At 36.4% G+C, this 72,089-nt stretch overlaps 1 protein-coding gene across 2 annotated transcripts; it reads right to left on the bottom strand.

Moving 5' to 3' along the window:
- Positions 1-38,927: 38,927 nt before the first annotated feature.
- Positions 38,928-44,756, bottom strand: LOC110667808 (long-chain-alcohol oxidase FAO4A). 2 transcript variants are annotated; one of them, XM_021828770.2, is made up of 3 exons: positions 44,483-44,756; positions 41,297-41,563; positions 38,928-41,008 (listed from the first exon to the last, which is right to left on the bottom strand). In XM_021828770.2, the coding sequence occupies exons 1-3, from the start codon at positions 44,642-44,644 to the stop codon at positions 39,218-39,220; spliced, it is 2,220 nt and encodes a 739-aa protein (XP_021684462.2). In that variant the 5' UTR covers positions 44,645-44,756; the 3' UTR covers positions 38,928-39,217. The 2 variants fall into 2 exon arrangements, with proteins under 2 accessions (XP_021684462.2, XP_021684463.2); XM_021828771.2 differs by having other exon boundaries at positions 44,526-44,679.
- Positions 44,757-72,089: the final 27,333 nt, after the last annotated feature.

A 72,089-nucleotide genomic window follows, 5' to 3' on the forward strand; every position in this document is an offset into this window, starting at 1 on the left:
ATGAAGTATGGGGCTACAGAGTTTAAGGGACAAAGATCCTCTAGAGGCTGAACAGTGGTTAGAAAGGATGGATAGGGTATTCAAGAAACTGCATTGCACAGAGGAGCTCAGATTCGAATACTCAGTATCTTTGTTACAGGGGGATGCTTATGACTGGTGGAAAACCATTCCCCACAGTCTGGTAGAACCTGCAGTGCTAACATGGAATGACTTTCTCAGGGAATTCGCATGAAATATGTCCTCGATGCTTATGTAGATCGGTTACAAGAATTCCTAAGTCTAAAACAGGGAACAGATCAGTGGCTGAGTATGAAAGAGAATTTTCCCGTCTGAGCCATTATGCAGTGAGTTTACTTTCTACCAGCAGGGAGAGATGCAAGAGGTTTGAAACTGGCTTGAAGCCCAGTATCAGATTACAAGTAGTCGGCTTCAAACACACTAACTTCTCTGAACTTATTTCTCAAGCTCTAGAGTTAGAAAGAATTGAGTCCAAGTCGCTTCCCAAAAAGAAATCAGAGAAGACAGAGAAAGAGGGAAAATCTGTAGAACAGAGTTCCAGTGGTCCTACTGGAAAGAGGAAGAACTATGGGGGACATGGCAGAGGTGGCAAGAAATCTGGTAGGGGAAGATATTCAGGACAGAAGCCTCCCCTATCTGGTCAGCAGAGTACCAGAGGTTCCTACCCTCCCCGCCAATGTGAGACATGTGGAAGAAATCATGGTGGGATCTGCTACAAGGCTATTGGAGCCTGTTATAACTGTGGAGGCACAGGACACTTTGCCAAGGACTGCACCAGTAGTCGCAGAGTTGGACCACCTCCTACTACTGCAGAAGGGTCAGTTCAGAGCCCTGTCACCAGAAGTTCACAACCACCCAGCAAAGGTAGAGGCAGGGGTAGAGGTAGCCCAGCAGGCAGCCAAGGTACAATGAAACATTCAGAGCAAGACAGTGCTCCGGTCAGAGTCTATGCAATGAGACAGAGGGAAGAGGCCGAGACATCTGATGTTGTGGCTGGTACCTTCTCAACTTTTAATCAAGATGTGTTTGTGTTATTTGATCCGGGTTCTACCCATTCTTATGTGAGTGCTAGCATCATTGATTGCATTGCTGTTCCATGTACAAAAATGGACTTTGAGGTGCTAGTAACAAGTCCACTAGGACAGGAAGTCAGGGTTAATAGAATATATAGAGATTGTCCTTTAGTGATCCAAGGACACACTTTCCTGTCTGATTTCATTGAAATGCCCTTCAGAGATTATGATATCATCTTGGGCATGGATTGGTTAGCTAGGCATCATGCCATGATTGACTGTAGGCTGAAGACAGTCACTTTTGGTCTCCCTCAGTACAGCGATGTGGTAATACATGGGGAGAGGCAGTTATTGCCATCAAACATCATTTCGGCTGCACTAGCCAGAAAAATGATCAGAAAGGGGTGTGAAGCATACTTGGCACATGTGGTAGACACCCAAGTGGGGAGTCCAGCATTGAAGGACATCCCTACAGTACATGACGTTCGGATGTGTTTCCTGATGAATTGCCAGGACTACCTCCAGAAAGAGAAGTGCAGTTTGAAATTAATGTTATGCCTGGTGTGGATCTAATCTCCATAACGCCATACAGAATGGCACCAGCAGAGTTGAAGGAGTTGAAGATACAATTGCAAGAACTACTTGAAAATGGCTTCATCTGCCCTAATGTGTCACCTTGGGGAGCACCAGTGTTGTTTGTTAAGAAGAAGGATGGTACTCTCTGCTTATGCATTGGCTACCGACAGTTGAATAAGGTGATAATAAAGAATAGATATCCATTGCCTCGCATTGATGATCTGTTTGATCAGTTGAAGGGTGCAGCTGTATTCTCCAAAATTGATTTGCGATCTGGTTATTATCAGTTGAAGGTGCAAGAGCAGAGTATTCCAAAATCGCTCGTAACTCGTATAGCCACTATGAGTTTCTAGTAATGCCATTCGGGTTAACAAATGCTCCAGCTGCTTTTATGGATCTGATGAACACTATCTTCAGACCATATCTCGATCAATTTGTGGTGGTGTTTATTGATGACATTTTGATATATTCAAGGAACGCAGAGGAGCATGACAGACATCTGTAGATTGTACTGCAGACCTTAAGGGAGAAACAGCTATACGCTAAATTATCGAAATGTGAATTTTGGCTGAAAGAAATCTCCTTTTTGGGACATGTTGTGTCAGCTGAAGGGATCAAGGTAGATTCCAGCAAGGTAGAAGCTATCCTTAATTGGAAGCCGCCCAGGAACATCACGTAAATTCACGCTCGGTTTAGCTGGATATTACCGTCGGTTTGTGAAGGGGTTTTCTATGTTATCTTCTCCACTGACCAAACTGCTTCGAAAAGATGTAAAATTTTAGTGGACTGATAAATGCCAGCAGAGTTTTAATGAGTTGAAGAGGTGTTTGACTGAAGCTCCAGTCCTCACTTTACCTACACCGGGTAAAGAATACACAGTTTATAGTGATGCTTCTCACAATGGGTTAGGCTGTATCGATGCAAGATCGTAATGTCATTGCTTATGCATCACGCCACTGAAACCGCATGAGAGGAACTACCCAACACATGATCCGAGCTAGCGGCTATTGTTTTTGCTCAAGATCCGGAGACACTATTTGTATGGGGAGAAATGCTACATTTACATGCATCACAAGAGCTTGAAGTACTTAGGCACCTGAAGGAATTAAATTTGAGGCAGAGGAGATGGTTAGAACTCATCAAAGATTATGATTGCATAATAGACTATCACCAGTGGAAAGCAAATGTGGTGGTCGACGCCTTAAGTCGCAAGACTATGGCAAGTCTCGAGTTTCTCCTTTGTCCATGGTATATGAATTGAAAGCACAAAGATGCCGCTTTAGAGATTGATGATGAGAGACAGACGGTAGTTGCTTGGCATGTACAACCGGTGTTGATTGATCGATCGTAATGGTCGCCAGAGTGATGAAAATATCGAAGCTACCGAAAGAAGTTCACAGGCAAGAAACCTTAATTCTCCGTGAGAGATGATGGTTTATTGCTACATCGTATGTAATGCGTTCCTAATGATGCCGAATTGAGACAGATCATTATGAAGGAAGCACATGAGTCTCCATTTACTATGCACTCGATGGAACTAAAATGTACAAAGGGTTGAAAGAGCACATCGTGGATGGGTATGAAGAGAGATATAGCTGAATTTGTTTCCAAATGCCTAACTTGTCAGCAAGTAAAGGCAGAACATCAAGTTTCAGCTGGTTTGTTACATCCTTTGTCAGTACCAGAGTGGAAATGGGAACGGATAACTATGGATTTTGTTACAGGACTTCCCAGGACACAGATTAGTCATTATGCAAAGATGGGTTATAGTTGACAGATTGACCAAGTCTGCTCACTTTTTGCCAGTTCGGATAGACTATAGGCTGGAAAGATTGGCCAGATTGTACATATAAGAGATTGTAAAATTGCATGGAGTGCCAGTATCAATTGTATCTGACAGAGATCCTAGGTTCACTTCTAGATTCTGGGGTAGTCTTCAGAGAGCCCTAGGAACTAGATTGAACTTCAGCACAGCATTCCACCCACAGACAGATGGCCAGTCTGAGAGGGTTATTCAGATATTGGAGGATATGCTACGAGCTTGTGTGATTGAATTTGAAGGTAGTTGGGATACACACTTGCCTTTGATTGAGTTTGCTTATAACAACAGCTACCAATCAAGCATTGGGATGCCTCCATATGAAGCTTTGTATGGCAGAAAGTGCAGAACTCCCTTATGTTGGGATGAAGTAGGTGAAAGGAAGATGATTGGGCCAGAAATTGTTCAGCAGATAGAGGAAAAGATCAGATTGATTAGAGATAGACTCAAGGCTGCATCAGACCATCAGAAGTCTTATGTTGATTTGAAAAGAAGAGATATTGAATATGCAGTGGGTGATAAGGTATTCCTTAAAGTTTCTCCTTGGAAGAGGATTATGAGATTTGGCAGAAAGGAGAAACTGAGTCCTCGTTTCATCGGACCATATGAGGTTCTGGAAAGAGTGGGTCCTTTGGCATATCGGTTGGCATTACCTCCAGAGCTAGCAAGGATACACAGTGTCTTCCATGAGTCCATGTTAAGGAGGTACAGATCTGACCCATCTCATGTACTATCAGTTGAAGAGATTGAGGTAAATCCAGACCTCTCATATGAGGAAGAACCCATAAAAATTCTGGCTTATGAGGTGAAGCAGCTGAGGAACGTTTTAAACAGATACACCTGGTTAAAGTGCTGTGGAACCATCATTCAGGCCAGAAAGCTACTTGGGAACGTGAAGAGGATATGAGGAGACAGCACCCACAGCTGTTTAGAGACTAATGCCAGGTAAAATTTTAAAACAAAATTTATATTAAGGGGGGGAGAATTGTAACACCCCTATGTTCGGTAGTGCGTTCTACTGTTCCGGTGACCAGTGTTGTCCGGATAGCTAAGATGCCTAGAACTACACTTCGTTATGAGTGAGGAGACATAAAATAATGAAATACAAGAAAAGAAAATACAAGAAAAACAAAGGAAAAATAATAGCAAAAAAATGTAACCAAGTTAAGCTAGCCGAGAACCCTAGCGATGGGTGACCGCACCGGGAAGTCACGGCGTGGACTGTTGACTAGCCTTGGACTGCGGGAAACCTTGGAAAATATTTATAGGACTTAAATAGACATCAATTGAAGTATAAATATCATTAGAAATATCAAAGAAAAATTAAATAATTAGTACAAAAAAAAGTGAGAAATCGAAAAACAGACCAAACCCGGTGTTACCGAAAAATCGGGAATGCAACCCGAACAGGGGCATTATGGTCAATCGACATCCCGAATTATCTTTTGACCTAAATGTCCATTAAAAATAAATAATATTACACTTAGAAAATATAATGAAAAATTTAATTGGTGGTATATAAAGTAAATAGCAAAAATTATGGGTTTAATGTGAGATAAATGAAAGTTAAACATAAAATATATTTGATTTGGTGTAAGTGGACCACTTAGGATTATAATATGTGTTTAGCGGGCAGAATTGCTCCACTAAACACTTCATCTTCCTCACTTGGTTCACCCATGCCGAAATGAAGAAGTGAAAAGCTCCCATGGCCGCCCACCTTCAAAGCTTAACAATCCCATGATCAAGCCTCCTTTTCCCACACCTATCTTCATTAAAATTTATCCCCACTTCACAAGGAAGAAGTAGATACCAATATTAAGAAGTTTTAGTGAAGATTAAGCAAGTCCTAACAATAGGTAAGTTTGAGTTTTTGAATATTTCTTTGCTAAAGTTTGAAAACATGTTATGGGTGTTTGCTTTATGAAGAAATTTTTAAGTTTGAGGAGTTATTGATATATCCAGTTTGGACAACCATGGAGTTGTATATTTGATGATTTATTCTTACATATATTTGATGGGAAATTATGTTGAGTAGGGTAATTAATGTCCTAGTAAGTTATTTCCATGTATATGTGGTGATTGTGCAATTGGGATTGAAGTTGACGAAATTATGGACACTTTGGCAATGTGAAGCATTTCGACAGCCTTGAGGCTTCTTGATGAGTGTTTAAATTCATGAAGATATTAGGTAAATTGTGACATTGAGGATTGATGAATATGTATGTAAATTGGTTGTGGAAATTGTATGTAACAATTAGGAGTGTTTATGTGTATTTATGGTTGTATTTGGACTTTGTGAATTAGAGTTTCATTTGGTGTATTGAAGATAATTGTATTCTGCCCAAAGTAACTTTAAAGTGAAGTGATATATGGTTTTGGTAATGTACCAAATCAGAATTGGTAAGAGAGATGGACTTATAGTAAGGTAATGTGTAATTGCTAGATGTTTAAGTAATGTATTTAAGGACAGTGTGCATTTCAGCCTATAACTCTAAATATGTAACTCCAATTGGTATAAGACCAATTGGAGGTGAAACTAGGCACAAAATGTGCCAACTTTCATGAAGGAAACATACCAAAATTCTGCTTGCAAGGTAGCTTGAAAAATGACCAAATCCGGATTAAGTACAATTGAGACCTAAAAATTGACCAATTGGGCAGCAGTTAGTTTTTAGGCCATAACTCACTCAAAACAGGTTCAATTGACCTGAAATTTTAACCATAAATAGTTAAGACCCATATCTACAAGTCTTATGAAGACACCAAAGCCCAGAAATGACCATAAGCAAGTTAAACAGCTTGCACAAGTTCGGGTCCAAAAACTGGCCGAACCAAAGTTGACCAAAATTGACCTAAATTGACCAAATTTGATGCCATTTGACCAGCAATAGTAAAATGACCATAACTTGGTCTACATAACTCAGAATGACCTAAAATTTTGCCCCGCTTTCCGTAAGACATAGATCTACAAGTTTGTAGTTTTGACCGAAACCCGAATACCGAGAGAACTAGGTCGTCCGGCTAGGTCAAACTAGTATCCCGGAATCCAGCAAGTTGCAATAAAATGCACTAAACGAGGAAATAAAATTGGTAACATGTACCAACCCTAAAAGACTATCGAATGTGACATATTAGTGACACTAAAACCTAAATTACCTAGAACGCATCGAGGGTCGATATATTAGGTGATTAAGCAAATAATAGCTTTCAGTGAATTACTTATCAAACATTATCGATAGAGACAGTTTAATTTAGTACTGAAACACTTCAAATTGTGTTTCTCAGTTAGTAAAGACTCAGGAAAAGGGAAGGAAACACTGAGTCCGCACAGTGAGACGATTATCGAGGTTTGTGCACAACAACTATTTCTTTTGAATTTTTCAATTGAAATGAATTATGACTATTTGTACATTATTGTTTTAAATTGTGGAAATGTGTTTGAATGGATATTTATTGCTTGAAAAGCATTGTAAATGGTTTGAAACTGTGTAAAATTGTTTGAATGATATTGATGGATACTTATTGATTGAAAAGCATTGGAAATGGTTTGAAACCACAGCTATCATGTATATTGATTGTATTCCTCACTAGCTTGTCTAGTGGGACGAATTGAATTCCCTCTCTGGCTGAAGTGTTGAGGTGTGTGTCTGTTGAGGACGAATTGGATAAGTACTCATATTTTTGCTAGCTAGCTATGTTATTCCTCATTAGTCATCGACTTTTGGGATGAATTGAATACCTCATTAGCCATCGGCTTTTGGGACGAATTGAACTTTGGAACATGATTAAACTGTGTGTAATTTATTGATTTGTATTATGAGATTGTGAAATGGAGTTAAATCCTTATTGACATTCACTGTCTTTTGAAGCTAACTATGTTTTGATCTCTGAGATTTATTGGGATATTGTGTTAAATTCCTTCTAACAGTCATTGTCTTGAATTTAACTATGATTTTACATATCCATCATTTAAATGATTTATGAACTGTGATTTAAGTTGTATTTGGTTAATGTTGTGCACCACTGAGACATTGTCTCAGCGATAGCTTTTTATTGCTATCGCAGGTAGACAGACAGACAGGGCAGCAGACTAGGCTGCTAGTACCTCCAGCGAAAGATTTTCGGGTATAACGAGTATACCACATTTTGCATTTTGTACTGTAATGTATGACCACTGTATGTACATATTGTTTTTGGTTTTGAGCAGTTGTAAATTAAAATTGTACATTGAAGTTGTAAAATAATTATGAGTTATTTGGCTTGTAAAAATTGTATTATATTTCTTGTATCGCAGTCTTTGAAAAATCACTGTGGATTTGAGTTGAGAAATATGTTGGAGTTGAGATTTGGAAAAATATTGAAGTGCTTTTTATAGGTTTTCTGAAGAACTGTTTTATCCAAAATAAAGATGGCACTCTGCCAAAATTTTTACAGAAATTCCAAATAATTCAAATATGTTAGTTCTATCACTTCAATTCAAAAAGGTTTTTAACACCTGTAAATAGTGCTCACCACTGTAAAAGAAGTAAGAAAAGTTTTTAAAATCCCTTGTAGTGTATTTAATGGGTTATCAGTAGACGGAGTTGGTTATTTATTAGGTATACTACGGGATCATGTTATGCCTTACAGAGGGGTAGGGTGTGACAAAAAAGGTGTATTTCCACATACTTGGTGTGGAAGAGTTTAGCTTTAATGGTGACAGGAGCGTGGCTCCATATAATTTGGTGTCAGCAATTAATGCTTGAAAAATGTTGAGGCGTGGATGTCAAGGGTATTTGGCATTGGTGAAGGATACACCGTGTACTGTGATGCCTCCAGGGTTGGCTTAGGGTGTGTTTTAATGCAGAATGGAAAAGTAGTGGCTTATGCTTCAAGACAACTGAAGAGGCATGAGCAGAACTACCCCACACATGATTTGGAAATGGCGGCTGTAGTCTTTGCACTAAAGATCTGGAGGCACTACCTGTATGGTGAAGTGTGCGAGATATACACCGACCACAAGAGTTTGAAGTACATCTTCCAACAGAAGGATTTAAACTTGAGACAGAGGAGATGGATGGAGCTTCTGAAGGACTATGATTGCACCATCCAGTACCACCCTGGGAAGGCCAATGTAGTGGCAGATGCTGTAACACCCCTAAGTTCGGTAGTGCGTTCTACTGTTCCAGTGACCAGTGTTGTCTGGATAGCTAGGATACCTAGAACTACACTTCGACATGAGTGAGGAGACATAAGATAATGAAATACAAGAAAAACAAAGGAAAAATAATAGCAAAGAAATGTAACCAAGTTAAGCGAGCAGAGAACCCTAGCGATGGGCGACCGCACCGGGAAGTCACGGCGTGGACCGTTGACTAGCCCTGGACCCCAGGGAACTGTGAAAAATATTTTTTAGGACTTAAATAGACACCTATTGAAGTATAAATACCATTAGAAATATCAAAGAAAAATTAATTAATTAGTACAAAGAAAAGTGAGAAATCGAAAAATAGACAAAACTTGGTATTACCGAAAAGTTGGGAATGCAACCCCAACAGGGGCATTGTGGTCATTTGACACCCTGAGTTGTCTTTTGACCTAAATGTCCATTAAAAATAAATGATATTACACTTGGAAAATGTCATGAAAAATTAAATTAGTGGTACCTAATGTAAATAGCAAAAATGGGAAAGCTTAATGTGGGAAAATGAAATCTTATATTAAACTAATATTTAATTTAAGCTTGGTGCTCCACTCACCCATCAAAGTGGACCACTAACTCATCATCTTAGGCAGAATACACATCTTCATCTTCAACCTTAGAACCAGCAGAAATTTGCTCCCAAAAAAACTCCATCGATGCATGGTTTGAAGCTCCATGCATGTGAGATTCAAGCTCTTTTCTTGGCACTTTCCTTTATTAAAGATTGTCCATACACCTTGGGCAGTAGATAGGCAACAAGAAGACCAAGTTTTTGAGAGATTTTGAAGAGTTTCCAAAGTGGTAAGTCTGTGTTTTTGGCTTATGGCTTCATTAAAGTTAGTAAGAATGTTATGGGTACTTGAATTATGGAGAGATTTTTGAGGTTTGATGTTTAAAGGGAGAGGTGTATTTTTGGCAGCCATGGAAACTCCTTGAGGGCAGTTTATTCTTGCTTGTAAATGGTAGATTAAAAGGTCGATTAAGTATTTATGTGTGTAGGAATTTATTTGGGTGATGTATAGTAAGTATATGTAAATGTGTACTTGAATTTGGAAGCTTGGAAATTAATGGAGTGTGATATATGAATCGGCAGCTTGATTTGGTGAACCATAAAAATGTTATTTCATGTTTGGTTTATGGAATATTAATGTTGAATTGTGGTACTTATTATGGCAGCTTGTGTATATGTATGATGGTGTGAGGTTGGACATGTAAATGAGCTAGGTTAGGTGATTGAATTGTTGTAATTTGAGCTTGAAAAATTCTGTACCTTATGATACATATTGAGCGTGATTATAAGTTGCCAAAATGACCAACAATATATTGTGAATTGTGTTTAGGTTATGGTACAAACCAGAATGGGCATGAATGTATAATTTGGTAGGTGTTAAATGTATCCTTGATGAGTGATAGATAATGTGCAATAGGGCAGTGTACATTTTGGCCTAGAACTTTAAGTGTGTGGCTCCAATTGGTATGAAACCAATTGGAGGTGAAACTAGGCACAAAATGTGCCAACTTTCATGAAGGAAGCTTACCAAAATTCTGCTTGTAAGGTAACTTGAAAAGTGACCAAATCCGGATTAGTGCAATTAAGGCTTGAAAATTTACCATTTGGGCAGTAGTTAGTGTTTTGGTCATAACTCACTCAAAACAGGTACAATTGACCTGACATTTTGACCATGAATAGTTAAGACATATATCTACAAGTCTTATCAAGACACCAAAGCCCAGAAATGACCATAAGCAAGCCAAACAGCTTGCACAAGTTCGGGTCCGAAAACTGGCCGAACCTAAAATGACCTAAAGTGACCAATTTTGGTACATTCTAACCAGCAATAGTAAAATGACCATAACTTGGTCTAATAAACTCAGAATGACCTGAAATTTTTCCCCGCGTGCAATAAGACATAGATCTACAAGTTTTTAGTTTCGACTGAAACCCAAAAACTGAGGGAACTAGGTCGTCCGGCTAGGTCAAACTAGTATCCCGGAATCCAGTAAATTGCAATAAAATGCAAAATACATGGAAATGAATTGGGTAACATGTACCAACCCTAAAAGGCTACAAATGTGACATAGTAGTAACATTAAAACCTAATTTACCTAGAATGCATCGAGGGTTGACATCTTAGGTTGACCAAGGAAATAATATAATTCAATAAGTTAATTATTAAGCTTTATTCTTAGAGACAGTTTAAATGAGTACTGAAATACTTCAAATTGTGTGTTTCAGTTAGCAAAGACTCAGGGAAGGGGAAGGAAACACTAAGTCAGAGCCAAGAGACAGTTATCAGAAGTTTGTGCACAACTAGTTTTTAACTGATTTTGTTTTGAATATTTCATATGATTAAATGACATTTTTCTTATGTATTATGTTTAACAAGCATTGGATTTAATTCAATGATTATTGAAATTGTTATAGTATGTATGAATTTAGCTTTGTGAAATGGTATTTCCACAAGTACTAAGCATTGTTATGGATTGAATAAATTATGTTTTGGAAAATTATGATAGAACATGTTTTGAATTGTGATGGTAATTTTCATGGAAAAATGCAAATTTATAATTTGAATTGTGATGAGCATAAAAATTATTGGATATTGGAATTGACTTTGAATCGAATTATGTTGTGATTTATGCTCACTAAAAGGATTGTGATATTGTTTTATATCTCACTATAGATGCTTGACTAGGTTATTACCCGTCTCTCTCATTTGTTGAGAAGACAATGGAGTTAGTTGTTTTTTGATTACCATGGTATGTGCACAGGCTTAGATTTTCCTCTGATTTGAGGTTAGATCTAAGTTTTTTTTTTTATCGTTATGGCCCTTGCGGAAGATTCATTATTGTGATGTGTACTGTATACGATGATTCGACCTCCCCGACCATAGGGAGTTAGAATCTGATTCGACCTCCCCGACCATAGGGAGTTAGAATCACTTCGAATATGGCCCTTTCGGATTAGTCTTGCATAGTTAGTGAGATAAAAAATGATTTTTGAGATAAAGAATGATTTTTGAGATACAGCATGATTTTTGAGATACAGCATGGTTTTTGAGATACAACATGGTTTTTGAGACACAGAATGTTTTTGCATAGTAAAAAATTGTGATTTCAGTTATGATTTATGTATAATTGATTTTGTTAGAACTACCTTAAATGGTTAGTCATTATTTGATAAATTGAATTTCGTGATCAAAGTCATTTCATACAAATGATTTACATTATTGGCAATGAATATTTTGAGTTTTGGAATTTGATGAGTATTCAGATTTCCAAATTATTTGCTGTAAATTTTATCAATGTATATTGTACTATGATTTAAATTATAGTTATGCACCACTGAGTTCACCACTCAGCGATAGCTTTGTATGCTGTCGCAGGTAAGAAGAGCATAGAGTAGTGAGTAAGTTTCTTTGAAGACACATTCAGATCAACTCCAGGTATATCATAGGTATACCCATGTACATAAGTTTTGATGCATGCAAGTAATAATATGTATGTGAATTATTTGAGCAGTTGTATAAAAACTCTTGTAAAATATTTTGGTATGTAATTAAATGTAAATTATTGTAAATGTAAATTTGGGATTTCATTTATCTAAATAGTTTTGTAATATTAATTTTGAGTCTTGTAATCAATGAAATGTTTCTTTTATGAGGAGATTGAATTAATTATTGAGATTTGAATTTTGGGTTCAAATGAAGTTATTGAAGTTATATTTGAGAAAACATATTGGGAGTGTGTTCTTTGCAGGTTTTGAAGAACTATTTTCTCAAAATACAACCGGCACTTTATCGAAATTTTGAAAAAAAAAAAATTTATAATACCAGATTTTAATCGATGATTTAAATTTCATGAAAATTGTTTTAAAATCCCTTGTAGTATATTTAATGGATTATCGGTAGGCGAAGTACTGTAATTCATTAGGTGTACTACGGGATCATGTTACATCTTACAGGGGAGTAGGGTGTGACATGTTTTGTGGTATCAGAGTAATGGTTTTAAGGTAAATTTTAAACTATGAATTTGAAATCTTTTTGTCGGTAACTACAACTGCTCAAATGTTTGATACATATAGTATATTTACATCATAAATATGAACTAATAGAGAGGAATCTCCTTATGTTGGTTGTACAGGAATAAAAAATCTTGTGAAAAGATATGGAAGAGAAGAATGAGACAATAGAATAGTCCGTGATGGCAGAAGTACAAGTTGAGGCCCCAACTCCACAAAGTGTAGAAGGCCCGACTGTACGCTTTACCAAAGATAAATTATCGCACAAATGGCCCAAAGAATGGCCACTTTCTTCCAATAAATGGTCGATAATCACAGCCCAAGCCTGGCATGCACTCCAACCCCCACAAGGGCAGTGTGAAATAGAGAAGAGGGAGAAATCTACGGGTTAGAACTCGAGCAGTAATTTGGGGAAGAGAAAAGAATTTGAGGAACCCCGAGCTCAGAGATATGACAGAGGCGGATCATTAGGGCAGAGAACACCAAGATCTAGTCGTCGAACAACTAGAAGTTCCTATTCTGCCCGTTTCTGCCATGTTTGTGGTAAGCTACATGGAGGTATTTATCGTAAGGCCTCTAGAGCCTGCTACAATTGTGGAAAACTTGGACACTTTGCTAAAGATTGTACTAGAGCACCTCGATCTGCTCTCCAGAGTTCACAGACCGTTAGTCAGAGTTGAGATAGAAATAGAGTTGGTACTCCTCACCACTATAACACAGTGAATCAACCCGAATATAGTAGCGCACCAGTCAGAGCGTCCATTATGCGCCAAGGAGAAAGAGCAGAAACTTCGGATGTAACTGCTGGTAAATTCTTAATTTTTGAAAGAAACAATGAGTTATTATTTGATCCCAGCACTACTTATTTATATGTTAGTGTTAGAATTCTATGTTTTGTTGCTATTCCTTTACAGGGGAATAAATATTGATGCGTTAGTGACTAGTCTTTTAGGATCAAAACTACAATAACAAGTATGATTGACATTAATTTTGGAAGAATTGTTAGCTAAAAGTATTTTCTAAAACACCATAAATTATAAAGCTAATTGGTGAGCCTACTTAATGTAAGGCAAGAAGACCTAAAAGTAAGTTATAGTAATAGAATTGCTCTAGATGAGGGCAAAGATGTTACTGTTAGTAATTATTAATGGATATTGTAATCATAATCGGTTTAGGATATTAGTGGATTCGAGAAAGATAAGATGTTAGAAAACCTAGTCCATGAGGTTATAACGTAGTGACTATGTAATGTTCTCGATGTTTAAATTGTAAGCTGCAGATTATAGTACCGACACGGGATTATTGTGTAGAGCTACGTGCTTCCTCGTGATACAATAAATTAAGAATATTTGTAAATAATTTATAAATTGATACAGTTGCGCCCGAATAAAGTACTATTACTGGAAATAAATGTGAAAATTTTAGTCAGAAATTTAAAACTTTAGAACTAGCCTATCAAACGACTACACTTGTAAGGTAGCTAGAGTCAGTGACTCGGTTACATTAATGTGAATTACCTGCACCACAGTAATTGCTATAAGCTTAGAGATATCAGTACGACTTATCATCCTCAGACGGATGGACAGTCGAAACAAGTGATTCAGGTAGATTTTAAAACTCATTGAGTTTCTATAAATAATGAAATGAAATGATAATAATAACTTGTAATATGTGATAAGCCCTCAAGAATATACTGAGAACTTGTGTCATTGAATTCGAGGGGAGATGGGACAGATACATTCCACTAACAGAATTTGTATACATTAATAAGTGTCAAGCTAGCATACAAGTGGCACCCTATGAAACATTGTAAGGGAACAGATAACTATGGATTTTGTAATGAGACTTCCGAGGACACAGAATAGTCATGATGCAGTATGGGTTATAGTTGATAGACTAACCAAGTCTGCTCACTTTTTGCTAGTCTGAATGGACTATAGCCTGGGAAGATTGGCCAGATTGTATATAAATGAGATTGTAAAACTGCATGGAGTGCCAGTATTAATTGTATCAGGCAGAGATCCTAGGTTCACTTCTAGATTCTGGGATAGTCTTCAGAGAGCCCTAGGAACTAGATTGAACTTCAGCATGGCATTCCACCCACAGATAGATGGCCAGTCTGAGAGGGTAATTCAAATATTGGAGGATATGCTACGGGCTTGTGTGATTGAGTTTGAAGGTAGTTGAGATACAAACTTGCCTTTGATTGAGTTTGCTTGTAACAACAGCTACCAATCAAGCATTGGGATGCCTCCATATGAAGCTTTGTATGGCAGAAAGTGCAGAACTCCCTTATGTTGGGATGAAGTAGGTGAAAGGAAGATGATTGGGCTAAAAATTATTTAGCAAACAGAGGAAAAGATCAGATTGAACAGAGATAGACTCAAGGCTGCATCAGACCGTCAAAAGTCCTATGCTAGTCTGAAGAGAAGAGATATTGAATATGTAGTGGGTGATAAGGTATTCCTCAAAGTTTCTCCTTGGAAGAGGATTATGAGATTTGGCAGAAAGGGGAAATTGAGTCCTCGTTTCATCGGACCATATGAGATTCTAGAAAGAGTGGGTCCTTTGGCATATCGGTTGGCATTAATTCTGGAGTTAGCAAGGATACACAGTGTCTTTCATATGTCCATGTTAAGGAGGTACAGATCTGACCCATCTCATGTGCTATCAGTTGAAGAGATTGAGGTAAATCCAGACCTCTCACATGATGAAGAACCCATAGAAATTCTAGCATATAAGGGGAAGCAGCTGAGGAATAAACAGATACACCTGGTTAAAGTGCTGTGGAACCATCATTCAGGCCAGGAAGCTACTTGGGAACGTGAAGAGGATATGAGGAGACAATACCCACAACTGTTTAGAGACTAATGCCAGGTAAAATTTCAAGATGAAATTTTTTTTAGGGGGGGAGAATTGTAACACCCCTAAGTTCGGTAGTGTGTTCTACTGTTCCAGTGACCAGTGTTGTCCGGACAGCTAGGATGCCTAGAACTACACTTCGATATGAGTGAGAAGACATAAAATAATGAAATACAAGAAAAGAAAATACAAGAAAAATAAAGGAAAAATAATAGCAAAGAAATGTAACTAAGTTAAGCGAGCCGAGAACCCTAGCGATGGGTGACCGCACCAGGAAGTCACAGCATGGACTGTTGACTAGCCCTGGACCGCGGGGAACCCTGAAAAATATTTTTTATGACTTAAATAGACACCTATTGAAGTATAAATAACATTAGAAATATCAAAGAAAAATTAATTAATTAGTACAAAGAAAAGTGAGAAATCGAAAAACGGACAAAACTTGGTATTACCGAAAAGTCGGGAATGCAACCCGAACAGGGGCATTGTGGTCATTTGACACCCCGAGTTGTCTTTTGACCTAAATTTCCATTAAAAATAAATGATATTACACTTGGAAAATGTCATGAAAAATTAAATTAGTGGTACCTAATGTAAATAGCAAAAATGGGAAGCTTAATGTGGGAAAATGAAATCTTATATTAAACTAATATTTAATTTAAGCTTAGTGCTCCACTCACACATCAAAGTGGACCATTAACTCATCATCTTGGGCAGAATACACATCTTCATCTTCAACCTTAGAACCAGCAGAAATTTGCTCCCAAAAAAAACTCCATTGACGCATGGTTTGAAGCTCCATGCATGTGAGATTCAAGCTCCTTTCTTGGCACTTTCCTTCATTAAAGATTGTCCATACACCTTGGGCAGTAGATAGGGAACAAGAAGACCAAGTTTTGGAGAGATTTTGAAGAGTTTCCAAAGTGGTAAGTTTGTGTTTTTGGCTTATGGCTTCATTAAAGTTAGTAAGAATGTTATGGGTACTTGAATTATGGAGAGATTTTTGAGGTTTGATGTTTAAAGGGAGAGGTGTATTTTTGGCAGCCATGGAAACTCCTTGAGGGCAGTTTATTCTTGCTTGTAAATGGTAGATTAAAGGGTTGATTAAGTGTTTAAGTGTGTAGGAATTTATTTGGGTGATGTATATTAAGTATATGTAAATGTGTACTTGAATTTGGAAGCTTGGAAATTAATGGAGTGTGATATATGAATCGGCAGCTTGATTTGGTGAACCATAAAAATGTTATTTCATGTTTGGCTTATGGAATATTAATGTTGAATTGTGGTACTTATTATGGCAGCTTGTGTATATGTATGATGGTGTGAGGTTGGACATGTAAATGAGCTAGGTTAGGTGATTGAATTGTTGTAATTTGAGCTTGAAAAATTCTGTACGTTATGGTACATATTGAGTGTGATTATAAGTTGCCAAAATGACCAACAATATGTTGTGAATTGTGTTCAGGTTATAGTACAAACCAGAATGGGCATGAATATGTAATTTGGTAGGTGTTAAATGTATCCTTGATGAGTGATGGATAATGTGCAATAGGGCAGTGTGCATTTTGGCCTAGAAATTTAAGTGTGTGGCTCCAATTGGTATGAAACCAATTGGAGGTGAAACTAGGCACAAAATGTGCCAACTTTCATGAAGGAAGCTTACCAAAATTCTGCTTGTAAGGTAACTTGAAAAGTGACCAAATCCGGATTAGTGCAATTAAGGCCTAAAAATTTACCATTTGGGCAGCAGTTAGTGTTTTGGTCATAACTCACTCAAAACAGGTCCAATTGACCTGAAATTTTGACCATGAATAATTAAGACATATATCTACAAGTCTTATGAAGACACCAAAGCCCAGAAATGACCATAAGCAAGTCAAACAGCTTGCACAAATTCGGGTCCAAAAACTGGCTGAACCTAAAATGACCTAAAGTGACCAATTTTGATACATTCTGACCAGCAATAGTAAAATGACCATAACTTAGTCTAGTAAACTCAGAATGACCTGAAATTTTGCCTCGCATGCAATAAGACATAGATCTACAAGTTTTTAGTTTCGACCAAAACCCGAAAACTGAGGGAACTAGGTCGTCCGGCTAAGTCAAACTAGTATCCCGAAATCTAGCAAATTGGAATAAAATGCAAAATACATGGAAATGAATTGGGTAACATGTACCAACCCTAAAAGGCTACAAATGTGACATAGTAGTAACATTAAAACCTAATTTACCTAGAATGCATCTTAGGTTGACCAAGGAAATAATAGAATTCAATAAGTTAATTATTAAGCTTTATTCTTAGAGACAGTTTAAATGAGTACTGAAACACTTCAAATTGTGTGTTTCAGTTAGCAAAGACTCAGGGAAGGGGAAGGAAACACTGAGTCAGAGCCAAGAGACAGTTATCAGAGGTTTGTGCACAATGAGTTTTTAACTGATTTTGTTTTGAATATTTCATATGATTAAATGACATATTTTTCTTATGTATTATGTTTAACAAGCATTGGATTTAATTCAATGATTATTGAAATTGTTATAGTATGTATGAATTTAGCTTTGTGAAATGGTATTTCCACAAGTATTAAGCATTGTTATGAATTGAATAAATTATGTTTTGGAAAATTGTGATAGAACATGTTTTGAATTGTGATGGTAATTTTCATGGAAAAATGCAAATTTATGATTTGAATTGTGATGAGCATAAAAATTATTGGATATTGGAATTGACTTTGAATCGAATTATGTTGTGATTTATGCTCACTAAAAGGATTGTGATATTGTTTTATATCTCACTATAGATGCTTGACTAGGTTATTACCCGTCTCTTTCATTTGTTGAAAAGACAATGGAGTTAGTTGTGTTTTGATTACCATGGTACGTGCACAGGCTTAGATTTTCCTCTGATTTGAGGTTAGTTCTAAGTTTTATTTTATCGTTATGGCCCTTGCGGAAGATTCATTATTGTGATGTGTACTGTGCACGATGATTCTACCTCCCCGACCATAGGGAGTTAGAATCTGATTCGACCTCCCCGACCATAGGGAGTTAGAATCACTTCGAATATGGCCCTTTCGGATTAGTCTTGCATAGTTAGTGAGATAAAGAATGATTTTTGAGATAAAGAATGATTTTTGACATACAGCATGATTTTTGAGATACAGCATGGTTTTTGAGATACAACATGGTTTTTGAGACACAGAATGTTTTTGAACAGTACAGAATTGTGATTTCAGTTATGATTTATGTATAATTGATTTTGTTAGAACTATCTTAAATGGTTAGTCATAATTTGATAAATTGAATTTCGTGATCAAAGTCATTTCATACAAATGATTTATATTATTGGCAATGAATATTTTGAGTTTTGGAATTTGATGAGTATTCAGATTTCCAAATTATTTGCTGTAAATTTTGTCAATGTATATTGTACAATGATTTAAATTATAGTTGTGCACCACTGAGTTCACCACTCAGCGATAGCTTTGTATGCTGTCACAGGTAAGAAGAGCATAGAGCAGTGAGTAAGTTTCTTTGAAGACACATTCAGATCGGCTCCAGGTATATCATATGTATACCCATGTACATAAGTTTTGATGTATGTATGTAATAATATTTATGTAAATTATTTGAGCAGTTGTATAAAAACTCTTGTAAAATATTTTGGTATGTAATTAAATGTAAATTATTGTAAATGTAAATTTGGGATTTCATTTATCTGAATAGTTTTGTAATATTAATTTTGAGTCTTGTAATCAATGAAATGTTTCTTTTATGAGGAGATTGATTTGATTATTGAGATTTGAATTATGGGTTCAAATGAAGTTATTGAAGTTGTATTTGAGAAAACATATTAGGAGTGTGTTCTTTGCAGGTTTTGAAGAGCTGTTTTCTCAAAATACAACCGGCACTTTGCCGAAATTTTGAAAAAAAAAAATTATAACACCAGATTTTAATCGATGATTTAAATTTCATGAAAATTGTTTTAAAATCCCTTGTAGTATATTTAATGGATTATCGGTAGGCGAAGTACGGTAATTCATTATGTGTACTACGGGATCATGTTACATCTTACAGGGGAGTAGGGTGTGACAGATGCTTTGAGCAGAAAATCTTCTGGCAGCTTAGTGCACATATCAGTGGAGAAGAGATCGTTGATTCAGGAAGTATATGAGTTGATGGATCAATGTCTAATCCTAGATCTTTCAGATGAGAAAGTATTGTTGGCTCATTTTTTAGTGAGACCAGACCTGCGAGATAGAGTTAGAGTTTCCCAGCACAGAGACCAACAATCGATGAAGATCATGGAAAGAGTACAGCAGGGTGAAGGTGGTGAATTTGGATTTGCTAATGATGGTGCCCTAGTGCAAGGTTCTAGGATATGTGTGCCCAATGTGGATAATCTCAGAAATGAAATCATGCAAGAGGCACACTATACACTGTGCAATGTCCACCCAGGCTCCACCAAGATGTACCATGATGTGAAAGATAGCTATTGGTGGAATGGCATGAAGAGAGACATAGCAGACTTTGTGTCCAAGTGCTTGACTTGTCAGAAGGTGAAGTTTGAACACCAAAGACCGACAGGGAAGCTGCAAGAGCTCCCTATCCCAGAATGGAAGTGGGAAATGATTACTATGGATCTTGTGACTGGGTTGCCTCGTACCACACGAGGATATGATTCGATATAGGTAATTGTAGATCGCCTAACTAAATCAGCTCATTTCTTACCTGTAAAGATCACATATTCTATTGCACAGTACGCTCGACTCTATATTCAAGAAATAGTCAAATTGCATGGAGTTCTGGCTTCCATATTATTTGACAGAGGGCCCCAGTTCACTTCTCGATTTTGGAAAAAGTTACAGGAGGCACTTGGCACAGAGTTGAACTTTAGTATTACTTTCCACCCTCAGAAGGACGGACAGTTCGAAAGGACAATCCAAACACTAGAAGACATGCTTCGCATGAGTGTTTTGGATTTTGGAGGTCAATGGGATGATCAGCTACCTTTGGTGGAGTTTGCCTACAACAACGCTATTATTCCAAAGATAGGATGGCACCCTATAAGGCACTATATGGAAGAAAGTGTAGGTCTCCTCTGTGGGGGACGGAAATGGAAGAAGTGAAGGTGCATGATGTAGACCTAGTGCAGTACACTTCAGAGATAGTTCCTTTAATCAGGGAATGATTGAAAACAGCTTTCAGGAGGCAAAAGAGTTATGCAGACCCCAGACGGAGGGATGTAGAGTTTGCAGTAGCCGACTACGTATTCCTGAAAGTTTCTCCGATGAAGGGAGTCATGAGATTTGGAAAGAAGGGCAAGTTGGCACCTCGGTATATTGGACCTTTTGAGGTTACAGATAGAGTTGGAGCAGTTGCCTACCGGTTGGAGTTACCACCCAACCTTTCTCATGTTCATCCTGTATTTCACATCTCCATGCTCAGGAAATACATACCTAATCCTTCTCATGTGCTACACCCGGATGTAGTAGAGCTGAAAGAAAACTTGATGTTTGAGGAGCAACCTATAGCCATTGTCACACCCTACTCCCCTGTAAGATGTAACATGATCCTGTAGTACACCTAATGAATTACCGTACTTCTCCTACCGATAATCCATTAAATATACTACAAGGGATTTTAAAACAATTTTTGTGAAATTTAAATCATCGATTAGAATCTGGTGTTATAAAATTTTTTTCAAAATTTCGGCAAAGTACCGGCTGTATTTTAAGAAAATAGTTCTTTAATCCTGCAAAAGAAAATGCTCCCAATATGTTTTCTCAAATACAACTCCAATAAACTTTAATTCAATTCGCAATTCAATTCTCAATAAACAATCAATTCATTTTCAAACTAATCTCATCATGAAGAAATATTTCATTGATTATAAGACTCAAAATTTATATTACAAAACTATTCAAGTAAATGAAATCTTAAATTTACATTTACAATAATTTACATTTAATTACATACCAAAATATTTTACAAGAGTTTTTATACAACTGCTCAAATAATTTACATACATATTATTACATGCATACATCAAAACCTATGTACATGTGTATACCTATAATATACCTGGAGCTGATCTGAAAGTGTCTTCAAAGAAACTTACTCACTGCTCTATGCTCTTCTTACCTGCGACAACATACAAAGCTATCGCTGAGTGGTGAACTCAGTGGTGCACAACTATAATTTAAAACATAATACAATATACATTGACAAAATTTACAGTAAATAATTTGGAAATCTGAATACTCATCAAAATCCAAAACTCAAAATATTCATTGCCAATAATATAAATCATTTGTATAAAATGACTTTGATCACGAAATTCAATTTATCAAATCATGACTAACCATTTAAGGTAGTTCCAACAAAATCAATTATACATAAATCATAACTGAAATCATAATTCTTTACTGTTCAAAAACATTCTGTGTCTCAAAAATCATGTTGTATCTCAAAAACCATGCTGTATCTCAAAAACCACTCTTTATCTCACTAACTATGCAAGACTAATCCGAAAGGGCCATATTCGATGTGATTCTAACTCCCTATGGTCGGGGAGGTCGAATCAGATTCTAACTCCCTATGGTCGGGGAGATCGAATCATCGCACGCATACCATCACAATAATGAATCTTCCGCAAGGGCCATAACGATAAAATAAACTTAGATCTAACCTCAAATCAGAGGAAAATCTAAGCCTGTGCACGTACCATGGTAATCTAAACACAACTAACTCCATTGTCTTCTCAACAAATGAGAGAGACGGGTAATAACCTAGTCAAGCATCTATAGTGAGATATAAAATAATATCACAATCCTTTTAGTGAGCATAAATCACAATATAATTCGATTCAAATTCAATTTCAATATCCAATAATTTTTATGCTCATCATAATTCAAATCATAAATTTGCATTTTTCCATGAAAATTACCATCACAATTCAAAACATGTTCTATCACAATTTTCCAAAACATAATTTATTCAATCCATAACAATGCTTAATACTTGTGGAAATACCATTTCACAAAGCTAAATTCATACATACTATAACAATTTCAATAATCATTGAATTAATCCAATGCTTGTTAAACATAATACATAAGAAAAATATGTCATTTAATCATATGAAATATTCAAAATAAAATCAGTTAAAAACTAGTTGTGCACAAACCTCTGATAACTGTCTCTTGGCTCTGACTCAGTGTTTCCTTCCCCTTCCCTGAGTCTTTGCTAACTGAGAAACACAATTTGAAGTGTTTCAGTACTCATTTAAACTGTCTCTAAGAATAAGGTTCAATAATTAATTTATCGAATTCTATTATTTCCTTAGTCAACCTAATATATCGACCCTCGATGCGTTTTAGGTAAATTAGGTTTTAATGTTACAAATATGTCACATTCGATAGTCTTTTAGGGTTGGTACATGTTACCAAGTTCATTTCCGTGTATACTGCATTTTCTTGCAATTTGCTGGATTCCGGGATACTAGTTTGACCTAGCCGGACGACCTAGTTCCCTCGGTTTTCGGGTTTCGGTCAAAACTACAAACTTGTAGATCTATGTCTTATGGAACGCGGGGAAAAATTTCAGGTTATTCTGAGTTATGTAGACCAAGTTATGGTCATTTTATTATTGCTGGTCAAAATGCATCAAAATTGGTCACTTTAGGTCATTTTAGGTCAATTTTGGTTCGGCCAGTTTTTGGACCCGAACTTGTGCAAGCTGTTTGACTTGCTTATGGTCATTTCTGGGCTTTGGTGTCTTCATAAGACTTGTAGATATGGGTCTTAACTATTCATGATCAAAATTTCAGGTCAATTGGACCTGTTTTGAGTGAGTTATGGCCTAAACACTAACTGCTGCTCAAATGGTCAATTTTCAGGCCTGCACTTACCTATTCCGGATTTGGTCATTCTTTTAGGTCACTTCTAGGCAGAATTTGGACAAGATCTCTTCATGAAAGTGGCCTCATACCAATTGGAGCCACAACTTTACACTTATAACCTAATTTATACACTGCCAACAATCACAACCTGCATAAGAGAATTTACACTTCCAATTTAGCAATCCTCCTCCTCCCAATACTTCAATATTCATTCTTGGCACTTCTATATTTATTCAACACAATTCTAACAAAGTAAATTGGGCAGAATACTCAAGTAATATAGGCTCTCATGGCTGCCTAAAATTGGGCAGTCCAATAACTCAATAATTCTTTAAATTTCTTCACCCAAAATACTCCCCATAACCTCAACACAAACTTTAATAAAGTAAGTTAAAGAAATAAGCATTTACCTTTAGTTGACCACTTCTCAACCTTCACCAAAGCTCCTTTTCTTTCTGGCTATAGCTTTCTCATGATGTGTGGACAATTTCTTGTGAAAGGATTAGTGGAAATCATGGTGAGATTGAGTGAGATTAAAGCTTGCATGAAGGTGTTTTAATGGAGGTTTGAGAGGAATTTAAATTCTGCAACTTGAGAGGTGAAGAAGATGAATGAAGATAGTGGAAAATTCTGTCCACTTTTGGCTTTTATATGGTGCATAATGGTCCACTAACTCAATTAAATAATAAGGTAATGTTAAACTTTTAATTATTCACATTATACCCCATAATTCTCGTTCATTATATTTCATTCCAACTTTAATTTTTCATGTAATTTCTAAAATTTAATACTAATTTATTTTCATGGACATTTAGGTCAAAAGACAACTCGGGGTATCAAATGACCACAATGCCCCTGTTCGGGTTGCATTCCCGATTTTTCGGTAACACCGGGTTTTGTCCATTTTTCGATTTCTCACTTTTCTTTGTACTAATTTTTTTATTTTTCTTTGATATTACTAATGATATTTATACTTCAATTGATGTCTCTTTAAGTCTTAAAATTAATTTCCAGGGTTCCCCGCGGTCCAGGGCTAGTCAACGGTCCACGCCGTGACTTCTCGATGCGATCACCCATCGCTAAGGTTTTTGGCTCGCTTAACTTGGTTACATTTCTTTACTATTATTTTTCTTTTGTTTTTCTTGTATTTTCTTTTCTTGTATTTCATTATTTAATGTCTCCTCACTCATATCGAAGTGTAGTTCTAGGCATCCTAGCTGTCCGGACAACACCGATCACTGGAACAGTAGAACGCATTACCGAACATAGGGGTGTTACAGCCATAGTGGACTACCAAGGGAGGCAGTTAAGATCAAAACAGATCCCTATGGTTAAGGTTTTGTGGAGGAGCCAGTCAGTGGAAGAGTGCACCTGGGAGTCAGAGCGGGACATGCGTTGCAAGTACCCTTATCTATTTAATGTATAATTCTGTACTTTATTTTACCTTGTGTAAAATTCGAGAACGAATTTTCTGTAAGGGGGGAAGAATGTAACACCCCAAAATTTTAAATGTATTATTTTGTGAGAAATATTAATATTTTTATTTTATTTAAATTTTATGAAATTATTTGAAATTTTTTGGACTTTAGAAATCGGATTTGATTTTTCGAAAATATAAAACTTTGATGATTTTTAAAAATTAATTTAAAGACTACGTGGCAAAACTAAAAATATATTTGGAGTCTGCGAATTTTTCTGAGTTTTCTAGAATTTTTCTGAAATTTTTAGGCCTCATCTTCAGTCCCAAGGCAGAGTAAAAAATTAAAAAATTTGTATCATGAATCAAACCGGCCGAATCGAACCAGATCGGATCGGACCGGTCGAATCAGACCGGCCCTTTTCTTTTTCTTCCTTATTCTCCCTCGCGCGCCTGACCTCCCCTCCTTCCTTTCTCATTTTCTCTCTCCTCCCTCACCCCCAGGCCGCCCCACCACCTCCTTATGGCCGGCCGTGTCACGACCCAACCTATGGGCCGGACCGGCACTAGGACCTGGGCCAGCCTAAAGCCCCCGAGGCCCGTAGTAAGCCTAACTGTTCATTAACCCAACTCTAAGGCCCATTTGGGCTCAATATCAAGAAAACAAACGGACAGAGTCCGGCCATAAAATGGACTTTCCAACGGGGAGTTTTTGACTCACCCGACCTGTAAACATAATAAATACTCAATTGGGGAGCTCAGCTCACCCTCCACATACTCATATCCTCATAAAAATAAATGGGAGCTCAGCTCCCTCATCCAATCCATCAAACATGCATATCATTATACGTTTACAGGTCCAACATGATAATAATATTACAGACCATAATCAAATAAATACTTCTAACACATGCGGAAATTCTAGGAGTAAATAAAATTACACAAATATCGATAAACAACCTGCGAAGGAGAAAAGCAGGTTAACCAAAATAAAATCCTCCTGTAGCCTGAAAAAAATATTGAACAGGAGTGAGCGTCGACTGTAGAGTAAAATATCACTTTTAACCATAATCTCTATAACTATCTAAAACTAATGCACCCTGTAGAGTGAAATGCAACATCAACAACATTTTCACATTATAACATCAAAAAGGTAATTTGGAGCACTCACGCACCCTGTAGCATCAATCATAACATATGGGAGCTGATCCCCTATACAGCTCTCTTAAATCCAACACGTGCCGTGAAGAACTCAAGCCTGACTTTCGCTTAATAAACCAAATCGAGGGTCCCAACGAAGAACTCAAGCCGTGACTACCCTCGAAGGATCGGGTCCCCAAGAACTCAAGCCGTGACTACCCGTCCTATCCATAGTCCACACCACATCACACGCACGCCAACGCACGCACACTGCTCCAAATTACCGCAACAACATCATGGCACTTTAACAGTTATCAATGCATCATAAATTGTGCCTAGAGTTTAACTACATAAATATATGCATATAAGTGATGCATGGGCAGGCTGAACATATAATAATATCGAAATTACAATTAAAATTAATATTTTACTCACAGACTTGACGACAATCACCGTGGAGGTCGGAGGAAGAAGGTCGTCTCGGCTCACTCGACAATTTTATTACAATCATTTAATAAATTTGACTCAATACAAACAAAGAAAAAGACCAATACGTCCTAAGTCGTGTCGAAAATCCGGCAGAGTCTCCCCTATACCTAGGACCTATCCAACCTGCAAAATGGCTCAAAACACACTTCTATATTTACAATCCATATATCCACAGCTCAATCATATCACACAGCCCCTCCTGGGCCCATCAAATCAATCATCCATCACAGTATGTAATATTTCAATTTAGTCATTATAATTGACCATTTTTGCAAAAACTGCCCAAATAAGCTCTAAAAATTCTAAAACTTTGCCCCGTAGTCCTTAGCAATATTACTAAGCTATTGCAAAAAGAATCATAATTTTCTAAGCTACCACGAATATTTTATGGATTTTTAATCCTATTTAAGCACTAAAAAATTACCAAAAGCAAGGTTCGGTTTACCTTTGCCAATTCCGACTTCAAAACGCGCCGATGTCCGACAATGGGGGCTAGCCAAAACCTCGGCCCATTCGGAGACTTTTCCAGAATCCTGGTTCGACCGAATTTAGCAGACCCAGTCAACTGTCGAATTTCCGCGAATCGAGGATACCTACACGAAGCCCATAACACGGGGGTTAGTACATAAATTTTTCAGAATTTTCTAAGCTCATTAAATGCTCGGAAAAACACTGCGAAGTTCCGTGGGACCCACCGAAAAACGGTGTCGGAAAATTTTGAAATTTATGTCGCCGCGAAGCTCTCGACGAGTGGAGCGTGCTGGTACCCTCGGTTTTCTCGTGGGATTCACGATTTTCGAGAAATCTAGCCCAAAAGTCGAAATGGGCTAAAATCTTCCCGAGCAAAAATCGGACAAACCGCTCGATGGATTTCGGCGTTCTTGGTGTCTATGGAAAGCTCTCGCCGAGTAGATGATTTTAGACACAAGACTCGGTCCAATTGGTGGCCGGATCGGCCGGATTTTGGCCGGAGAAGCCAAAACGCTGCGCGCGAGGGAGGGAATTCGCGTTTTTCTGCTCAGGCGCACTGGCCGGGAGGCTGGGTGGCGGCATCGGTCGGCTGGGGTGGCAGGGGGAGGTGGCTGGCCGGCGGCAAGGGAGGGAGGAGAGAGAAAAGAGAGAGAAAACGAAGAGGGAACGACGCGCGCAGGGAAGAAAAAAAGGGAAGGGAGCCGGTCCGATTCGATTCGAAGTACAAAATTTTGAATTTTTACTCTGCCTCGGGACCGAAAACGAGGTCCAAAAATTCCGAAAAAATTCCAGAAAACTCAGAAAAATACGTAGACTCCAAATATATTTTTAGTTTTGCCACGTGGTCTTTAAATTAATTTTTAAAAATCATCAGAGTTTATATTTTAGGAAAATCGAACTCAATTTTTAAAATCCGACAAATTTCAAAAAAAAATTTCTAAAATTTAAATAAAATTAAAATACCAAAAATGCTCATAAAATAATAAATTTTAAAATTTTGGGGTGTTACATTCTTCCCCTTACGTAAAAATTGCCCTCGAATTTTACACATGGCGTAATAAAGCACATGATTATACATTGAGCAGATATGGTACTTGCTACGCATGTCCCGCTCGACTCCTGTGTGCACTCTTCCACCGATCGACTCTCCACAAAACCTTAACCATAGGGATCTGCTTGGATCTCACTGTCTCACTTGGTAGTCCACTATGGCTACAGTCGCTCCTCAAATGTCAAGTTCTCTTTAGCTCTATCACATCCTATGCAGTACATGAGAAGGATCGGGAATGTATTTCCTGAGCATGGAGATGTGAAACACGAGATGAACGTGAGAGAGGTTGGGTGGTAGCTCCAACCGGTAGGCAACTGCTCCAACTCTATCAGTAACCTCAAAAGGTCCAATATACCGTGGTGCCAACTTGCCCTTCTTTCCAAATCTCATGACTCCCTTCATTGGAGAAACCTTCAGGAATACATAATCGCCCACTGCAAACTCCACATCCCTCCATCTGGGGTCTGCATAACTCTTACGCCATCGAAAGTCAAGTCATTCCCTGATTAAAGGAACTACCTCTGAAGTGTACTGCACTAGTTCTACATCATGCACCTTCGCTTCCCCCATTTCTGTCCAACACAGAGGAGACCTACACTTTCTTCCATATAATGCCTCATAGGGTGCCATCCCTATGCTGGAGTGGTAACTGTTGTTGTAGGCAAACTCCACCAAAGCTAGCTGCTCATCCCATTGACCTCCAAAATCCAAGACACTCATGCGAAGCATGTCTTCCAGTGTTTGGATTGTCCTTTCGGACTGTCCGTCTGTCTGAGGGTGGAAAGCCGTACTGAAGTTCAACTGTGTACCAAGTGCCTCCTGCAACTTTCTCCAAAACCAAGAAGTGAACTGGGGCCCTCTGTCAGATATTATGGAAGCCGGAACTCTATGCAATCTGACTATTTCTCGAATGTAGAGCCGGGCGTACTGTGCCACAGAATATGTAGTCTTCACAGGCAAGAAGTGAGTTGATTTGGTCAAGCGGTCTATAATTACCCATATCGAATCATATCCTCGAGTGGTACGAGGCAACCCAGTCACAAAATCCATAGTGATCATTTCCCACTTCCATTCTGGGATAGGGAGCTCTGCACTTCCCCGATACCGTGTTCAAACTTCATCTTCTGACAAGTCAAGCACTTGGACACAAAGTCTGCTATGTCTCTCTTCATGCCATTCCACCAGTAGCTATCTTTCACATCATGGTACATTTTGGTGGAACCTGGGTGGACACTGTACAGTGTATAGTGTGCCTCTTGCATGATTTCGTTTCTGAGATTGTCTACATCAGGCACACATATCCTCGAACCATGCACTAGGGCGCCATCATTGGCAAATCCAAACTCACCACCTTCACCTTGCTGTACTCTTTCTATAATCTTCATCAATTGTTGGTCTCTGTGCTGGGAAACTCTAACTCTGTCCCTCAAGTCTGGCCTCACTAAAAAATGAGCCAACAATACCCCCTCATCTGAAAGATCTAGGATTAAACCTTGATCCATCAACTCATGTACTTCCTGAATCAACGGTCTCTTCTCTGCTGAAATGTGCGCCAAACCGCGTAAGATTTCTGCTCAAAGCATCCGCCACAACATTGGCCTTCCTGTGGTGGTACCGATAGTGCAATCATAGTCTTTCAGAAGCTCCATCTATCTCCTCTGTCTCAAGTTTAAATCCCTCTGTTGGAAGATATACTTCAAACTCTTATGGTCGGTGTATATCTCGCACACTTCACCATACAGGTAGTGTCTCCAGATTTTCAGTGCAAATACTACAGCCGCCATTTCCAAATCATGGGTGGGGTAGTTCTACTCATGCCTCTTCAGCTGCCTTGAAGCATAAGCCACTACCTTTCCATTCTGCATCAAGACACACCCTAGGCCAACTCTGGAGGCATCACAATACACGGTGTATCCTTCACCACTCACAGGTAGTGTCAACACAGGGGCAGTAGTTAGACACTCCTTAAGCTTCTGGAAACTCTTCTCACAGTCATCTGTCCAAATAAATGGAACATTCTTCCTGGTTAACTTAGTTAGGGGAGCCGCTATCCTGGAGAAATCTTGCACAAAATGCCTATAGTAGCCAGCTAAACCCAGAAAACTTCGCACCTCAGTGACTGTTGTAGGCCTAAGCCAATCGATTCTGACTTCAATTTTCTTGGGATCCACTTGAATGCCGTCACTAGAAACCACGTGTCCCAAGAATGAGATGCTTTCTAGCCAAAATTCACATTTTGAAAATTTGGCATATATTGCCGTGCTCCTCAATGTCTGCAACACCATCCTCAAGTGCCACACGTGTTCTTCCTCGGTCTGAGAGTATACCAAAATGTCATCTATGAATACGATGACAAAACGGTCCAAAAATGGCTTGAACACCCTGTTCATCAAGTCCATGAAGGCTGCTGGTGCATTAGTTAGTCCAAAAGACATCACCAAGAACTCATAATGACCATATCTTGTCCTGAAAGCCGTTTTGGACACGTCCTCATTCCTGATTCTCAATTGATGGTAGCCTGATCGCAGGTCTATTTTGGAAAAGAATCTAGCCCCTTGAGTGATCAAACAGATCATCGATCCGAGGAAGTGGATACTTGTTCTTCACAGTCACCTTGTTCAGCTGTCTGTAGTCGATACACAACCTCAATGACCCATCCTTCTTTCTCACAAATAGAAAAGGAGCGCCCCAAGGTGAAGTGCTCGGACGTATAAAACCCTTGTCCAAAAGCTCTTGTAGTTGCTCCTTCAGCTCTTTCAATTCTGCTGGTGCCATCCTGTAAGGTGGCATCGATATGGGGTTTGTACCTGGCACAACATCAATGCAAAACTCTATTTCCCTTCTTGGTGGCAACCACGAAGCTCCTGCAGGAAGACATCCATAAATTCTCTGACAACAGGAACATTTTCCATGCTGACACCTTCTACAGATGTATCTCTCACCAATGCCAAATACCCTTGGCATCCACGCCTCAACATTTTTCTAGCACTAATTGCTGACACCAAATTATATGGAGCCATGCTCCTGTCACCATCAAAGCTAAACACTTCCACACCAGGTATGTGGAAATACACCTTTTTGTTCCTGCAGTCTAAAGTGGCATAGTGAGTTGACAACCAATCCATCCCCAGGATTACATCAAAATCCATTACTGGTAGAGGAACCAAGTCTGCTGGGAGGATCTTTCCATCCACTACCATTGGGCTACCCGGAAAAATCATATCTACATCTATGTTGTCGCTAAGTGGGGTAGCTACTGACAAAGGGCACTCTAAAGTTGTAGGGTTTCTACCCAACCTCATGGCAAACACAGGGGAGACAAATGAGTGCGTAGCACCCGGATCTATCAAAACACGAGCCTCATAAGAACATACCAGAAGAATACCTGCCACAACTGCATTTGAAGCTTGAGCATCCTGGTGGGTCAGGGTGAAAACCCGAGCTTGACCCCTACCCTGAGTGGCAGAACCCTGATACTAACTTCTACCTCCTGATCTGCCTCCAAATCCACGTCCCCCTTGTCCTCGGCCCTGTTGGCCATCGATCACTGCCATCTTGGAAGCACCGGATACAATCGACGAGGAACATTCGCAGAACCACTGTGACCCCATCGTGGCTCATCAAAGCAGGGCATTCTCTATCAAAGTGACCTGTTTGGCCACACCTGAAGAATACTCCTGATCCCATCAAACTAGGTACTGAATGTCATCTTACACTCTGTGCACAAGGTGCCAATGAGGATCTGAACGGACCAGGCGCTATACTGAGCGTGACCCTGCTGGATCCGTACCACAGTGCGAATCCTCGAGGTTTGTGTCTAAAACCACTCTTCTTGTTCCTACTTCTTCCTCTGTAATTACTCTGGCCACCACTGTCCGGAGTACCCATGGAAGGGACACCTGAGGAACCCTCTGCTCTGTTTTTCTTGGCTCTCCCGCTGTCATCCGCAGCATAGCTAATCTCTATCTGTCTGGCTCGATCAACTACCATGTCAAAAGACTGATCAGACATCATGGCTAGGTTCGCATACCTCCTGTCAAGCCCCTTTAGGAATCTCTTCACCTTCATAGTTTCTGTAGCTACTGCTGCAGGGGCATATCTGCTCAATTCCAGAAATTCTGTAGCATATTCGTCTACAGACCTGCCATTCTGTCTTAAGGCCTCAAAGGCCCATTGCTTCTGATCTCTGAAGCTTTCTGGCACAAACCGATTGATAAAATGTTCCACAAACTGAGCGCATGTCAAACCCTCCATCCGGGGTAACACGTAGTCATTCATCCATTGTCTAGGCATAGGCCCCATGACATCTTGCATCTGATCTATCGATCTTCTATCGATCAATTGTAATTACATTCTGCACATGCAGTAGGAATCCAAAAACCGATATGCATCGTCTGACACATCATAAGTACCAGGCACCAACTTCTTAAAATTGATGATCTGTTTGTAAGGTTCTTCTCTTGGTGCGGTGGACTGCTGCTGCTGTGGAGGGTGGACCATATACTGCGCCATCATGTCGATGGTTCTCTGTAACCCAGCTAGAGTAGCTGCCATGGGGTCCATGGGACCCTGTGCCATAAAGGACTGATCCTGTACTGGGGGTGGCTGCTCCTCTACTTGAGCAGCTCTAGGCCTCCTACCCCGTCTCCTCGGGGCAGGCGCCTCATCCTGTGCTGACACCTCGTCAGGCACATCTGGCTCTGGTGCAGTGGCAGCTCTCCTGCTTCTACGCATTTTCCTGAAATTCAGCAGCATTAGCCCACAAAATTCAAAACTGCACATTACATAGCTCTATAGACTCATGTTTACACACAATATATAAAGCAGAAACTAGAAGCAAAGATGACAATGCAAGACGAATATGGACCCTATTTTTCCGCATGTGACTCCTAGTAGACTCTTCCCAACATTTTAGATGAACATTCCCTAAGAATCTGGAGCCTAAGCTCTGATACCACATTTGTCACGACCCAACCTATGGGCCGGACCGGCACTAGGACCTGGGCCAGCCTAAAGCCCCCGAGGCCCGTAGTAAGCCTAACTGTTCATTAACCCAACTCTAAGGCCCATTTGGGCCCAATATCAAGAAAACAAACGGACAGAGTCCGGCCATAAAATGGACTTTCCAACGGGGAGTTTTCGACTCACCCGACCTGTAAACATAATAAATACTCAATTGGGGAGCTCAGCTCACCCTCTACATACTCATATCCTCATAAAAATAAATGGGAGCTCAGCTCCCTCATCCAATCCATCAAACATGCATATCATTATACGTTTACAGGTCCAACATGATAATAATATTACAGACCATAATCAAATAAATACTTCTAACACATGCGGAAATTCTAGGAGTAAATAAAATTACACAAATATCGATAAACAACCTGCGAAGGAGAAAAGCAGGTTAACCAAAATAAAATCCTCCTGTAGCCTGAAAAAAATATTGAACAGGAGTGAGCGTTCGACTCAGAGAGTAAAATATCACTTTTAACCATAATCTCTATAACTATCTAAAACTAATGCACCCTGTAGAGTGAAATGCAACATCAACAACATTTTCACATTATAACATCAAAAAGGTAATTTGGAGCACTCACGCACCCTGTAGCATCAATCATAACATATGGAAGCTGATCCCCTATACAGCTCTCTTAAATCCAACACGTGCGTGAAGAACTCAAGCCGGACTTTCACTTAATAAACCAAATCGAGGGTCCCAGCGAAGAACTCAAGCCGTGATTACCCCTCGAAGGATCGGGTCCCAGCGAAGAACTCAAGCCGTGACTACCCGTCCTATCCATAGTCCACACCACATCACACGCACGCCAACGCACGCACACTGCTCCAAATTACCGCAACAACATCATGGCACTTTAACAGTTATCAATGCATCATAAATCGTGCCTAGAGTTTAACTACATAACTATAACCATATAAGTGATGCTTGGGCAATTTGAACATATAATAATATCGAAATTACAATTAAAATTAATATTTTACTCACGACTTGTGACAATCACTGTGGCGGTGGGTGGAGGAAGAAGGCATCAGCTCACTGACAATTTTATTACAATCATTTAATAAATTTGACTCAATACAAACAAAGAAAAAGACCAATACGTCCTAAGTCGTAGAAAATCCGTGAGTCTCCCTATACCTAGGACCTACCCAACTCGCAAAATGGCTCAAAATACACTTCTATATTTACAATCCATATATCCACAGCTCAATCATATCACACAGCCCCTCTGGCCCATCAAATCAATCATCCATCACAAGATGTAATATTTCAATTTAGTCCTTATAATTGACCATTTTTGCAAAAGCGCCCAAATAAGCTCTAAAAATTCTAAAACTTTGCCCATGGTCCTTAGCAATATTACTAAGCTATTGCAAAAAGAATCATAATTTTCTAAGCTACCACGAATATTTTATGGATTTTTAATCCTATTTAAGCACTAGAAAATTACGAAAAAGCAAGGTTCGGGTTTACCTTTGCCAATTCTGACTTCGGGAACGCGCTCGGGACATCTGACAATGGGGGGCTAGCCAAAACCTCGGTCCAATTCGGAGACTTTTCCGTGCAGTGCATGCGGCGAATTTCGCATCTTGGTCAACTGTCGAATTTCCGCGAATCGAGGATACCTACATGAAGCCCATAACACGGGGGTTAGTACATAAATTTTTCAGAATTTTCTAAGCTCATTAAATGCTCGGAAAAACACTGCGAAGTTCCGTGGGACCCACCGAAAAACGGTGTCGAAAAATTTTAAAATTTATGTTGCCGTGAAGCTCTCGATGAGTGGAGTGTGCTGGTACCCTCGGTTTTCTCGTGGGATTCACGATTTTCGAGAAATCTAGCCCAAAAGTCGAAATGGGCTAAAATCTTTCCGAGCAAAAATCGGACAAACCGCTTGATGGATTTCGGCGTTCTTGGTGTCTATGGAAAGCTCTCGCCGAGTAGATGATTTTAGACACAAGACCCGGTCCAATTGGTGGCCGGATCGGCCGGATTTTGGCCGGAGAAGCTAAAACGCTTGCGAGGAGAGAATCGCGCGATTCAGGCCGTTCTGGCGGCCGGTGGCTGGGGGAGGGTGGCGGCGCCGTCGGTGGGTGGCGGGGAGGTGGCCGTGGCGGGGAGGAGAGAGAAAAGAGAGAGAAAAGGAAGAGAGAACGACGCGCGCGGGGAAGAAAAAAAGGGAAGGGAGCCGGTCCGATTCAACCGGTCCGATCCGGTCCGGTTTGATTCGGCCGGTTCGATTCGAAGTACAAAATTTTGAATTTTTACTCTGCATCGGGATCGAAAACGAGGTCCAAAAATTCCGAAAAAATTCTAGAAAACTCAGAAAAATACGTAGACTCCAAATATATTTTTAGTTTTGCCACGTGGTCTTTAAATTAATTTTTAAAAATCATCAAAGTTTATATTTTCGGAAAATCGAACCCAATTTTTAAAATCCGAAAAATCTCAAAAAAATTCCTAAAATTTAAATAAGATTAAAATACCAAAAATGCTCATAAAATTTAAAATTTTGGGGTGTTACAGGCCGACGCTCCAGCCGGCCGGAAAAACGCGTGCGAAGACCACCCGACGCGCATGCGCCGTTTTGACTTTCCGATCGAAATTTGGCTGATCCGGCCACCGATTGGGCCGGGTCTTGTATCAAACAACATCTACACCTCGAGAGCTTTCCATAGACACCAAGAACACCAAAATCCATCGAGCGGTTTGTCCAATTTTTGTCCGGGAAGTTTTAGCCCATTTTGAATTTTGGGCTAGATTTCTCACAAACCGTGAACCTCACGAGAAAATCGAGAGTAACAGAGCGCTCCACTCGTCGAGAACTTCGCGACAATATAAATTTCAAAATTTTCTGACACCATTTTTCGGTGGGTCTCATGGAACTTCATAGTATTTTTTCGAGTATTAAATGAGCTTAGAAAATTTCGTAAAAATTTTATACTAACCCCTGTGTTGTGGGCTTCGTGTAGGTACTTCAATTTGCGGAAATTCGACAGTTGTCCGGGTCTGTGAATTTCCGGCCAGACAGACCGACTACCGAAAAAGTCTTGGAATTGGATTGGGATTTTAGCTACCCCACCGTTGTCAAACGCCTCAAGCGCGTTCCCAAGATCGGAATCGGCATAGGTAAACCCAAACCTTGCTTTTTCATAATTTTTTTGTGCTTAAATGGGATTAAAAATCCATAAAATATTCATGGTGGCTCAGAAAATTATGATTCTTTTTGCAATAGCCTAGTAATATTGCTAAGGACCGCGAGGCAAAGTTTTAGAATTTTTAGAGTTTATTTGGGTAGTTTTTGCAAAAAGGGTCAATTATAAGGACTAAACTGTAATTTTACATATTATGATTGATGACTATTTGGATGGGCCCAGGAGGGGCTGTGCGATATGATTGCGTTGTGGGTGCATGGTTGGTAGATATAGAAGTGTATTTTAAACCAATTTGCAGGTTGGGTAGGTCCTAAGTATAGGGGAGACTCTGCCGAATTTTTAACACGACTTAGGACGTCTTTGGTCTTTTTCTTTATTTGTATTGAGTCAAATTTATTAAATGATTGTAATAAAATTGTTAGGTGAATCGGGATAGCCTTCTTCCTCCGCCCAGCCGCCACAGTGACTGTTGTCAAGTCTGTGAGTAAAATATTAATTTTAATTGTAATTTCAATATTATTATATGTTCAAGCATGCCCATGCATCACTTATATGTAAATATCTATGTAGTTAAACTCTAAGCACGTTTTATGTTGCATTCACAACTGTTAAAGTGCCATGGATGTTGTTGTGGTAATTTGGAGCAGTGTGCGTGCGTTGGCGTGCATATGGTATAGTGTTGGCTATGGATAGGACGGGTAGACACGGCTTGAGATCCTCGCTGGGACCTAGTCCTTCAGGGTAGACATGGCTTGAGTTATTCGCTGGGACCCCGATTTGGTTTATTAAGCGAAAGTCCGGCTTGAGTTCTTCGCTGGCACAGGTTGGATTTAAGAGAGCTGTATAGGGGGTCAGCTCTCATATATTTATGATTTGGCATTACTGGGTGTGTGAGTGCTCCAAATTACCTTTTTGCTGTTATGATGTGAAAATATTGCTGATGTTGTATTTCACTCTACAGGGTGCATTAGCTTTAGATAGTTATAGAGATTATGGTTAAAATTGCTATTTTACTCTCTGAGTCAAATGCTCACTCCTGTTCATTATTTTTCAGGCTACAGGAGGATTTTGTTGTGGTTAACCTGCTTTTCTCCTTTGCAGGTTGTTTATTAATGTTTGTATAATTCTATTAACTCCTAGAATTTCTGCATGTGTTAGAAATATTTATTTGTTTTGGGGACTGTAATATAATTTTCATGTTGGACCTGTAAACTTATTATTATACGCATGTTTGTTGGACTGGATGAGGGAGTTAAGCTCCCATTTATTTTTATGACATTTGAGTATGTGAAGGGTGAGCTGAGCTCCCCAATTGATTATATATTGTGTTTACAGGTCGGGTGAGTAAAAAACTCTCCGTTGAAAGGTCCACTTTATGGGCGGACTCTGTCTGGTTGAATTCTTGAAATTGGGCCCAAAAGGGCCTTAGAGTTGGGTTAAGGAATAGTTAGGCTTACTACGGGCCTCGGGGGCTTTAAGCTGGTCCAGGTCCTAGTACCAGTCCGGCTTATAGGTTGGGTCATGACAATTAGTTGAATTTTTCTCTTTTAAGAAGTGGACTGGGTGGTTTATTGATTTTAATTATTTCTTAGTTTCAAGAATTTTCCAAAGGCAGGAACTTTGATCACTTAACCAACTCTAATTTGACAAACAATTAATAGGGAAAATTACTATTTAGTTTCTGCATTTTAACAAAACTAACTATTTAGTCCCTGTATTTTAAAAAATATACTATTTAGTCCCTATAAAATTTTTGTTAAACTATTGAGTCCCTCTATCAAATTTTTCATTACCCATACTATTCACACTATTATTAGTCCCTATATTTTAAAGAAACTAATTTGTTGATTCCTGTATTTTGGAAAATATATTCTTAGATAAAACTAAAAATTTTGTTATGTGAAGACTAAATTTTAGTTTATATATATATATATATATATTAAATTTCTAAATCTTTGGACATTATTTTTGTGATTTCTCTGCTTAGAAATAATTTTTTTTAATTATTTAGAAATTTAAAGAAACTAATTAACTTTTTGGTATAGATAGCTTACACCATTTTATTTGACAGGTAAAAGCAAAGAGAGAATAAGGGAGAAAAATGTATGAGTGTATAGGAAAAGAAACATGGAGAGAGAAAAAAGAAAGGATAAAAAAAAATAAGGGGTAAATAATTAGGGTAATTTAGGTATAATAAAATTATAAAACCAAATAATTAATAGAGTTAAATTACAGGGTAACCAATGTATTTTGTTAAAATATAGGGATTAACTAATTAGTTTCACAAAAATGGAAAGAATAAATAATAAGTTAATTGATATTGACTAACGAAAAATTTGATAAAAGGACTAAATAATTGAACATAAATTTTTATAGGGATTAAATAATATATTTTTTAAAATATAGAGACTAAAAAGTTAATTTTGTTAAAATATATGGTCTAAATAGTAATTTTTTCTAATTAATATTGTTTCTTGTTTCGCAATATATATACATGTATACATGAAAGAGAAAAAATATATATGCAATTGTAAAATTAGAAATTTAATAATCTATTGCTTATTATACAAATAAATTAACAATTACGCATTTTCATTGAAAAAAAGAAGCCTAATAATGAGGAGATAAAAGAATTGAGATTTAAGGGTTTACTACTTACCTTCTATCAGTTGGATTAGCGATGAGGAGTGTTAAAACAGCTTAGGTTTTTTTTTTTTTTTTTTTTTTTAATCTAATAACATTTTCTTTTCTTGTTTAAAAGAGAAGAGGCCATTGACCACCGGTCCATTTTTAAATCAATACAACACCTTTTATTTTTTCCAAGGAGAAGAGGCTATAAGCCCATTTACAAAGTCTACTAATAAAAATGGTAAACTTAATTTTTATTTTTCAAAAAAAAAAAAAGGGGTTAGGGCCATTTCATGCCGCATGTGTGTCCGGCCCATAAATTCCTGAATAAAGAGTCCAAGAGAAAGACAAAATCGCCAATGGTACTTCTGCACATCTTCTTCACACATGCGTGACGCGGACCAAATTCCTTCGAATAATAATCACAATGCACTGAAAAATTCAGTTAATTAACATGATTTCTTCTTTAGAACTTCAAGAACCGATTGTGCAGTGCAATAGGCAATAGCCTGAACTGTGACCATCGGATTCAGTCCTAAAGCAGTTGGAAACACACTTGTATCTGCTATAAACAGTCCCTCTACCTCCCATGTCTCTCCCATCTGGTTCACCACTGAGTCCTTTGGATTCACACCCATTCTGCAGCTCCCCATCTGATGTGCTGAACATATCTGTGTTGATAAATCTCTTAGTGGTCTTACACTTTCTTCTTTCACAAACTTCTCAAACTCATGGTAGCTCACTTTTTTAGCATTTATGCTTCTCCCTTCGAAGTGATGTGTTCCAATTTCTTCAGCACCTGCTGCTGCCAATATCCTTAGCATCTTCTCCATTCCTTTCTGCAGATTCTCCTCATCAGAATCTTCCATTTGATAAGATATTGAGCTTGGAGAATTCACTGTTCCTTTTCCTTTGTCTCTTGCCAATGCAAATATGTGTGCAGTCCTTGAAAACCGGCACATTTTCATTTTCATATCGATTCCTGAGACCCAAGGCATCAGGCCTGAGAACATACCTGGATGCAATGATGGTGTCTGTATCACTGCACCATATCCAGACTTGTCATGATTTGCAACGACCGTAGACATTGCTGTCATTATCCCTCCTTCATAACTCTTTTTCTCTTCCTCCGGCCAGGAGAACGGTGCATCAGGGAAGTAGCCCCAAGCCATTATCACTGGATGAAGATGTAGATTTTTGCCAATGTTAGGATTTTCCAAACCACTCCTTTTCAATAAAGGAGGAGTACTGAGAGCACCACATGCAACAATAGTCACTTTTGATTCAACCACATACAAGTCTTTTGCCCCCTTGTACTCGAATTCGAAAGCAACTCCGCTTGCTTTTTTTCGACTATTTCTTCCTCTCTTTTGCTTGTGCAATACCTTGATGGCCTCACACCTGGGAAGAATTGCCCCATTACCTGAATTCACTAAATCCAATAGCCAGGTCTCACAAGTGCTTTTCTTTCTTCCATCCTTGCAGCCAAGAGAACACCAGCCACAGTAATGATCTGGTGAGGAATTTCGAGGAATGGTGTTTACAGGATAACCCAGTTCTTGGCATCCTTTTCTTAGAACGGCGTTATTGAGACCTTCTTTATGAATTCCTGATTGAACACCCATTTTCTGGCATACAACATCCAATGCTTCTTTGTACAATTCACTATCAAATATCTCTAGATCGTATTGATCACTCCATTCATTTATCACATGTTGTGGGGTTCTGATAGAAGATGACCAATTGATTGCAGAACCTCCACCAACTGTAGATCCTGCAAGTATTATAACCCCCATATCATCAGTTGCCATTTGACCACCAGCTAGGTACATTTGATCCATCGTTGGCCCTTCAAGGAGGGAAAGATTGTTTCTTGCACAATAATTTCCCTTCTCAATTACAAGCACTTTATAACCAGCTTTTGCAAGAACACCAGCAACCACACCGCCACCGCAACCAGAACCAACTACAACTGCATCACATTTGATAAACAAAGAAGGATTAGATGAGCCGCAGGGTGCATTATTTTTGGATCGGCGAGTAAGGACAGGAAATCCAGCAAGCCGGAGAGTGTTTGCAAGTATGTCTCGTGGAAGGTTCATATTAACAAGTCCTTTGTGAAGAGGTCCATAGAGTTTTTGCTCGTCATCATTTGGAGATAGCTTTAAAGCTTTGAATTGTGGGTCAGGTCCTGGATAGCCTATTGCTTTCCATGTCAGGTTCTCATTTTTCTCATCTACCTGAAAATGAATATGCAAAATGAGATAATATTGCGTTGAAATTTCTTCCTTTGTACCAGGTCCACGATGGACCAACTAGACATGTCCTTTCTGTTCATGGTGGATATGCAAGTGCAGTTGAATAAGAATCAATGAATGAACTCATTTATATGTAATGCTGGTCATCTCTATGATTGTGAAGTTACTTACGAGTTCATCAGGGTTTGAAGTTTCAATTCTGCAACAATTTCAGTCGGAGTTCAATAAAAAAAAAAGAAAGAAAATAAAGAAAAGGCAGAGAGTTTGCACCTGAGAGAAGAAGAAAAATAAAGTGAGAAGTTTAATAGTCTTGAAAGCCATCCTGATGAGGTAGAAAAAGCTGAGAGACCAAGAATGCAAAATCTGTTCCCTTTTGTGGAGAGGAAGTTGAGAGAAAGTTTGAAAATAGGGAAAATGGATTGAAATGCTTGGTAGGCCGCAGAGAATGAAGGTTCCAATCCTTCTAGAAAGCATCCATAGTGCCAACCGAATCAACCGCTTCTTTGGGTGCTTCCTTGTAGCTATCACCTCTCCTACCTGTCCAATGTCAGTCAAACACAAACATCAGTATGATTTTTTCAAGTGATGGGTCATTTTTTTTTTAGTTTCTGGTTAGTTGTGATCAGTTGATCTTGAACAAGTTTATTCTATATCCTAAGGTCTGTATAGAGTTGGGGTTTGAGATGTTTAAAATTTGCTAGCTTCTAGCTCAAACATACTCTAAATTCTTTTTCTAAGTAATTTTAAAGGTACAATTTAATGAATTAAAAGTATAATAATTTATATTTGATAATCAAATTTTCCCTTTTCTTAAGACTTTTCATGCACTTGTTATAAGGATATTCTCATATAAGTTTGTATTTAATGGTGCATTTTTTAATACTTTTTGAGCGCTTGTGATTGGTCACTAAGGCATTTCAAGATTAATTTATTAAAATTAATTTTATCCTTAGATGAATATAAAAATACGTATTTTTTACATTAATTTAATATATTTAAAATTACTACTTTTTAAAATCGTCTCAATAAATTAAACATTAATTGATAAAGGATCGTTGTTAAATTTATTGACTAGATTAATTCATTTTTCTTTTTTTTTTTTTTAATAAAAAGCTGGACAATAAAAGCAAAGTAGATATAGAAGAATCAAATGCGTGCAAAGGGTTAATTTAAGATCAAAAGCATGAGACATGGATCAAATTTTGGCACATAATTTAAAAATCACATTGCCCGAAGGAGATTTAAAGTGAAATAAAACAAACATAACACCAAGATCAGCTTTCACAAAGTTTTCTTTTTTGTCAATTTTATTATATGCTTACATGCATAATTAAAAGGCAAAATGAGAGATAAGATATATAATGAAACAAAAAAATAGAGAAAGAGAAGAGATGTTGAGAAAAGAGAAAAGAAAAAGAAAAAAAGAAGAAGAAAATAATGAGAGGAGAAAGGAAAAGAAAAAAATAATTAAAAAAAGAGAATATGAGAAAAAAAAAAATTAAATTGAAGAGATGAAAATGATTGAATAAATAAAATAGAAAAGAAAAGGTGGTGTTTATAGGTATGTGTGCGTAAGATTTAGAAACATAGCTACTAAATTTATTTTAAAAATGAGCTTTTTTCTTTCCAGGAATTGCCAATGGAATTTGAAGTTTTTTGTTAAATTACTAATGAACTTTTAAATCTGCTAATAATCCATTTGCAATTAAAAGAAAAAAGTGAGCTTTTAAAAGGAAAGACGGTATTTTCATTTTCATATTTACTAATAGATTTAAAATCTATTAATAAATTACCGATGGATTTAAAATCCATTGGTAATTTAAAGCCATAATTTTTTATGTCTTTTAAATTATTAATGATTTAAAAATCCTTTATTAATTTATAAATAGATTTGAAATTAGTTGATAATTTAAATTTTTGTTGGTAATTTAAACACTCAAATATTTTTATGTCTCATAAATAACTAATGGATTCAAAATTTGTTGAATTTCTGGCAACAAATTTTTAAACCATTGATATATTACCAACAAATTTCAAGTCCTTTTAAACTTCAATTTTTTTATGTTTCAAAATTAACATCGAATATAAAAATTGTTGATGAACATCTTTCTAAATTATCTAACAAATTTTGAAATATGTTCATAAAACACTTTTTTTTTTTCAGTGTACCAATAAATTTTAAAAATCTATTAATAATCTGTTGGTAATTACCAATGGGCTCAAATTCATTATTATATCATTAGATTCTTATAGTTTAGTGTGTAAGACATCATGCACATCTTTTAATCACTAAAAATCAGTGCTTCTCAAAGACTCAAGAAAAAAAAAAAGCCTTTAAATTGATAGAAAATACAACAAAATAAAATAAAAAACTTTTTTTCAGAAAATAAATAGTTGATGTAAGTTTTCTAATAACCTTTATTAATTAGTATTTCTCTCTACATATAAAATTAGGGAAAAAGGTGATTTAATGCATGAGTGTTAATGTAAGTAACCTTACTATTATTTTAGAGAAAAAAAAAACAGGCCATTTTCATAGGTTATATATATCATCTCTGTTGGGTTAATATAGTTAGCCTTCTATCTTTTGAAAGACTATTTTTGTGATTTGAGCTTTTGGAAAATAATTTGTATATAGAAAATATTTTATAAAAAAATATATTTTATAAAAATATTTTTATTAATTTAATTATAATATTAAATTAATAGTATATATATATATATATATATATATATATATATATATATATAAATATTTTTATATTTTAATAAAATTATAAAATTTTATAAAGTGACTATCTTTTCTGAAAAGGAGAAATTATTTTTCTTTATAAATGATTTATTTTTATTGAATCATGTTTTTAAGTGCTTAAAAATAAATTATAATATATATATATATAGAGAGAGAGTGGTGCAAATGGTCGGTTTCATTCTGAACCGAACCAAATTAAACAGATAAATATTAATTCAGTTTGATTTTAAACCGATCAAATTAAATTTTATAAAATTTTATATTTTCAACATTAAATATCAATAACAAAAACATAAAAAGAAAAACTTAGAAATCAAAACTAAAAAATCTTTGGTTTCCTTTATATATATATATATATATATATAATTTCAGTTCGATTCGAATTTTTTTTTTTGAAAATAAATGAACCGAGACCATTGAATTTTAAAACTAAACTAATTGAACTAAATTAATTCGGTTCTATTTGGTTTTTTGATTTAAACTGAAATATCTGCTTACCCCTATATATATATATATTCAAAAAATTCATAAAAGTAAATAAAACCCTATCCCAAGAAAGGGTATTCTTTTTTTCATGGAAAGCAACACACAAGAATGCTTTTCTCCAGACAAACATGAGCGTTCATGTATATATACTACATAAATTAAAAATAAATTTAAAAGAAAGAAAATAAATAAAAAGGTAATGAAAAAGAAAATCCTACACGTTGAGGAATTCCAGCCATGGAAGCAGAAGTTTGGAAAAACCTGGCGAAAGACTCATCAGAGGTTTTAATAGATGTTGAAGGCAAGAAGGTGTCACAGATAGCTGTAAGAGATTTCATTTCTGCAGAGGAAATTGACTTGAAATAAAAGTAGTTCTCCATCTCTTCTCCTTCAATTATATCCGTTACAGTTGCTGAAGCACTTTTGTTTTCCCAATTTCCCTTCCCAAATCAATTGTTTCTGAATTACAATTCACTCTGTCTAAGATGTCTAGTTTTTATATAGAGATTAGAGTATATAAGAAAGAGATAACACGTGGCTTTCATTTTTTTTTTCAAAATTAATTTTTCATATTTAATATGATATAATATTACAAATTTTTTATATCAAGTATAAATATGTTATGAGTTTATTTAAGTCCTTTTCAATATTTTAAAATTATAAATTTTAATTTTAATTGAAACTAAATGAAAAAAAAAAATCATAAAAATGAATTTTATTCGTTAATGCAAAAATAAAAAGTTCAGCAAATTTAATTTTCAAATTATCTTTTGAGTAATTGGATAATAATTTAAAATTATAATTATATTATTAAAATTAAAAATTTTAATTGATTAATGATTGATTATTACTATTATCAATAATTCATATATCAAATAAAATAAATACTTCATTTAAAATATTTGAATATAGAAAATTTTCTTTTAATTCATAAAGAAATTTACTTTTTGAAATAAAAATAAGAGAAATAATTTACGGTGGACACATTATAAAAGGATAACACCTAAAACATTTTGATAAAAACTTTAAACATAAATATGAAAATGATATTAGGCATGGATATATATTAGAAATTTAGATATAAATCAAAATAAAAACGACAAATATTTTTCTCATTTTTATTCATATATTCTTTTAAATCATTTTAAAACATAAAAAATAATTTTTTAAAAGAATTGTTCAATTAAAATTAAATAATATTACATAAGAAAAAAAAAATCTCCTTAATTTAAGATTCCATTAAAAGCAGGGCAAAGGGTTATTGTTGCTCTGGACGGAAAACTGATGTATAGTGTCTATATGAGGCTTTCGAGAGTAGTGGTCACTGCTCAATTGGGTTTTGTGTTGAATGTGGCCGACATAGGTCCCAAAATAACATAATTTAGTAATTTAGATTTTTGGATAATTTATGTGACTAATCACACTTAATAGTTCAGTTAGCAGAATCATTCAATCGATTCAGCCAATGTAATACTCACTCAAAAAAGGAAATAATCATGGTTAAAGATAAGCAATCTCTATTTTGGTGAGATTACTAAAGATAAAATATTTATAATTATGCATCATAAATAGAAATATATTCAATAATTATGCTAGTTAATAATATTTACAAAATTATATAATTAACTTACTATAATCAATCATTGTTTAGGTCTTATATAAGGAGACCATATCATTTAAATATCGGAGGGTCCTCATTGGGGATATCTCCGATGAACATCTAATCCATATATTCTCTATTTTGTAGGTCCATACTCACAAAAAAACTTCCATGTACTGCATCAGTGACTAAGGCTCCTGCATTTCTGCAAAATAAATTCTCCTTATGAAGTTCTAAATTTATTTCTTCAGTACATGAAATGAAAATCCATTTTCTTCTGTTTTTTGCTTTTTTTTTTTATTATTAATAAAGTATTAATATATTAACATCTAAATCATAATATTATATTTAAAATGATTTAAACTACAAATGCTTTTTCAGAAAACCTTTTTTGAAAAAAAAATAAATAACTCGCAAAGAAACACCAAAACTTCCTCTTATATCATGTTGATTCTGTTTGTTTCAAAAAGCATATCTTTTGGGTCATTCAATTGTCTAATGTCCTCAATTTGTTCGGATTGGATTGTCTATTTTTCTATATTTTTAAGCCACATAGATAAAATCAATTTTATTTTTGAATTGCAATATTATCTAATCGGAGATGACAAATTTTAATTGGAAACACTGTTCCAAAAAAAACACTCATCTCAAGAAAGATGTTACTTATAGTTTTGTGCATTTATTAAGATTATCTTTATGCAACAGATGTAGGATGCAATAAGAATACTTCCTATGCATAAGGATAATGTCCAAAAGCTTGGCTTCAGCTTTGAATAACAGATCTCGGCTTGATGAATGTTATTCAAAGAAATCACACAAACATTAAAACATTCAAGATTCAATTAGAAAGCAAAAACATTACTTAAAAAAATTTACCTCAAGTGCCATCTCAAAGGCCTAATGGGATTATTAGCCAGAATTATAATTCAACATGGTTTGGGGCAAACAACTAAATCCTTGGAATCATATATTGAAACCAAGCCTCTAATCTCATCATAGGAGGCAATGACGTTCTTATGAAGATTAAAGTAATTCATCTTCAAATTTGCACGATAATTCTATAATAGAACACCTGTGCACATCAACAGAACAAAAGATGCATAAATGTCATCTAAATCATGCACAAAATTGATCCAAACGGATTACCATTTATTAAGATCAATTAGTTAATCATTTGGCTCATACTAATCAGTAAGACAACTATTGATCAAATCACCATAACGCAATTACCCAACATAATTATAGCATCATAAATTTATAAATACTCAAAACAATCACATCACGAAATAATAATAATAATAATAATAATAATAATAATAATAATAATAATAATAATAATAATAATAATAAAGTTTGTATTATCATATTTAGGCCTATTTGATTTAACTGTCCGATATAGCTAATAGCTGATAGCTGATAGTTAATACTTTAAACTGATAGCTGATGGTTGATAGCTGATAGTAATTAATTTATATTAAATATTTAATAAAACTATATTTAATTATTACTGTTAATAAGTAAAATGACTAATAAGAGTATATATATATATATATATATATATATATATATATATATATATATATATATATATATATATATATATATATATATATATATATAATTTTTTATTTTACTATTTAAAAATTATTATTATTATTAATTTATTATATATATAATTTATTTTATTCATTCAAACTTCCCGCATTAGCTTGAGACTTTGCTGAGTTAACTTAATCTCGTTATGGATCTCCTTGATTTCGTTCAGTAACCGATAGTTTCCTCCAGATGACATGATTAGTCCTATAGACATACAACCCAACTAATTTAGAGATCGATGTTGATGATGTATGAATGCTAGTATGCATGAATGTTCCATTTTTACCTTTACCTTTACCTTTACCTTTTGAAACCAAAATTTTTAGAATCAAAATAGAAGTACACAAATTGGACCAAAATGAAAATTTGGACCAAACCAAAACCGAAACCTTCACTATAGCTGAATCTTCACCCCCTTGTTCCTCCAACTCTCACATTTAGGGATAGGGTAAAAATTCTTTCTTAAGCTTTGGTACACTAAACACACCAATAAGGGAGTGGTCCAGGATAGTCCTTCCCTCACAAACAACGAGTTTATACCCTTAAAGTTTAACCATAAGTAGGTAAGCTCTTGCCTAACATGGGTTTTGAAACAGACTTGGACCTACACATATTGGGTTTAGGCATAGGCCTAGTTTCATTTCAACTACCACTAAGACTTATAGTTTAAACAATAAGGCTGTAAATCCAACACAACAAACCTACAAGGTACCTATGGCTGAAATCTATGGCTCATGGTTTCATCAGGTAAGAGAAAGGGTTACCCATGTGAGAGCTTGTCCATTAAGCATAATGGCTAGAGTTGTGACTTTTTTATATACCTGAAGGTGTGGGCATGGGGTGCTAACATTCGCCAATTAGGTGCTAGGCCTATGCCTTTACAAAATCCAAAAAAGAGTCCTAGCTAGTCATCCTAATATAAAATGTTTCTAATGGGAAGAAGGTCCACTCTCTTGCTGTTGCTCTAGAAGCATGTCTAACTTATTTTGTGCCTTTTGGAGGCTATCCTCAAGGTCCCTAAACCTTTGGTTGAAGGTTTTCTCCATTCTTTGTAAGTATACGAGGACACAATTTGTAGGATGTGGTGTGAAAGGTGGGACACAGGTTGGTGAGGCTTGGAGGACTGGGTTTGTTCCTTCTTACTGCTGTTACTCAGGTTGCTGCTAGGTATGGGATGGCTCTTCTTGCTCCTATGGTGTAACACCCCAATGTTTGGTAGTGCGTTCTACTGTTCCAGTGACCAGTGTCGGTCCGGACAGCTAGGATGCCTAGAACTACATTTAAATGTTAATGAGAAAACATAAAATAATGAAATACAAGAAAAGAAAATACAAGAAAAATAAAGGAAAAATAATAGCAATGAAATGTAACCAAGTTAAACGAGCTGAAAACCATAGCGATGGGTGACCGCACTGGGAAGTTGCGGTGTGGACTGTTGACTAGCTCTAGACCGCGGGGAACCCTGGAAAATATTTTTAAGACTTAAATAAACATCTATTGAAGTATAAATGTCATTAGAAATATCAAAGAAAAATTAATTAATTAGTACAAAAAAAAAAACGAGAAATCGAGAAAAAGACAAAACTCGGTATTCCTGAAAAATCTAGAATGCAACCCGAATAGGGGCATTGTGGTCATTCGACATCCCAAGTTGCCTTTTGACCTAAATGTCCATTAACAATAAATGATATTATACTTGGAAAATGTCATGAAAAATTAAAATAAGATACATTATGTAAATAGTGAAAGTGTGGTGGCCAAATTGCAAAAATTGGAAACTAAATAAATAACTATTAGAACTTTTAATAGTGCTCCACTAACTTCAGCATTTGGACACCTAAAGGGACACTTGGGAGGTGCAAAACCTATCTTCAACCTCACTTTGCAAAACTAGCTGAACCAAACCTTGGGACAAAACTCCATGGCCGTCCACACTCCAAGCTCAAGTTCACCATGTTCTAGCTACTTTTTCCACTAGGTTCCTTCATTAACTTTGCTCCTCACCTTGCACGGAAGAGTTTGATAGCAATTTTAAGAAGTTTAGTGAGGTTTTGATCAAGCTTCAAAAGTGGTAAGTGAGTGTTTTTAATTCTTGTTTCATTAAAAGTGTAACCAAGGTTGTGGGTAGTTGATTTATGGAAGAATTTTTGATGTTGATGATTAAATGGTGATACACCATTTTGGCAGCCATGGAAACTCACTATTGTAGCTTGTTTTTACTTGTTTATGGTTGTTTAAGATGTTGGTATAAGTGTTTATGTATATAGAAATAATTTGGATAATGTATACTAAGTGTATGTGTGATAGTGCACTTGGTTTTGGAAGCTTTGAAGCTAATTAAAGAGGATGTGCAAATCGGCAACTTTAAAGTGTAGTTTAAAATGTGTTGTTTCATGGTTTGGGTTATTGAATTATGTTGTTATTGATGGCAGCATGTGTATGTGAATAATTGTTGGATTTGGACATGTAAATGAGGTGTGTTCATGTGGTTAAATTGTATAAATAGACTTTGGAAAATTCTGTGTTATAGTGTACATATTGAGAATGGTTACAAGCTATCCAAAATGACCAAAAATGTGTGGTTACATGTGTTAATGGTAAGGTACAAACCAGAATTGGCATGAAGGAAGTAATTTGGTAAGTGTTGAATATGTAATTGGTAAGTGATGAGGAGTGTGTAGTAGGGCAGTGTATGTTTTGGCTTAGAACCTTAAGTGTGTGACTCCAATTAGTCTGAGACCAATTGGAGGTGAAACTAGGCACAAAATGTGCCAACTTTCATGAAGGAAGCTTACCTAAATTCTGCCTAGAATGTGACTTAAAAAATGACCAAATCTGGATTAGTGACTTGAAAGCATGAAAATTGATCATTTGGGTAGCAGTTAGTTTTTTGACCATAACTTACTCAAAAACGGTCCAATTGACCTGAAATTTTTACCATGAATAGTTTAGACATATATCTACAATTCTTATGAAGACACCAAAGCCCAGAAATGGCCAGAACTAAGCCAAATAGCTTGCACAAGTTTAGGTACCAAAACTGGTCGAACCAAAAGTGACCTAAAAATGACCTAAACCTACCATTTTGGTGCATTCTGTCCAGCATTGGTAAATTGACCATAACGTGGTCTACACAACTCAGAATGACCTGAAATTTTTCCCCGCGTGCAATAAGACATAGACCTACAAGTTTGTAGTTTGGACCAGAACCCGAAATCGAGGGAACTAGGTCATCTGGCTAGGTCAAATTAGTATATCGAAATCCTGCAAATTATAATAAAATGCAATATACTTGAAAATGAATTTGGTACCATGTACCAACACTAAAAGGCTATAAAATGTGACATATTGGTAACATTAAACCTAATTCGCCTAGAGTGCATCGAGGGTCAACATTTTAGGTTGACTAAGGAAATAATAAAATTCAATAAATTAATTATTAAGCCTTATTGTTAGAGACGGTTTAAATGAGTACTGAAACACTTCAAATTGTGTGTTTCAGTTAGCAAAGATTCAGGGAAGGGGAAGGAAACTCTGAGTCAGGGCCAAGAGACATTTATCAGAGGTTTGTGCACAATAGTTATTTCTTTTGAATTTTTCAATTGAAATAAATTATGACTATTTATCTGTTATTGTTTAAATTGTGAAAATTTGTTCGAATGATATTTGATGGATACTTATTGCTTGAAAAACATTATAAATGGTTTGAAACTACAGCTATCATGTATATTGATTGAATTCCTCGCTAGCTTGTTTAGTGGGACGAATTGACTTTGAATTCCCTCTTTGGCTGTAGTGTTGAGGTGTGTGCCTGTTGAGGACGAATAGAATGAGTACTCATATTATTGCTGGCTAGCTATGTGTTCCTCACTAGCCATCGGCTTTTGGGACGAATTGGACTTTGGAACATGATTAAGCTATGTGTATGTTTTATTGATATTTATTGTGATATTATGAAATGGAGTTTAAATTCTTTATGACATACACTGTCTTTGAATTTAACTATGGTTTTAAGTATCCACTATTTATACGACTTATGATTTATGATTTAAAGTTGTATTTTGTTAATGTTGTGCACCACTGAGACATTGGCTCAGCGATAGCTTTTCATTGCTATTGTAGGTAGACAGACTGACAGGGTAGCAGACTAGGCTGCTAGTGCTACACTGAGAGTTCATCAGGTATATTGAGTATACCATATTTTGCATTTTGTATTATAATGTATGTTCACTGTATGTATATATTGTTCTTGGTTTTGAGCAGTTGTAAATTAAAATTGTACATTAAAGTTGTAAACTAAATTTGTAAATTATTTTGGCTTATAAATATTGTGATATATTTCTTTTATCTCAGCTTTTGAAAACACTAGAAAATTATTGTGGATTTGAGTTGGCAAATGTTGAGAAACTTATTGTGTTAATTGGATATTGGAGTTTGGGGATTAAACAAAATATTGGAAGTGCTTTTTACAGGTTTTTGAAGAACTGTTTTATTCAAAATATAGATGGCACTCTGTCAAATTTTTTACAGAAATTATTAATACTTCAAATGTGTTATCTGGTTTCACTTCAATTAAAATTTTTTTTAACACTTATAAATAGTGCTCACCACTGTAAAAAGAAGTAAGAAAAGGTTTAAAATCCCTTGTAGTGTATTTAATGGGTTATCAGTCGATGAAGTTAGTAATTCATTAGGTATACTACGGGATCATGTTATGCCTTACGGAGGGGTAGGGTGTGACTTGTTTAAGTGGTATCAGAGCTAGTTTTTAAATTATGTTTTCACCTGTAATTTGAATATTTTTTTTCTTCATAGTACAACTGCTCAATGTCATTGTTTGATACATATAGTACATTACATTTTAAATATGCACTAACAGGAGGAAATCTCCTTGTGTTATTTGTTCAGGAGGTCTAAAACCCTCAAATCGACTATGGAAGAAGAGGATCGTTCAATCGATCAATCTATAGAGGTTGAGGTACAAGGGGATGCCTTGGCCCTACACAATGTGAGTGGATCAGCTGCACCAGCCCGCTCAGTACCACAGTTTCCTGCTCAGTTCGCTCAGCAGATGGCTGCAATGTTTTAACAAATGGCTGGTAACATGCCTACTCAAGTCCCACTACAGACTCCAGTGGTACAATCACAGTCTTCAGTTAGACAATATGACAAGCTGATTAAATATGGGGCTACTGAGTTCAAGGGGACAGTAGATCCTTTAGAGGCAGAACAGTGGTTAGAGAGAATGGATAGGGTGTTCAAGAAGCTACATTGTACAGAGGAGCTCAGATTTGAATATTCAGTGTCTCTGCTACAGGGGGATGCATATGACTAGTGGAAAACCATTCCCGATAGTCTGATAGAACCTCCAGTACTAACCTGGGATGACTTTCTCAGGGAGTTCAGACAAAAATATGTCCCTGATGCTTATGTGGACCAAAAGCTACAAGAGTTCCTAAGTCTAAAACAGGAGAGTAGATCGGCGGCTGAATATGAAAGGAAATTTTCCCGCCTGAGCCATTATGCAGTAAGTCTACTTTCTACCAGTAGGGAGAGATGTAAGAGGTTTAAAACCGGCTTGAAGCCCAGTATCAGATTACAAGTGGTCAGATTCAAACATAACAACTTCTCTGCGCTTATTTCTCAAGCACTAGAATTAGAAAGAATTGAATCTGAAGTGGCCCCTGAGAAAAAGAAATCAGAGAAGACAGAAAAAGAGGGAAAGTCAGTAGAACAGAGTTCCAGTGGTCCTACTGGGAAGAGAAAGAAATTTGGGGGACACAACAGAGGTGGTAAAAAGTCCGGTAGAGGAAGATATTCGGGAAAGAAACCTCCTCCATCTGGTCAGCAGAGTACCAGAAGTTCCTACCCTCCTCGCCAATGTGAAACTTGTGGTAGAAGCCATGGTGGGGTGTGCTACAAGGCCATAGGAGCCTGTTATAATTGTGGAGGCACAGGGCACTTTGCTAAGGACTGCACCAGTACTCGTAGAGTTGGACCACCTCCTACTACTGCTGAAGGGTCAGTTCAGAATCTTGCCACTAGAGGTTCATAACCACCTAGCAGAGGTAGCGGCAGGGGTAGAGGTAGTCTAGTAGGCAGCCAAGGCACAGTGAATCAATCAAAGCAAGGTAGTGCTCCAGTCAAACTTTACGCAATGAGATAGAGAGAAGAGGCCGAGACATCTGATGTTATGGCTGGTACCTTCTCAACTTTTAATCAAGATATGTTTGTGTTATTTGATCCAGGTTCTACCCATTCCTATGTGAGTACTAGCATCATTGATTTCATTACTATTCCGCATGTGAAAATGGTCTTTGAGGTGCTAGTAACAAGTCCGCTAGGACAGGAGGTCAGGGTCAATAGAATGTATAGGGATTGTCCTTTGGTGATCCAAGGACACACTTTTCTATCTTATCTTATTGAAATGCCCTTTAAAGATTATGATATCATCTTGGGCATGGATTGGTTAGCCAGGCATCACGCCATGATTGACTGTAGACTGAAGACAGTCACTTTTGGTCTCCCTTAGTACAGTGAAGTGATAATACATAGGGAGAGGCAGCTATTGCCATCAAACATCATTTCGGCTGCACTAGCCAGAAAAATGATCAGAAAAGGGTGTGAAGCATACTTGGCACATGTGGTAGACACTCAAGTGAGGAGTCCAGCATTGAGGGACATCACTACAGTATATGATTTTCTAGATGTATTTCCTGATGAATTCCTAGGATTACCTCCAGAAAGAGAGATGCAGTTTGAAATTAATGTTATGCCTGATGTGGATCCAATCTCCATAACACCATACAGAATGGCACCAGCAGAGTTGAAGGAGTTGAAAGTACAGTTGTAAGAACTACTTGAAAAGGGCTTCATCCACCCTAGTGTGTCACCTTGGGGAGCGCCAGTATTGTTTGTTAAGAAGAAAGATGGCACTATCCGCTTATGTATTGACTACCGACAGTTGAATAAGGTGACAACAAAGAACAGATATCCATTGCCTCGCATTGATGATCTGTTTGATCAATTGAAGGATGAAGCTGTATTCTCCAAAATTGATTTGCGATCTGGTTATTATCAGTTGAAAGTGCAAGAGCAGAGTATTCCAAAAACTGCTTTCAAAACTCGATATGGCCACTATGAGTTTCTAGTAATGCCATTCGGGTTAACAAATGCTCCAGTTGCTTTTATGGGCCTGATGAACACTATCTTCAGACCATATCTCGACCAGTTTGTGGTGGTGTTTATTTATGATATTTTGATATATTCAAGGAATGCAAAGGAACATGACAGACATCTGTGAATTGTACTACAGACTTTGATGGAGAAACAGCTATATGCCAAATTGTCAAAATGTGAATTTTGGCTAAAAGAAATCTCCTTCTTGGGACATATTGTGTCAGCTGAAGGGATCAAGGTAGATTCCAGTAAGGTAGAAGCTATCCTTAATTGGAAGCCACCTAGGAATATCACAGAAATTCGCAGTTTTCTAGATTTAGCTGGATATTACCGTTGGTTTGTAAAAGAGTTTTTTATGTTAGCCTCTCTACTGACTAAGCTGCTTCGGAAAGATGTAAAATTTTAGTGGATAGATAAATGCTAGTAGAGTTTTGATGAGTTGAAGAGGTGTTTGACTCAAGCTCCATTCCTTACTTTGCTTACCCGAGTAAAGAATATACAGTTTATAGTTATGCTTCTCACAATGGGTTAGGCTGTTTACTGATGCAAGATCGGAATGTCATTGCTTATGCATCATGCCAGCTGAAACCGCATGAGAGGAACTACGGAACACATGATTTGGAGCTTGCAGCTATTGTTTTTGCTCTGAAGATTTGGAGACACTATTTGTATGGAGAGAAATGCTACATTTACATAGATCACAAGAGCTTGAAGTACTTGGGCACACAAAAGGAATTGAATTTGAGGCAGAGGAGATGGTTAGAGCTGATTAAAGACTATGATTGTTTAATAGACTATCAGCCGCGGAAAGCAAATGTGGTGGCTGACGCCTTAAGTCGTAAGACTATGGCAAGTCTCAGAGTTTCTCCTTTGTCCATGGTACATGAGTTGAAAGCACAGCATGCCAGTTTGGAGATTGATGATGAGGGACAGACAGTAGTTGCATGGCATGTATAGCCAGTGTTGATTGATCAGATCGATCGTAATGGTCGCCGTAATGATGATAAATATCAGAAGCTACTGAAAGAAGTCCAACAGGGCAAGAAACCTGAATTTTCTGTGAGAGATGATGGTTTACTACTACATCAGGGTAGAATGTGTGTTCCTAGTGATGTGGAATTGAGACAGATCATTATGAAGGAGGCACATGAGTCTCCTTTTGCTATGCATCCTGGTGGAACTAAAATGTATAGAGGGCTGAAAGAGCTTTACTGGTGGATGGGTATGACAAGGGATATAGCTGACTTTGTTTCCAAATGCTTAACTTATCAGCAAGTAAAGGCAGAACATCAAGTACTAGTAGGTTTGTTACATCCATTGCCATTACCAGAGTGGAAATGGGAACGGATAACTATGGATTTTGTGATGGGACTTTCGAGGACACATAATAGTCATGATGCAGTATGGGTTATAGTTGACAGACTAACCAAGTCTGCTCACTTTTTGCCAGTTCGGATGGACTATAGTTTGGAGAGATTGGCTAGATTGTACATATATGAGATTGTAAAACTGCATAGAGTGCCAGTATCGATTGTATCTGACAGAGATCCTAGGTTCACTTCTAGATTCTAGGGTAGTCTTCAGAGAGCCCTAGGAACTAGATTGAACTTCAGCACAGCATTCCACCCACAGATAAATGGCCAGTCTAAGAGGGTAATTCAGATATTGGAGGATATGCTACGGGCTTGTGTGATTGAGTTTGAAGGTAGTTGGGATATACACTTGCCTTTGATTGAGTTTGCTTATAACAACAGCTACCAATCAAGCATTGGGATGCCTCCATATGAAGCTTTGTATGGCAGGAAGTGCAGAACTCCCCTATGTCGGGATGAAGTAGGTGAAAGAAAGATGATTGGGCCAGAAATTATTTAGCAGACAGAGGAAAAGATCAGATTGATCAGAGATAGACTCAAGGCTGCATTAGACCGTTAGAAGTCCTATGTTGATCTGAAGAGAAGAGACATTGAATATGCAGTGGGTGATAAGGTATTCCTTAAAGTTTCTCCTTGGAAGAGAATTATGAGATTTGGCAGAAAGGAGAAACTGAGTCCTCGTTTCATCGGACCATATGAGGTTCTGGAGAGAGTGGGTCCTTTGGCATATCGGTTGGCATTACCTCTAGAGCTAGAAAGGATACACAGTGTCTTCCATGTGTCCATGTTAAGGAGGTACAGATCTGACCTATCTCATGTACTATCAGTTTAAGAGATTGAGGTAAATCTAGACCTCTCATATGAGGAAGAACCCATAGAAATTTTGGCATATGAGGTGAAGCAGCTGAGGAACAAACAGATACACCTGGTTAAAGTGTTGTGGAACCATCATTCAGGCTAGGAAGCTACTTGGGAATGTGAAGAGGACATAAGGAGATAGCACCCACAGCTGTTCAGAAATTGATGCCAGGTAAAATTTCGAGACGAAATTTATTTTAAGGGGGGGGGGGGGGGAATTATAACACTCCTATGTTCGGTAGTGCGTTCTACTGTTCCGGTGACCAGTGTTGGTCCGGACAGCTAGGATGCCTAGAACTACATTTAAATTTTAATGAGAAGACGTAAAATAACGAAATACAAGAAAAGAAAATACAAGAAAAACAAAGGAAAAATAATAGTAATGAAATGTAACCAAGTTAAACGTGGTGACTGCACCGGGAAGTTGTGGCATGGATCGTTGACTAGCCCTGGACCACGGGGAACTTTGAAAAATATTATTGAGACTTAAATAAACATCTATTGAAGTATAATTGTCATTAGAAATATCAAAGAAAAATTAATTAATTAGTAAAAAGAAAAACGAGAAATCGAGAAAACGACAAAACTCGGTGTTCCCGAAAAATCGGGAATGCAACCCGAATAGGGGCATTATGGTCATTTGACATCCGGAGTTGTCTTTTGACCTAAATTTCCATTAAAAATAAATGATATTATACTTGGAAAATGTCATGAAAAATTAAAATAAGATACATTATGTAAATAGTGAAAGTGTGGTGGCCAAATTGCAAAAATTGGAAACTAAATAAATAATCATTAAAACTTTTAATAGTGCTCCACTAACTTCAGCATTTGGACACCTAAAGGGACACTTGGGAGGTGTAGAACCCATCTTCAACCTCACTTTGCAAAACCAGCCAAACCAAACCTTGGGATAAAACTCCATGGCCGTCCACGCTCCAAGCTCAAGTTCACCATGTTCTAGCCACTTTTTCCTCTAGGTTCCTTCATTAACTTTGCTCCTCACCTTGCAAGGAAGAGTTTGATAGCAATTTTAAGAAGTTTGGTGAGGTTTTGATCAAGCTTCAAAAGTGGTAAGTGAGTGTTTTTAATTCTTGTTTCATTAAAAGTGTAACCAAGGTTGTGGGTAGTTGATTTATGAAAGAATTTTTGATGTTGATGATTGAATGGTGATACACCATTTTGGCAGCCATGGAAACTCACTATTGTAGCTTGTTTTTACTTGTTTATGGTTGTTTAAGATGTTAGTATAAGTGTTTATGTATATAGAAATAATTTGGATAATGTATACTAAGTGTATATGTGATAGTGCACTTGGTTTTGGAAGCTTTGAAGCTAATTGAAGAGGATGTGCAAATCAGCAAGTTGTTTCATGGTTTGGGTTGTTGAATTATGTTGTTATTGATGGCAGCATGTGTATGTGAATAATTGTTGGATTTGGACATGTAAATAAGGTGTGTTCATGTGGTTAAATTGTGTAAATAGACTTTGAAAAATTCTGTGTTATAGTGTACATATTGAGAATGGTTACAATCTGTCCAAAATGACCAAAAATGTATTATTACATGTGTTAATGGTAAAGTACAAACCAGAATTGGCATGAAGGAAGTAATTTGGTAAGTGTTGAATATGTAATTGGTAAGTGATGAGGAGTGTGTAGTAGGGCAGTGTATGTTTTGGCTTAGAACCTTAAGTGTGTGACTCCAATTGGTATGAGACCAATTGGAAGTGAAACTAGGCACAAAATGTGCCAACTTTCTTGAAGGAAGCTTACCTAAATTCTACCTAGAAGGTGACTTGAAAAATGACCAAATCCGGATTAGTGACTTAAAAGCCTGAAAATTGACCATTTGGGCAGCAGTTAGTGTTTTGACCATAATTTACTCAAAACAGGTCCAATTGACCTGGAATTTTTACCATGAATAGTTAGACATATATCTACAATTCTTATGAAGACACCAAAGCCCAGAAATGGCCAGAACCAAGCCAAATATCTTGCACAAGTTCAGGTACCAAAACTGACCAAACCAAAAGTGACCTAAAAATGACCTAAACCTACCATTTTGGTGCATTCTGTCCAGCATTGGTAAATTGACCATAACGTGGTCTACACAACTCAGAATGACCTGAAATTTTATCCCGCGTGCAATAAGACATAGACCTACAAGTTTGTAGTTTGGATCAGAACCCAAAAATTGAGGGAACTAGGTCATCTGGCTAGGTCAAATTAGTATACCGAAATCCGGCAAATTGCAATAAAATGCAATATACTTGAAAATGAATTTGGTAGCATGTACCGACACTAAAAGGCTATAAAATGTGACATATTGGTAACATTAAACCTAATTCATCTAGAGTGCATCGAGGGTCAACATTTTAGGTTGACTAAGGAAATAATAGAATTTAATAAATTAATTATTAAGCCTTATTGTTAGAGACGGTTTAAATGAGTACTGAAACACTTCAAATTGTGTGTTTCAGTTAGCAAAGACTCAGGGAAGGGGAAGGAAACACTGAGTCAGGGCCAAGAGACATTTATTAGAGGTTTGTGCACAACAGTTATTTCTTTTGAATTTTTCAATTGAAATAAATTATGACTATTTGTCTGTTATTGTTTAAATTGTGAAAATTTGTTCGAATGATATTTGATGGATACTTATTGCTTGAAAAACATTGTAAATGGTTTGAAACCACAGCTATCATGTATATTGATTGAATTGCTCGCTAGCTTGTCTAGTGGGATGAATTGACTTTGAATTCCCTCTTTGGCTGTAGTGTTGAGGTGTGTGCCTGTTGAGGACGAATAGAATGAGTACTAATATTATTGCTAGCTGGCTATGTTATTCCTCACTAGCCATCTGCTTTTGGGACGAATTGGACTTTGGAACATGATTAAGCTGTGTGTGTGATTTATTGATATTTATTATGATATTGTGAACTGGAGTTTAAATTCTTTATGACATTCACTGTCTTTGAATTTAACTATGGTTTTAAGTATCCACTATTTATACGACTTATGATTTATGATTTAAAGTTATATTTTGTTAATGTTGTGTACCACTGAGACATTGGCTCAGTGATAGCTTTTCATTGCTGTCATAGGTAGACAGACTGACAGGGCAGCAGACTAGGCTGCTAGTGCTATATTGAGAGTTCATCAGTATATGAGTATACCATATTTTGCATTTTGTATTGTAATGTATGTTCACTGTATGTATATATTGTTCTTGGTTTTGAGCAATTGTAAATTAAAATTTTACATTCAAATTGTACATTAAAGTTGTAAACTAAATTTATAAATTATTTTGGCTTGTAAATATTGTGATATATTTCTTTTATCTCAGCTTTTGAAAATACTGAAAAATTATTGTGGATTTGAGTTGGCAAATGTTGAGAAACTTATTGTGTTGATTGGATATTGGAGTTTGGGGATTGAACAAAATATTGGAAGTGCTTTTTACAGGTTTTTGAAGAACTGTTTTATTCAAGATACAGATGGCAGTCTGCCAAAATTTTTACAGAAATTATTAATACTTCAAATGTGTTATCTGGTTTCACTTCAGTTAAAAATTTTTTTAACACCTGTAAATAGTACTCACCACTGTAAAAATAAGTAAGAAGAGGTTTAAAATCCCTTATAGTATATTTAATGGATTATTAGTAGACGAAGTTCGTAATTCATTAGGTATACTACGGGATCATGTTATGCCTTATGGAGGGGTAGGGTGTGACATATGGTGCTGCTCTATATACAATATTTCCATGCTCATCCAATAGAAGGCATCATTCTCCTACTCTCCTGCACAGCCCTATGGATATATAAATAGTTGCATCTATCCTTATCATCCCTATGATAGGATGCAACTGTACATGAGCAGGCGTGAATACAAAGTGCATGGCTATGGCTACGATAAGGCCTTCATTCACTATGTGCCTTGATGTCTAATGTGAATTCCTCCTGAAGTGCTGGCAGAGAAATTACCATGTGTTGCATCTTTTGCTATTCAGCATACACTATAAGAAGAATAGTTCGTTGGTGTTGACCACCCCCAAACTGTCTCAGCTTCCCATGATGGTATGTGTTACTAAGCGGTAGAGATATCTCAATGCTAAGTTAATGAGCCTTGAAGACTTAGAGTGGCTGGGATGGTACTCTAGTGCATTAGGGGCCATTGTCCACTAGAATGTTACACTGTTATATACCATCCTATTGACAGGAATCTCCTACAAAGCCTCATTGTCGAATTCAAATATGGCATTGAACTCGTCCATGTTCAATGCACTGTGAATTCCTAAAAGTTTGAATTTAATTTGCCCCTGGTCAATCCTATCCATAGCCCATAAGTTGGTCTTAAAACTTCCTAAAAACTCCAAGGTTAGGTCCCATTATGTAAGGAGCCATAAAGTAGTAAATCTTGCCCATCCAATATTGCTAAGATATTCATCCACTTGTGCCTTTAACCCTAATTGTTCTAATAAGTCAGTAATAAGATACTTTGTAGAGGCAATCTTAGGAGCAGAGAGTTGTAGGCACAAGGTTTTGTGGTTAACATCTTTGAATGGCCAAGCCAACTCAAAATCTTGGTGTGGTGGCTATGGTGGTGCTTATTGTTTACTTACCATGGGTTTTGTAATCTTTTTCTTGATGTTTGGCTCATTATTAGTCGTAATGGAGGGGAGGGAGTCTCCTCTCTAGCGCATGAGGAGGAAGCATGATCTGTTTGTCTCTTTCTTGGAGCCATTGGAGATGGGATCTTGGTGTTCGAAATTAGGGATTAGAAAGGGCTTTTGTGAGGGAAGAGAATTTTGAGAGATTTTGGGAGAGAGAGATGTAAGTTTGTGAGGTTTGGGAAGGGGTCTCTAGTTTTAAATAGGTTTTAAAAGTCAGTTTAGGGTGAGTGCATCTTTTCACTGATTTTCATATTTTATATAGGCATCCGTTTTACCCTTTTATTTTAGCATTTTAGTCTTTAATTTAGTTAATTTGTTAATTTTAGTATTTATATTTGATTTTTGGAATTTCATATTTTAATGGGTTTTACGATGATTTAAAGATAAAAAGGTTTAAGTGAAGATGATATGATTTTAATTGAAAGCTTAGACTAGTGAAAAAGTCGAAGAAAATTTGTTTGGAAAAGAGCTAAAATTTTCCTGACAAGTCCCACAAAGCATGTTACTTCTCAAGTTCAGTGAAGGCAAAAATTTAAGTGAACTAGTAATTTTTAGTCAATATCCCATAGGGAATGTTACTTTGCCCAGCACTAGAAGTAAAAAAGTTAAGCAAGGTAGCAATTGTTAGATGAAGTCATATGCCCTATGTTACTTCGCTAGTTTTTCCACACGAGGCACATTCCCTAGCAGAATTTTTATATAGACTAGGATTATTTTTTACACCTCACCATTTTTGTATCTTTCTTCTATTAACCTATTTTAGGGTAGATTTGTAACATCCCCATTGCACGAGTTCTGTACGTTCTGTTGCTCCAGTGGTCGAAAAACAGTCCAGGCAAGTCAGAATGTCTGAAACTACACTTCGGTGATGGTGAACAGACGTATAATGATGAAATAAATAAAAAGAAAATACAAGAAAAATCAAACAAAAATGAAAGAGAGAAAATGAAGCTAAGTTAAACGAGCTGGCACCGCAGCGATGGGTGACCGCACTGGGAAGGCAGTTGCCAACCCCAGGACCGTGGGGAACCCTCTGAATCTAATTTTGAGACATAAATAAAGGTTTATTGAAATGTAATTGGCACTAGAAATATCAAAGAAAAATTAATAAATTAGTACAAAGAAAAATGAAAAATCGAGAAACAGACAAAAATCGGTGTTACCGAAAAATCGGTAATATAATCCGAAGTGGGGTATTTTGGTCATTTGACACCTAGAATTGCCTTTTGATCTCAATCTACATTAAAAATAAATGATATTACACTTTATAAATGTCATAAAAAATTAAATGGTGATACATTATGTAAATAGTGAAAGAATTGAGCTAAAGGTGCAAATAATGAAAGTTTAATTAATTAAACAATTAATTTAGAGTTAGTGCTCCACTAACTCAAACCTTGGGACATTTATCTAAGCCATTAGTGGGTAGAAACCACTTCATCTTCAACCTTCCACAAACCAGCCGAATTTCCACCATGGGAGAACTCCATTGCCGCACCTTGCTCTACCTCCATACAAGCATGCTCTAGCCATCCTTTCCACTTCTTTCTTTGATTAAAGCTTGCATACTCACCTTGGGGAAGATATTGGCAATAAGAAAAGCAAGATTTGGTGAAGTTTTGATAAGCTTCAAAAGTGGTAAATGTCCAAAATCTCTCCCTTACTTTAGTAAACATTGTGTTTAGGTTGAGGTGAGTATTTTGGTGAAGAGAAATGAAAGAAATAGTGAGAAATGGACTTGTCCATTTTTGGCAGCCATGAACCTTTGTTGAGCTTGAGTTATTTTTACTTTTTTTGAATGGAAATGAAGGTTGATTAATTCAAATGAAAGTTGTAGTAAGTTTGTATCTAAGTATGTGCATGTAGTGTTTGAATTAAGGGTGTGAAATGGAACCTTGATGCCTTGTGCAAACTGCCATGTTTGGCAGCCCCTAATAGCATGAATTTGTGTGTGAACATGTAGTTATTAATGAAATATGCTAATGTTAAATTGTGGGCAGCAAGTGTAAGTGATATTGAAGTATGATTATGTTGAAGTGTATGTGTAATATTGACATTGAGATATGTTGAATTTTGGTGGAAGTGAATGTTGAACTTGATGGTGAATTGTGTGCATTGAGCACTTGAATATTTTGCCCAAAATTGTTGCTAGAATTGTGTACAATATATATATGAAAGTGTTATTGATTGAATATTGAAGTAATGAGGAGGAGAAGGAATATCAATTTGGAAGTGTATGTGCTTTGTGCAGGTTGTGTATTGAAGGCAGCACCTAAATTAGGCCATAAGTGCCAAACTATGAACCCAATTGGTATGAGGCCAATGGAGGGTGAAACTAGACACCAAATAGGCCAACTTTCATGTAGAAATGTTGCCAAAATTCTGCCTAGAAACTGACCATAAAAATGACCAAATCTGGATTAGCAACCTTGCAACCCAGATTTTTGACCATATGAATAGTAGTCCTTTGGATGACCATAACTCGCTCAAAACAGGTCCAATTGACCTGAAATTTTTACCATGGTTATTTTAGACATAGATATACAATTCTTATGAAGACACCAAAGCCCAGAAATGGCCAGAACCAAGTCAAATGGCTTGCACAAATTCGGGTACAAAAACTGCCGAACCAAAAGTGACCTAAAATTGACCAAATTTTGCACTAAAGGTGCAATCTGTCCAGCTTTAGTAAATTGACCATATCTTGGTCTATACAACTCGGAATGACCTGAAATTTTGCCCCGCGTGCAATAAGACATAGAGCTACAATTTTGCTTCTTTGACCAGAAGCTAAAAACCAAGAGAAATAGGACTTTAAGCTAGACCAATCTAGCACACAAAAATTAAGAATTTGACATTTTACATATATTGATGCTTGAAGCATTTGGCAATGAATGCCAACTTATTAAAATGGTAAATTGCACTATATTGGCAGCATATTGAGATATAAATTGTGACATATTGATGCTAGAAACAACTTATCCATATTACCTAAAAAGGTCAACATATGCATTGACTTTTGAATTATATAATAGTTAGTAAACTCCAAAAATTGAAGAATTAAACAATTAATTTATAATGTGCCCTAGTTTGCCTAGTTGACTAGTATGGATAGGTTGGCATGCCAATAGGATTCTGACAGCTGTTCTGTAAATGGCTTCATGCCATACTGTGTTTTTACAGCTTATTATGCCGCACTGTGACTTTAATAGCCTACGGCTATACATATTGTGTATTTATTCATGGCTTATCGCCAGATTGACTATATGGCTTTTTAGCTATGCTATTTGCACACCAGGAGACACTTTGTGACCGATGGTGTGATGGCCCGAGGTACTAGGTACCTAGTGCCAGTATATCCGTTTATCTAGTCTGGTCAGTATATAGGCTACACGGGCAGTAATTTAAGTACTATTAAATTCGAATACATAAATTCAGTCTACTGACATACAGCACCACTAAAAATTCATAAACACTTTATTTACTTTATTTTAGTGTATATTTCTTTATATTTGGCACCACTAAGCAAAATTGCTTAGCGCGTTGCTTTTGTAACGCGTAGGTATTGGAGACACAGCTGGGGAGCCCAGCAGACCTACGACCGGGTGAGACATCAGATCTGCACAGGAGTCCAGAGTCATCTGCACTGCATTGCATACATGGTAGGACTTAGGATATCTTGTATTTTGTACTTTTGTTGTATATTTAAAATTCGGCCCTATATTTAGTAATGTTATGAAAGCTCTGAAGTTTGTAATATTTTGTACATATTAAATAACATGGAGATTTTCTGTATATATTTAAATTATTATGGATTGTATTATGGAACTGTTTAATAACTGTAAAAGTATATTGACTTTATTGAGAAATAGAGACTGTGAAATATTTGAGATTTTGATATCATCATATTAAACTGTTTTCAACAAGTTTGAAAGGACAGTTTGTCCGAAATACAGATGGCACCTTGCCAAATTTTTATTTCCATTTTTAAAACACTGATTTTATTAAAGTGTGAAAATAGAATTAATATGCTATGAATAGTATGCTATGAATAGCACATAAAGACTTCTTAAAATCAAATTGAGATTAGAAAATGTGATAATCATAGACTAAGTGCTCCGGCACCTCGTGTAGCACGCCTTGCTAGGCTACACTGTAGACGGGTGAGGGGTGTTACAAGATTTCTAGAGGCATATAAATTTATCATTTTCTCTTTTTATAAGAGCGGAACCAAAGAACAAAACAACAAGCCATAAAAAAAATAATAATAATAAAGAGAATAAGGAGAAAAGAAAAAGAAGGAATAGGAAGGGACACCATTTACAGATTGCTCCTACAAGAGTGACATTGCAGTTGGGTTTTTTTTGAGATTTTGGACTTTCTTCAACTGGGCTCTTCTATTTTTCATCTTTTTTTATGTTCTTTCATTTACTTTATCATTTTCCCTTATAAATATCATTATAAGTGAATAGATTTTCCAAGATTTCAGAGTTGAGTTGTAATGTTTTGAATTAATTTGTGGATTTGGATGGGTTTTATTTAGATTTATGATATTTATGAGTTTTGATTCATTCTTTGTATACTTTATTGACTTGCCTAGTGCTAGATCCCATTGGACATAGATTTTAATCTTTGATTGAAGGATCGAGAGGTAAAAATCATTGATAGATAATCAAGGTTTTAAACTTAATTACCTAGTGTTAGAGATAAACTAGGGATTAAGAGGATTAATTGATTGATTAAAAGCTTAATTAGTTTTGGGTAAATCAAACATCGTACGTGAGTGGGGTTTGATTTTCTTAAAACACTCTTTGATTTTCTTGAGAAAGAAATCAAAGGAGATTAGAACTAGCCACCTTCAAACCATGGATTTTCTTAAAAATTAGATTAACCTAGCCAAATCTCGTTTGGTTTAAAGCATGAACCCTAACTCTGGAATAACTTTAACCATTAATTGACCTTTGTTTTTGCTTACCCATATTAGTTTAATTAAAATTTGCTTAATCTAAGAATTTATTTATTTTATCCATTGCATATTTTCTTTTAAATTTCATTTAAATCATTTAGTTAATGTAGCTGTCCTTTAAATTTTCATTAGTCTAAATAACCATAGCAATAATAATTTAGTGCTTAAACACAATTCCTTGTGGGAATGATACTCTATTCATCACTTTAGTACTTGATGCAGCTCATGCACTTGTGGAAAATACATATTATTCGCGTGAAATAGTCCCTTTTAATGTTATATGGGGTACCCTATGTAACTTTCTGTATCTTGAAGAAGAATTTCATATTTGGATCAAGTAGTTACACAGCCCATGTAATGTTACACGGGTCCTAGACCAATTTGTCTGAGTGTTTGACCCTTGGTTACACGAGGCATACATCCTTGAATGGGGTACCTCGTATAACCTTTTGGGGTACAGTTTCCTTAGTCTTTTTGAGCTTCTTATGGTACATGGGGTGTGCTTTGATGCATAGGTTCCCCATGTAACCTTCTAGAGTGAAGTTTTTCAAGCTTTTTTCATGGTCCCTTTAGTGTTATAGGTGATTTTTCACTACCTAACTATTAGAAACTTAATAAAACAGCACTTTATTCCTATTTTAATTTGGCTCTAAATATGTCAATGCAACACAAAATTAGCAAGTAAAGAAACTTCCCTAATTAAAATTCACTTCTCTTGTGTGGTCTTGTGCCTTATTCCAATCCATCCTCCTTTTGGCTTCTTACTTTTCCTCTCTTCACTTGAAATAATTCAAGGTTAGAGTTTAGGTAGGGTATGTAATTAAAAGAAATGCAAAATAAGAAAAGAAATAAAAACTTAAAACTTAGGTTGCCTCGCAAGGAGCACTTTTTTTTATAGTTTTTAGCTTGACTGTGTTGTTAGCTCATTGAGGAGCAGATGGATCAATGAAGGGGCATGTAGCTCTTTTCTCAATAGGCTCTCCAGAGAAGTATGGCTTCAAGCATTAGGCATTGACCTTGAATGCTCCTGATGTCTCACTCCATACTTCTACTACTCTATGAGGGAAAACTTGTAGGACTTTGAAAGGTCTGGACCATCTAGACCTCAACTTTCCAGGGAATAGCTTCAATCTAGAGTTGAATAGCAAGATAAGATCTCCTTCTTTGATTTCTCTTCTTGTAATGTGCTTGTCATGCCAACTCTTTGTCCTTTCTTTGAAAATCCTTGCATTTTCATAAGCATCTTGCCTAATTTCTTCCAACTCATTGAGCTATAAAAGCCTCTTTTCTCTAGCACTCTTCAAGTCAAAGTTTAATGTTTTTATTGCCCAATAAGCCTTGTGTTCAAGTTCGATTGGAAGGTGGCATAATTTCTCAAAGACCAAGCGAACTGGGGTAGTTCCAATAAGTGTTTTAAGGCCTGTGCAATAGGCCCACAGTGCATTATCAAGTTTTAAGGACTAATCCTTCCCTGATTGATTCATTGTTTTCTTAAGTATCCTCTTTAATTCCCTATTTGAGATTTCCACTTGCTCACTTGTTTAAGGGTGATATGGTGTTGCCACTTTGTGAGTCATTCCATACTTTCTAAGTAGTGCTTCAAATTGGCTGTTGCAGAAGTGACTTCCCCCATTACTAATTATGGCTCTTAATGTTCCACACCTTGTAAAGATGTATTAGTTAAGGAATTTGATGATCACTCTAGCATCATTGGTTGGTGAGGCTATTGCTTCCACCCATTTGGATACATAATCCACGCTAACTAGGATATACTTGTTCCCAAATAAAGATAGGAATGGACCCATGAAGTCTATCTCCCATACATCAAAAAGCTCTACTTCAAGAATTCCATGTAGGGGCATCTCATTCTTTCTTGACATATTTTTAGTCTTTTAGCATTGACTGCATGTAAGCACAAAGTTTCTCACATCTTTGAACAAGGATGGCCAATAGAAACCTGCTTACATTATCTTTGCTACTGTTTTGATGTGCTGAAATGTCCTCCACAGGTTGAGGAATGGCAGTGTTGGAGTATACTCTTGGCTTCCTCTTCTAGAATGTATCTTCCGATGAGGCCATTATTACATCTCTTGTATAGTAGAGACTCTTCCCAACTATAGTCCTTTATATCGAATAAAAACTTTTTCCTCTATTGATAGAACATGTTTAGTGGTAGCACTCTACATATAAGATAGTTAGCTATGTCTGTATACCTTAGGCGTTGAGTTATGGACAGGAGGTGCTTTTTTGAAAAGGAGTTATCTATAGGCATGTCATCAGTTGTGTTCCCCATTTCTTCCTGCTTTAGCCTAGAGAGATGATCAGCTACTATATTATTGGTTTCCAACTATAGTCCTTTATGTCAAATAAATACTTTTTCCTCTATTGATAGGACATGTTTAGTGGTAGCACTTTACATATAAGATAGAAAACTATGTTTGCATACCATAGGGGTTGAGTTATGGATAGGAGATGTTTATCTAGAAAGGAGTCATCTATAGGCATGTCATTAGTTGTATTCCCCATTTCTTCTTGTTTCAGCCTGGAGAGATGATCAACTATTACATTGTCAGCTCCCTTCTTATCTTTAATTTCCAAGTCAAATTCTTGTAGGAGGAGTATCCATTGTATTAGCCTTGGTTTTGAATCTTTCTTATTCAAGAGAAACCAAATAGCTGTATGGTTTGTGTATACAATGACTTTCAATCCAACTAGGTAGGATTTAAATTTGTTAATTGTAAATACAATGGCCAAAAACTCTTTCTTTCTAATTGCATAGTTGATTTGCGCATCATCAAGCGTCTTCCTAGTGTAGCAGATAGCATGAACCTTTTTGTCTTTCTTTTGCCTAAGAATTACGCCTATTGCATAATTGCTTACATCACACATGATCTCAAATGGTAGCTCCCAATCTAGAGGTTGCATTATTGACACATAAATTAGTGCTTCCTTTATCTTGCAAAAAGAAGTAAAGCAACTTTCATCAAAATTAAAAGGAACATCTTGGTTTAACAAGTTTATTAGCAACTTAGCTATTTTGTAAAAATCTTTGATGAATCTATGATAAAGCACTCCATGTCCCAAAAAGCTTTGCACTTCTTTGACTGATGTTAGTGGTAGCATCCTTATATGAGTTCAATCTTTACCTTGTCCACCTCCATGCTTCTTTGTGAAACTAGATGACCAAGAACTATGCCTTTGCCAAACATGAAGTGTTATTCTCCTAATTGAGTACTAGGTTTGATTCCTCACAACTGATAGTAAAAGGAAGGGGTTTTAGTTCTCTCTGTAGTGTTGCCTCTTTGTCATTGGGTGTTGACATGGTAGGGAGGGGGTTACTTTAACTCCTCCACTTGAAATGCTTGAGCCAATGGTAGTGGTGGGCTAGCTTCTAGTGTTTGTGCCTATGCCACAATTTCTTTATTTTCATCTTTAGTAGTGTTGTTGTGCACAATACAAGCTTCTAGAGGATCTTCTACATATCTCTTGTTGAATTCTTCTTCAACTAGCTCATCAATAATGTTAACCCTTAAGCACTTGTTCATGTTTAACTTTTGTTTTATGACATGAAACAAGTTGAACTTTACTTCCTTTTTTCCCCACTTTAAGAGTCAATTGCCTGTTTTTAACATCAATGATTGCTTCTGCAGTTGCTAAGGAAGATCTTCCTCAGATTATGGGAATTTGAACATCCTCCATTTCTAGAATAACAAAGACTAATATAAAGAATTTACCAACCTTTATGGGCATGTTCTGTCACACCCTACCCCTCTGTAAGGCATAACATGATCCCGTAGTATACCTAATGAATTACCAACTTCGTCTACTGATAACTCATTAAATACACTACAAGGGATTTTAAAACTTTTCTTACTTCTTTTTATAGTGGTGAGCACTATTTACAGGTGTAAAAAAAAAAATTGAACTAAAGTAAAACAACTAACACATTTTAAGAATTAATAATTTCTATAAAAATTTTGGCGGAGTACCATCTGTATTTTGAACAAAACAGTTCTTCAGAAAACCTGTAAAAAGCACTTCAAATAGATTTCTCAATCTCGACTCCAACAGTTAAACAACACAATATATTTCTCAAGTCAAATCCATAATAATTTTTCAAAGACTGAGATAAAAGAAATATAATACAAATTTTACAAGTCAAAATAACTCATAATTTACTTTACAACTTCAATGTACAATTTTAATTTACAACTGCTCAAAACCAAGAACACTATATACATATAGTGAACATAATTACAATATAAAATGCTGAATATGGTATACTCAATATACCCGATGATCTCTCAGTGTAGTACTAGCAGCCTAGTCTGCTGCCCTGTTAGTCTATCTACCTACAACAGCAATGAAAAGTTATCACTGAGTAAAATTTACTCAATGGTGCACAATAACAATTTGAAATGCGATATATAAATCTTTTATTGACAGTTCATAAATCAAATGATTCACAATTCCATTTCACAATTTACAAAATTCATATAAAATAAATATGATCAAATAACTGAGTAACACAGTTTTACTAATCAATAACACAATTTGATTAAATAATTGAATAATACAATATTACCAATCAATAACACAATTTGATCAAATAACTGAATAACACAGTTTTGCCAATCAATAACACAATTTGATCAAATAACTGAATAACACAGTTTTGCGAATCAATAACACAATTTGATCAAATAACTGAACAATATAGTTTTGCCAATCAATAACACAATTCGATCAAATAACTGAAGAATACAATTTTGCCAATCAATAACACAATTTGATCAAATAACTGAATAACACAGTTTAGGTCATGACATAATTTTTCCACACATGCCGTGTTGTACACCACGACAAGACACACTCACCCCAATAATCTAAATCAATGAGGGAGGAAGCTAGCTATATAATGAGTACTCATCCACACTCACCTCAGACTGACAAGTCAAAGAGGGAGGAACATAATCACACTCACCCCAGACTGATAAGTTAAAGAGAGAGGAATATATCACACTCACCCCATAAATGGAGGAGGAACATAGTAACAGTGTCATGCCAAGTGTGAATCAAAATAATTTCAAATCACAATATTTCATACAAACCATAAATCACATTTTATCTCAAAATTTCCATTTGCAAAGTTGGCAACACAAAAATTTCCAAATAATATTCCCAAAACCAAAGCAATAAAAAATTATTCATAATTCATTTCTCCAAATATATTTGCTAGTAAAAGTAGTGAATATAAAAGTATTGTGCACGGACACAATTTAAAACAATAACATACAAATAATTATAATTTACTTCAATTGAAAATTTCAAAAGAAATAACTATTGTGCACAAACACAATTTAAAACAATACAAATAATCATAATTTATTCCAATTGAAAAATTCAAAAGAATTAATTATTGTGCACAAACCTTTGATATATGCCTCTTGGCTCTGACTCAGTGTTTCCTTCCCTTTCCCTGAGTCGTTGCTAACTGAGAAACACAATTTGAAGTGTTTCAGTACTCATTTAAACAGTCTCTAACGATAATGCTTGATAATTAATTCACTAAATTCTAATAT

The sequence above is a fragment of the Hevea brasiliensis genome, chromosome 15 (assembly GCF_030052815.1).
Source record: "Hevea brasiliensis isolate MT/VB/25A 57/8 chromosome 15, ASM3005281v1, whole genome shotgun sequence".
Taxonomy (NCBI): domain Eukaryota; kingdom Viridiplantae; phylum Streptophyta; class Magnoliopsida; order Malpighiales; family Euphorbiaceae; genus Hevea; species Hevea brasiliensis.

Excerpts from the sequence above, each read along its gene's own strand:
- LOC110667808 (XM_021828770.2), bottom strand. The coding sequence starts at position 44,644 with ATGGAGAACTACTTTTATTTCAAGTCAATTTCCTCTGCAGAAATGAAA. Across the intron at positions 41,564-44,482 it reads TGGCTGGAATTCCTCAACGT|GTAGGAGAGGTGATAGCTAC; the intron begins GTAGGATTTTCT and ends GACATTGGACAG. Across the intron at positions 41,009-41,296 it reads TATTTTTCTTCTTCTCTCAG|GTAGATGAGAAAAATGAGAA; the intron begins GTGCAAACTCTC and ends ATTCATTTTCAG.